At 38.0% G+C, this 72,089-nt stretch overlaps 1 protein-coding gene across 1 annotated transcript; it reads right to left on the reverse strand.

Moving 5' to 3' along the window:
• Positions 1-1,044: 1,044 nt before the first annotated feature.
• On the reverse strand, positions 1,045-42,490 carry LYPLA1 (lysophospholipase 1). Its single transcript, XM_066266129.1, has 9 exons — positions 42,313-42,490; positions 41,441-41,472; positions 18,317-18,382; positions 14,713-14,760; positions 12,961-13,031; positions 10,451-10,524; positions 7,847-7,948; positions 6,323-6,499; positions 1,045-2,804 (listed from the first exon to the last, which is right to left on the reverse strand). The coding sequence occupies exons 1-9, from the start codon at positions 42,379-42,381 to the stop codon at positions 2,751-2,753; spliced, it is 693 nt and encodes a 230-aa protein (XP_066122226.1). The 5' UTR covers positions 42,382-42,490; the 3' UTR covers positions 1,045-2,750.
• Positions 42,491-72,089: the final 29,599 nt, after the last annotated feature.

A 72,089-nucleotide genomic window follows, 5' to 3' on the forward strand; every position in this document is an offset into this window, starting at 1 on the left:
GGCACAGTGGATGGACAGAGCGTCAACCTGGAATGTTGAGGTTGTGGGTTTGGAACACCGGACTTGCTTCGTCAAGGCACATACAGCAACTATGAGCTGATGCTTCCCACTCCTCCATTCTGCCTCTCTCTCTCTCTCTTTTTTCAAAAATCAATAAATAAAATGAAAAGAAAAAAAAAAGAATGAAATCGTACCATTTGCAATAACATGGATGAACCTAGGGTCTGATGGTAAGTGAAATAAGTCAAACAGGTGATTTTATCTATATATGGAATCTAAAAAACAAAATAAAACAGAAACAAACTCATAGATACAGAGAACAAACATGAGTTGCCAGATGGGAAAGGGAGTAAGGGTTGTGTGAAAAAAAGATGAAGGGATAAAGAAATACACATTTGCAGTTGTAAAACAGTCACAGCAATGCAGAGTACAGTTTAGGGAATATAGTCACTAATATTGTAATAACTATGTATGATGTCAGGTGGGTGCAAGACCTATTGGGGGCATCATTTCATAAGTTATATAAATACCTAACCACTATGTTATGTTGTACACCTGAAACTAATATAATATTGTATATCAACTGTGTTTAAAATTTTTTTTAAAGGAGAAATTTTTTAAATGAGAAAAAACTATTTGTAGATCTGATTTATGACACTAATTTAAAAATGCTATGAATACTTTATAAAAGGAAGAGACAAAAGGAAACACCAAATAAAGTTTCTTAAATAGGTTAGAAGCACTAAAAAATGAATTAAAAAAATTATTTTCTAGAGCATGCCTGAGAAGGGGGTGAGGAGAGGCACCTGGGTAAGAGGGTGAGAGGGAGAGAGGAAAGAGAAAAAAAGAGCTCTAAGAATTTTTTTAGTTTATTAAAATTGCATAGCAAGATAAGCTTTTCTCATGCCTAGTTCCATTCCCTTTCTCTCTGACTGTATATTTTTGTGGTTACATTGTCATTTTCCTCCTTTTCATTATAGACAAGTCATTCCAAGGCAAACCCAAAATGTTGTTATACTATTCAAAAAAGCAGTCACAGAAAAGTCAGAATTAAATTTTATTTCACATTGATAGAAACTGTGGAAAACATTTTCCCCACATTACAGCATATTTTAATGAAATATCTCTTGCCATAAATCATATCTTGCTAATATATATAACTGAAACAAGTTTATATTCATTAAAGTAAATCAAAATGACTTATTAAATGATTGTTTAAAATTTTTAAATCCAGACAAACAACATATGGCTTCATTATTTACATTCTATATAGTCCATTACTAAATTATTTCCATTATCAATTAGCACCCCATTTATGAAGATGCATTTCTAACATTTAGTCAGTTGGCATACAGAAGAAAAATTAACAGTTCAAAATTATGAAGAATACCATATTTGTTTACTAAATGGTGTGGTAATTATAACATATGTATTGAGTTCTGGCTAACCTTTATAGAAAATAAATTTGTTTTCAAATAGTTTTTAGCCATAATCTAAAAAATTCATTATTTAAAATCAAATAATTGCTACTTTTATGTCTGCACAAAAACTAATTTTTAAAAAATCATCTGCTAAAGTGTAAATTTCAAATAATTTTATGACAGATAAAAGTAAAGCAAATTTTTCTAGTGGATTGTTCATTTCCTAGAGTAGTTTATTTCAAACATAATATAAAATACATAAACTAAAACTCTATTCTATAAGGAGAATCATCTTAGAGCAAATCATCTTCATCTTAAAAATTACAGTTTTTAAGATCAGTCTTAAATATTCCAGAACATAATAGAATATGACCTAATAATTCTTCGAGTTAATTACAGAAAAATACAACCACAGAATTATTCCCTACCTAAACTGAAGATTCTAACAACTATATAGGTCTAATGTTGGACTAAGGTACAGTTTAAAGAATAAGTAATACAGGAAGTTTGAAGTGATGTTTGGTTTCTTTATATAAGTATAAATACATTTTAAATACCGTTACGCCTGTGATTCAGAATGCCAAATTACAGCATGTATTGACAGCAGATATCTATGGCAAGGAGGCAATATTTGGTCTATTATGAAATATAAAAAGAAAGAATACATTTCCTTTCTAGAGAGGAAAACAGAATACTAAAAAATTTTAACAGGGAAAGAAAAGCCTGGTCCCCAAATTAAAGGGCCCTTAATTGAAGAGAATAATATTACTCTGTATTGATACTTAGAAGCAGTATCCCTACTATTAGGAATACTGTAATAACACCTCATCTTTATGTATTATAATCATTAATAATATCTGAATACATACAGTGTATATAAAAAATACAGATACTGGATGGTGACTAAGTAATTTTGGAATAAGTCCATAGACTAAGTCACAACATTCATAAATAGTTTATATCTTAACTGCTTATTTATACTTGAACAAGTTTTCATTGAGCATACTAATAATTTTCAAATGATGTACCAGAAAGTCTGATTATAGTATTTTATTATTTTGCTGAATTACATTTGGGAAAAAGAAGCTAGCTGCTTCACCTAGTTTAATGCTAGTATATTCTGGATCATATTATACAAATACATGTATTGACACTTAAGAGATCATAAATTGACCATGAGGAGATATTTAGTTGGTGTCACTGGTGTGTATTTGCAAAAGATTTTAACACTGCAAACATTGTAAGTTTTGAAATTGGGCACAGGAAAAGGTCTAAACTTGACTACAATGATGCTGGTGTGGACTTCTACACAAGGCCCCTTTAGTGATGTCAATCAACTGGAGGTAGGAGTTTATCGATGAACTGCTTGATATCCATCATTTCCTGTTTGGAATAAAGTGATTTAATAAGCAGTTACACAAATCAGAAATTAAATCTGCACTAAAATACCACTAACTAAATCCATGGTGTGTATACATAGGTGAAACAACATTTTTACTATTACAATAAAATAAAAAGTTGTAACAGAGAAATGCAATAATAGAAATTTTAGCATTTTCTATAATTATTATTATTGTACATTCACTGATGTCTCCTATCTAATATTTACTCCCATGAAAATGGTCTGTATTTTGCCATACTTGAACAAGTAAAACGTGGTGAGGAAGAATGAGGGGGTTTAGAAGTGACAATACCTATACTATACAGCAGGGGTCCCCAAACTTTTTACACAGGGGGCCAGTTCACTGTCCCTCAGACCATTGGAGGGCCAGACTATAAAAAAACTATGAACAAATCCTTATGCACACTGCACATATCTTATTTTAAAGTAAGAAAACAAAATGGGAACAAATACAATATTTAAAATAAAGAACAAGTAAATTTAAATCAACAAGCTGACCAGTATTTCAATGGGAACTATGCTCCTGTCACTGACCACCAATGAAAGAGGTGCCCCTTCCGGAAGTGCAGCAGGGGCCGGATAAATGGCCTCAGGGGGCCGTATGTGGCCCACGGGCCGTAGTTTGGGGACCCCTGTATACAGAGAAGTCTCAGGAAGTACATAATGACTGTCAACTACATATACATAAAAAAGCGCAGCTTTTAATAGTCTCATGAGAATGAAAGGCTAAATTCACAGCATAAAATATTTTGCTAAAGATTTAGATATAACCAACCAACCGAAAGAAAGCATGTACCTAAGATAGGCCTGCAAAGACATGAAAATTAATATAACCAACTATTACAGAAAAAACTTTCCTAGAAGACCCTTGCACCTGGCTCAGTTTTCTTGCCCAAACACATTTCATTTCCTCCTACCATCTCTAGTATTTCAAGGCTTGGCCTCACAACCTACAATTGGCAATGGAGAGAACCTTTAACTTTATAATTTAGTCACCCAGAAAAAAAAAAAAAAAGCCACGGCATGAAACTGGTCTATTTTACAGCACTCTATAAAGTCCTATTAAGTTTCCCGTGACACCACCTCCTACTTTTCCACCTCTTCTGACTTTCTGCTCCTAATTATTCAGTCCAGTGTCTTCCAATGCAATCACACAAAGAATCATACATATAATAAGAAGCTTTTATTTTAAAACGTCTCCATACAAACCAAGATACCCGAGTTCAACTCCAAGCCCCCAATGTACTGAATCAGAATAACTGAGATAACTGAGTTTGGAGTTTAGGGGTCTGTATGTTGAAGCTTCTTGAGATACAATGTCTACTTGGAAAACCACTGCCCTAGACCCTCAGTCCCTCCTGGATGGTCAGAGTGACACCTCCCTTTCTGGATTCAATAACACTTCACGACAGTCCTGGCCAGACAGCTCAGCTGGTTGGAGTGTCATCCTAATATGCAAAGGTTTGAGTGTGATCCCCAGTCAGAGCACATACAGGAACAGATCAATGTTTCTGCCTCCCTCTGTTGCCCTTCCTCTCTCTAAAATCAATAAATAAATGGAACAAAACACAATACTTCATGACAATTTCTTTGTTTTTAAAAATAAAATTTAAATTGTATTGCTTCTATAAAAACAAAAGGTTATTTTAAAAGAACTTCTAAAAAGTTGTGGGTACGCGTCTCTGTTTGATAACTCTGTAGACCAACAAGTACAAAAGGAAGGAACTATTATGACAGTCAGCTATGTTCTTAGTAACACCCGAGCATCCAGGCCCTTTGTCTTTCTGGATAAATCAATATTACAATCTGCTGTCTCTGTCCTAAAGCAAATGATTTAGACAAACTAAGCAGTTAGTTGCAAAACAATGTTAACATAAATTGCCTCCATGTTTAGCCAACAATTTTTTTTCTTGGCCTTTTTAAGCCTCCAAATCTATCCAGACCTCCTTTATCTTATTAAGGGACCACATCTCCCCTACTTTACTGAAAAGATTAAGAGGATCTACTGTGCACTCTCATACTCTCATCTATACCTCAACAATTCATTCATATTAATCCATCTCTTCTATCTTGATTCAAAGTGTTTTTCTCCTCTTTTAAGGCAACCATTTCAGGACTTAATTACATTATCTGGTCCCTCTAGCACTTCCTCCTACCAATTATTTTCTCTCTATTGCATCTTCTCCCTCTTTCCTCTCCACCTATATGGGTCTTTTTCTCTCATCCTAATAATAAGAATCTTCCTACTCTCTTAGCCCTTTACCAAAACCTTTTTTAGAAAGGATTATACATATTACCTCTACTTCCTCATTTCCCTATTTTATACAATCCATTGCAGTTTGGCTCACAGATGGAAGAAATGGATAATTTCTTCCAGGACTATTTCCCCTTAATCATTCTTTGAATCATGGGTTACTGTTCCCATCCACTCAGAAATTCTCTCCTCCCGTACTCCTGTTTAACCCTTAAGTCTTTGTAACTCTCCCCAAAGTTCTATCCCTTGATCTTTTTTCTCACAATACTCTCCAATGGTAATTCTTCACTGATCAATAATATTGGTAATTATTCTAAATCTCTATTACAGGCTTGAACTTCAGACAAATATTTCCAACATCCCATTCGGATATCATAGGGGCACATCAATTTTTATGTTTACTAAACTCAGTATATCTACTTCCTGTTACCCTAACACTGCTCCTTGTACCTACTTATGAACAGCATCCTCTTAGTCATCTGAACTAGAAATCTAAGGCCTCATTGATACTTCCTTCTTTCCTAGTCCATAGAATTAACACTAAATCCTAATGGATTCTGCTTCATTTGTTTCCAGAATGTACATTACATTTTGCTTTGATATAGAAAAAAAGTCAATGGCCTTCTGTTGCCTAGAGAACAAGTCCATTCTCAGCACAACATAAAAACTCACTATACTCAAGTCCCTCCTTTCTGTCTCTGTTCAATGACACCTAGATCTTCCTAAGACCACAGTCTACCTGGACAGCTTGCTTTTCCTGTTCCACATTATTTTCTCTGCATACTTGCTATCCAAGTCCTACCCAGTGTTCATAATGGAGCTCTTTCATTATGATCTCAGTACCTCCTAATAAAATTAATCTTACTTTCTTCAGTTTTTCAAAGAACTTTAAAAAACCCTTCTACTATATATCACATTCTGTTTCTATACCGTGACTTGGATATAGATCCTTCCCCGCTAGTAAAATTTTTATTTTAATCAATCTTTTCTAAATTTTAATAAAAGGAAATGGGTTTTTTTTGTCTTAGAATTATGTACAATGCATGCTTATAACAGGAAATCAGAGAATGTCTGTTGAATTATAATGAATAAACTTTGATCTAAGTCCTGCTAACCTATGACTCAGTGTGAATTTACTAACTAACTCCTTTCAAGACCCAAACATTCAAATGTTACTTATCTTAAAACATCACATGGAAAAAGAAGGAAATTTTGCCTCTATAATCACTGTTTCCAAACATTTACCTGTTGACATGAACTATGCATCATGCCTTCATAGGTTTTGAAGGTGACATTGGCTGGATTTACCAACGTTTTTAGCTTTTCGACAGTAAGAGAACCAAACATTAGAGGAACTAAAGGGTCACAGTCGCCATGGCACTGAAGAATAGAAATATCTCTATTAACACCACTGATAGGACCCTGCAGAAAACAAAATTAGTATTATTTATTCAAAAATATACAGCATTATACTAGGAATTTAAAACTGTAGCTAGATATGTACATTCAAAATTTATTACTTACAATATAGGCTATATTTTGGACACAAAAATAAAATACCTTCAATTCCTATACTCTCCACATCACTTTAACAGTTTGTTTTAGGACATATATTATATGTTTTCCCAATGAATTGGTTCCTTGAAACAGAGTCTATTCTTTATCTGCTCACACTGTCCTGACATGAATGGTATGTATTAGCTGAACCATGTTCTTCTCAGCTCTTATTTAACTGATTTAAATAAGACGATTAATAAACAGCACTCACTATGCAAAAGAAACCTAAGATTACTATAGTGACAAGATATAAGCCTAGCCTGACCAGGTGGTGGCGCAGTGGATAGAGCATCAAACTGGGATGTGGAGGACCCAGGTTCGAGACCCCCAAGGTTGCCAGCTTGAGCGTGGGCTCATCTAGTTTGAGCAAGGCTCACCAAGGTCACTGGCTTGAGCAAGGAGTCACTCGGTCTGCCATAGCCCCCTGGTCAAGGCACATATGAGAAAGCAATCAATGAACTAAGGTGCTGCAACAAAGAATTGATGCTTCTCATCTCTCTCCCTTCCTGTCTGCCTGTCCTTATCTGTCCCTCTCTCTGACTCTCTCTGTCTGTCACAAAAAACAAAAATATAAAAAAAATAAAAAGAAATAAGCCTAGATTTAAAGATAAATTTGAAAATAAAATAAAGTCTACATCTCTCATGTATACTATTTACTGTTCTACACTGTTGAGTATTTAAAAATTATATTTTATATAGCAAAATCTCCGATTCAGCAGTGAGCATAATGAGCATTCAAAAATATTATTTCTATGTGTTAAAAAAAACCCTAATTTTTACATATATCTTAAAGTGCATCAAACCCTTCATATATATGATTTATAACAATAGGACTTATTTCTTATTCTATTCCATGTAATCCACAACAAAGACAATATAGTGTACCCTTAAAGCCTCGTAATAAATCACAAAAGTCTAAGAATTCTTTTTAAAAAAGGATGACTGGTATAAACTATGGGTTTTGGGTGACGTGTCAACATAGGTTCATCGACTGTGACCAATGTGCTCTGTGCTGCAGCACGTCAGCATGGGCAGGCCGTGCCCACATGGACATGGTGCCTATACGGAACGCTCTGTACTTTCCACTCAACTTTGCTGTGAACCCAAAACTGCTCTAAAATACAGAGTTTCTTTACAAAAATGACCCTCTCCCCAAGACTATCTGCTATTTCTTAGCTCAGTAATCTAAGGTGCACCTGTCAGTCAGACTACCTGTGGGAATGAAGACCGCAGTGGGAGCCAGCAGCTGAGTGCGGTGACACCAGCCAGTTTCTGCTGAGTGGTAAGAGCAGTATATAAAGATAAAGCTCCTCCCTGGAAAGACAAGCAGCGAAAGTCAGTGGAACACATCCTTTACTAACAGCAACTTAAGAGATTTCTTTTTAATAGTAATGCCCATAAAAAAATCAAACTGGGTGGCTGATGTCTAATCAAATCAGGCAAACAAGCAGAAATACGCACACGATTGTCTACTCTGAAGACCACTGTGAGGACATAGCAACTATCCAGTCAGTCAAAACAGTTAATAGTAGAGTTAACTGCTGCACCTACAGCTGCCTTAGGAACATTCTGAATTTATTGTTACTATGATCTCCTATGAAATGTCTTAGTATAAAATCAAATCTCATCTTAAAGTGGTATTTATTTTCAAAAACAGCAATTCAAGATAATGAGGACTACGTAGCAGACACCTTTCGAGTATCTGCTGACCCAGATCACAACACCCTGCATTCTGGGAACAGCAGTCCCATCAGTCATCTAGATACCCTGCCACGCTGACCAGGCCCATGGCTCAGTGGACCACATGAAGATGCGAGATCCTTTTTCAACTGAGATTGTCATGTTCTTTCTCCCAGGGTTTTGAAATTGGTATTCAGTGACTATTAGTCTGTCTCTTTGTGTGACTGGAACTGTAACACGTAAACTCAAGAACTAGAAATGCTATAGGCTGCAAAAGCTAAGGCAGCCAACTGTAGATGGAAAGGCAAATGAAGCTAATAGGCAGAAAAACAGAGATAAAGATGAAGAGAGCAAGTCATGACAACTCTGCAAGTCCTTGCTATTTCCTGAGGCCTTGCATCATTCTCATCTCTGGTTTCCTTGAGGTGATTCCACACACTCATAACTTTTTCTTGCATAAGGTATTAGGAATTGGTATGATCAGCCAGTCTCAAATTTATAACAGACTCCTACGCTCACTTCCTATTTAAAAGAAGCACTCATTTTCTACCTATATTTATGTCACAATGTGTATTACAATATATATTATCTGTGAATTTCAACAAATACCAACTTAGTAGCTTACCTTTTTACTGTATTGTATCAACAACCTATCTTCCTATTGAATTCTAACTCTAAAAAATTCTCTAATTCTGACATTGTCCTAATTTAGGTCATCTGACACCAAGTTGTTGATTTAGAAAATTTACAGATTAGAAGCTAAAGCAATTTGGGGATGGGTGACATGGCGAACAGGTGATAAGCTGAAATAAAGATATAAGGTGAACATGAGGTAACTGTGCCTGTGGAAAAAGTATACAAGGTAGAAGTAGTAAAAGTACAGAAAAAGATAATGCCAAAAATAAACATCACATATTTATATCTAAAAGTTATTTTACATGACAAAAGAGAGGAGAATAAAGAGATATCACCACAATGGCAAGAATAGTGGTTCTTTTTTTTACAGAGACAGAGAGAGAGAGTCAGAGAGAGGGACAGACAGACAGGAACGGAGAGAGATAAGAAAGCATCAATCATCAGTTTTTCGTTGTGACACCTTAGTTGTTCACTGATTGCTTTCTCATATGTGCCTTGACCGTGGGCCTTCAGCAGACCGAGTAACCCCTTGCTCGAGCCAGTGACCTTAGGTCCAAGCTGGTGAGCTTTGCTCAAACCAGATGAGCCCGCGCTCAAGCTGGTGACCTCGGGGTCTCGAACCTGGGTCCTCCGCATCCCAGTCCGATGCTCTATCCACTGTGCCACCGCCTGGTCAGGCAAGAATAGTGGTTCTTAACTTTGCTATCCCTTGCAAGAGCAACTACTAATAACTATTTAAGAACAAGACACCACTGAGAGAATTTCTGGACATGAGAGTAGGGCTGAAGCACCCCCTGCACCACAGGGAACAAGAGAAACTGCATTAGAAGGGTAAGAGAAGCAGCTACATGTTAACCACTTTGCCTCTCCACAAGGCTAGCGCAGCATTGCATGGAGAGGTCTCTCTGAGCCTCCAATTCTTCTACTGCAAAAAGAGAGCTCAGGTGAGACAACCCAGTGCCCCGAGCACTATGGGTCACTTTGTAGTGAGAGTCCCTACTCTAATCTAGCCCCATAGGAATTGTAGGTGAATCTGTGGGCTCAAACAACGTGAATCTGTGGGCTCAAACAACGTATATCTGTGACAAAAAGAAGGAAGAAACTCGCTGGTCTTCTACCTTACTGCTCCTATCAGTAGTATTCTCTTAGAAAGGGGACTTATACCTGTATTTAAATTAGAGTTTTGTTTTAAGGGCTACACTGTGTTAACATTCCAGGTTCCTACCAATTTACATAACAAACTGATTTTTCAAGACATAATCAATTACGTAAATCTATTCCTGAAGAAAGAACACTAGAAAAGCAAGAGTATGAAGTACTCTCACAGTTAATAATTATTTCTAGTCCATTCGAATTCAATTCAACATTAAAGTAATACATCAGTTTCTATAACATTTTCTAAAAAAAAAGGACTCCTCCATAGAAAAGGATGAAAACAACAGACTTCTAGATGAATGTATTGGTGGTACTTACTAACATACCACCTAAACGTTATCTTACCTGAGAAAATCCTCCCAAGATAATTCTGTTTGAAGGAATGCCATTCTTCACCTCTTGCTCTATTAAAGCTTTTACTAAAAACAACATGAAAGTTAAATTACCAAAACTTTCAAAGTTAAGGCCATAGTTACAATTTAAATAGAAAAAAGTTTAATGACAGAAAAACACAAATTATATTAAAGGTCAAAACAAGTAAAAAACTTAGAAGCATTCCATTATAATATAAAATCAGAATGTATTGTCATTATAAAAACCAGATTTTGCAGGTGCTGCTTACACTGCTCAATTGTCCCCCCTCCCTTCTTTTCCAAGGGAGAGCAGGGGAGATAGACCGACAGACTCCCTCATGTGCCCCTACCAGGATCCACCCAGCAACCCTGTCTGGGGCCATGCTCGTAACTGAACTATTTTTAGCACCTGAGGCAGAGGCTACATGAAGCCATCCTTAGAGCCCCAGCAGATGTACTCAAACCAATCCAGCCATGGCTATGGGAGGGGAAGAGACAGAAGGGAAAGGGAAGGAAGAAGCAATCAAATGGTTGCTTCTCTGTGTGCCCTGACTGGGAATCAAACCCAGGACTTCCACATGCCCCATCAGTGCTCTACTGCTGAGCCAACCACCAGGGAAAATTTCTTTTTTTAAAATAATCAGTCCTGAGTTTGGGGAATAACTGCACCTTTAACAAATTTTTGACATATATGCAAGACTTTTTTTAAGTCTAAAATTTCCACCTTTATTATTCCTTTATATCAAAAAACAAAATATGCTTTTATTAGAACACTGCAAGAAAACCCAAATGGCCAAATTAAAAATTATCTTGCTTTTGTATACATTTTTGTTCTTTAAATTAGTATGAAAAGCTAGAGGTCCCTTGACCAGGGTACAGGAGAGTGGGTGAGAGAACAGTAAAGACGACTTGGGAAATAACTGTCGTGAAGAATGAGGGATTTATTTAAGGGAGACTGCACAGCCTCAGAAAGATGCAGAAGTGGCAGAAAGAGCCTGTCTGTGAGAGGGAAGGCTGCAGCTGGGGCTTGGTAAATGTTAGCTGCTAACCAGTCAGGTACTGTTGGGAGCCTTTTCCCTCAGTTTCACAAAGGTTTACACCCCATGGTTACACCAACTGCTGAGATAACATTAAACTACAATGGCAGCAGTCAGTTGTGGAGGAGTTGGTTCTAATCTCTGTTCCATTTGTGTAAGGGCAAGGGCACCACTGTGCTCCCTGGACCTAACTGAGCACTCTCCATTTAGTAGCACAGTCCCTCAGCCCTCAAATAGAGACTCCTTTTTTTCCCAGTTCTGAGTCTGAACCTAATGCTCTCTAATAATACATGACCTCGGAAAGGAAAGAAATGACAAGTCATAGGACATTCTATCATCAGGGCAGAACTTTTTCACTCCAGAACTCACCAGGCCCACCCGTCTTCTCCACAAAGCCCAGCTTCTATCTTCCACAGGGTCTCACGTCTCATTCCCATATCCAGCACATACTTTTATCATCTATTTCTTTAACAAAAACCTAGCTATAGAATTGTAGCTCTGACCTACTTTTTGATGATCCTAAAAGTCAGTGTTCTTAGTTTAAGATTCCTAAATATTTAATGTTTTGAATGTACCTTCTTTCCTGTTTTGTAGTTCTCAAAAGTTCTTCTATAATTTTTTTCTAAGATTTTTTAAAAGAATCCTATTGGTTTTGGATTTTTAAGCTATTTTGGAAAATTCAAACAAATATAAAAATAGAAAAAGTATGCAGAGTCTCCCTGAGTACACACTATCCCACTTCTGCAATTATCAATCCACAACCAGGCTTGTTTCATCAATGCCTGTCACCATCCAGATCATTCTGAAGTCAATCCCAGTCACTACACTGTCTATCTGTAACTTTTCAGTACATACATGTAAAAGAAAAGGATGTTTCTGTGCATTTTCTACACCCAGATTTCTCTCAATAAGTTCATGTTCTTTATGCTTTCACCCCAAAAATAAAATTACCATGTTCACAAAAGCATGGAATTCTAACCAGAGAACAGATTTTGGAGATTTCACAGGAGTGTTAAATAAGGTGATTTATAAGAATTACCCAGCTTGTTTAATATTACCATATTAAATTAACCACTAATATAATTTTTATATCATTACATTATTATATCATTATTTTCACCTTTATTTCAAGTCTCTTTAATGAATATAACTTAATGAATAGTCACATCTATTAAACATTGTATTTTCTCTATTTGATATATAAACCAAAGAAAAGTTATGTATCTGACAGTTCAAGTTTAATGAATTGCTGTTCCTCCCCAACCACCCACCTTCACTGAGCCCAGTTAAGTGAGTCCATGTGGCCATCACGGCAAACAAGTTAGAGAGTGATCAGAAAGGAAAAAAACAGCACCACCTCCTGAGTTTAGACAATTATTTAATATTTCACCAACATCAATAAAACTATTCAATCTACTAAAAATATTTAAGAATGCTTCTGTTTATAAAACTTTTCTGAACTTACCATTTTCTGCTGCCTGTTTAATTCCAGGTTCATCCTCCTGTGCATCTGGTGAAAGCCCAATAATATCAAACCTGGAAAATAAGGCAAAACCTTAAAAGAACCATTTGATTCTAAGAATATCTACTCTTGGTAAGTACGTATAACTAAATTCATGGTAGTTGGTCTTGAAGTTTGCTGTACGTTCCAGCTACTTATTTCCTCTTCTTCTACATCATCAATCAACCCAGTGGGATAGAGCTACTTTATGATGTCACTCTTGAATACGCGATCTCATACCTATTGAAACTAGGTATTTATACTGATCTCTGTTCATACTGTGCAAAACTTTTTCATCACATATTGTAGATTCCTGAAACCAGAGATCAAGAGGAGCTTTCTTTTGGTTCTATCTAGTTTCTATCAGGTTATATGCTTTCATTATGGTCTCTAAAGATATTAGGTGAAAATTTTGGTCTGGACAGGAATTTTGCCAGAGAAGGAAGATGAAAGAGCCAAGGTAGGCAGGAACTTAACAAGGAATCTAAAGTAGCTCTTTAAAAAAGTGCAGGGATGGGTTAGAGATGGGTGAGAACAAGTAGCGAGGAAAACAGTGGATTGGAATTCCTGATGAGGTTTAAGAACAAATAGTGTGGAAAGAGGGAAGCTGAAATGTTGAGTAATTATTCTTTGTGTGTGTGTGTGTGGGGGGAGACAGACAGGAAGGGAGATGAGAAGCATCAATTTATAGTTGTGTCACTTTAGCTATTCATTGATTCCATCTCATACGTGCCTTGAGGGGTGGGGTGCCTCAGGCCTAGCCAGTGGCCCCTTGCTCAAGCCAGCGACCATGGGGTCATGTCAATAATCCCTCGATAAAGCCAGCAACCCTGTGCTCCAGCTGGCAGGCCAGCGCACAAACCGGATAGGTCTGCGATCAAGCTGGCAACCTTGGGGTTTCGAACCTAGGACCTCAGCATCCCAGGTCAATGTTTATTCTTAATATGAGTTTTGATTTAAGCGACTTCAGAGATGACACAGTTCTAGATGACACGGCCCAAGGAATGACTGTGGGTGAACAAAGGTGAGAGAAGAAAATATCATCACAGAAGAGCCAAAAAAGTAACATGCCAGTTAAAGTTGTAAACAAGTCATTTACATTGGATCCTGTAGTCATCTAAAAGATAAAATGGTGGCATGAAATTGAGTGGAAAGGAAAATATTAATCAGGTGTCAAAGTCATCATTTTTTAAAAGACCGTGGCAGTAGTCTAAGAGAGCAAAAGGAAAAAAAATCAGTCTGGAAGCGGCTCAGAGGAATGAAGAACTGACTCTAGCATATGGGAAATGCAAAATTATCTTAAGATGACCCAAGGGGAAATGGTTTCCTTAAAAACTCACCCGCTTTCCAGAAAGGGAAGAAGTTGAGGGGTAAAGAGGCTATGGCTTAATCAGAGTGATTGTCACATAGGATCATTCAAATGTTTGGTTACTGAAATCAACAAAGGTTTAGCAAGCAGCAGGAGATATATTCTGCAGTATTTCCATTCACCCATTCTCTCTTGTTTTAAAGAAATCTGTAGGTGCAGCTCCTTAAGTTTATCCTTGAATTTTAAATATAAAAACTTAAATAATTAAAGGTTAAATTTAAAGTGAATTATATAACTTTGCAACTTGAAAATAGCTAATTAAAAATTGTTATACACAAAAGCACTTGTGATCAAGAAAACTAAGTATAAATAGAAAGTTTTTATTAAATAAGTAAATTCTTACTTACCAAGAAGGCATAGCCATGTTCATATTTAATGTTACAGGCATAACTGGCCTATACAGAAAGAAAAAAACCAGAAAAATAAGAATAATTTACCAAAGCATAAAACCTGATAAAATTCCATCAGTTAAAGATTATTGCTTGAGGCTTATGCACACTATGATATGATTTTAACATATGAAGTATTTCACTGCTTCCACATCTGTATAATTCAGTGTTTCATAACCTCCAAGTGTGTTCTGAACACAGAGCAGCAGCTGGAAAGAACTGAGTCTGACAAAAAAACATTTTCCTGGGGTCAGAGAAGGAAAAGAGAGTGGTAAAATTATATACACATAACACAGCGTTATAGCAGGCATGGCCAACATATGACCCGCAGGCCAACATATAACCCGCGGGCCAACATACGACCAGTGAGCCGCATCCGGCCCATGTATGAGTTTATGCGGCTCGCGATTAAACTTTTAATATTCTCTGCACGACGCACTGTGGAAATGAAATAAGTGGTACTTTTAAATCATTATACATAAACTATGATATCTAACCACTGTACAACAATGAAAGTTAAAATCTCAGCTACTCAGAAGCAGAAGCATCTTTGATTACTGGAAATCGAGATATTTAAATAGATAGTGATACATGGAAGAGAATTCCGCGTGTGGCTAATCTAGGGTTAACTTCCAATAATTGGTCGAATGAATTCGCGATACTTCTTTATTTTTTAAAAAGTTCCATTATAAAGATTTACAACTTTTGCAGTCATCTGTGCAATTTTTGTAAACAATTGAATAATGGAAAATATGGGAATTAAAAAAAACTTGCCAAGGAATATTTAGTAATCTTCAGTTCAACTTATATTTGTGAACAAACTTTCTCTTTAATGAATCTAAATAAAAGTACAACAAGATCAAGACTGAATGATTTACATTTGGAGGCTGTATTAAGAATAGCTACTACAAGTATAGAGCCAGATATTAAAAAAATAATAGGCAATGCAAAGTGCTTCAACACGTCACATTAGTTTTTTTGTTAATCTGTTATACTAAATTACTTACATTTATTTATAAACAAATTACATAATAAAATTTTGTTTACTTAAATGAATCATTTTTGTATTTAACATTTTTTAATTTTAATATTTTGTCCAGCCCGTGAAAAGTTTTCTTTCTAATCTGGCCCAGGGGCAAAAACTGTTGGCCACGCCTGGCATTATAGAGAACAGAAAAGCAAATCCTGGAAGGAAGGGGGGAGGGCGTTGGAGGGAGGGGGAACAAAAGGAAAAAAAGAAAAAAATTCTTTTTCCTTTCTCAACACCCTTACTTGACGTTTCCAAACCAGACATGAGAAAGAAAACCAGTAGCCAAGACAGTTGGAGATCTAAAGTCTGAGACTCTGGATAAGGGGCTAAGGATATGAGCAATTTATTACAGAGATAATGTATCTTCAATTCCTGTATACCCAAAGATAATGTATCATCAATTCCTGTATACCCAAAGATAATGAACCATCAATTCCTGTATACCCAAAGATAATGTACCATCAATTCCTGTATACCCAAAGATAATGAACCATCAATTCCTGTATACCCAAAGATAATGTATCATCAATTCCTGTATACCCAAAGATAATGTATCATCAATTCCTGTATACCCAAAAATAATGAACCATCAATTCTTGTATACCCAAAGATAAAGTATCATCAATTCCTGTACACCCAAAGATAATGTACCAACAATTCCTGTATACCCAAAGATAATGTAACATCAATTCCTGTATACCCAGATTTCAGTTTTGCTTATTTTCTAGTTCTTAGCTATGTATCTACTTGTTTTAAGAGACCATAAAATAAGAGAAATACAGGTTTTGCCTAAGCGTTCATTACATCCAATTCAAGTTTGTGATGAAAAATTTGCTGGACAGAATGAATGTAACTAGGTACAAAAGGAAAGTAAATAATACACTATAACTACTTCTCATTACTATTTTCCTAACTCATGAAACAAGTATACCTTAAAGGTTACAAAATCTAATCAATACTTCTTTGAGAAATAAAACTTTCCTAGGTTGGGAAATAGCCTTAAACCAAATTCAATTTTGGGGCCAGTAACAATATACGTACCATAAATTTCAATATAAACAAGATCTCTTGTTTCTTGCATGAGACAATAACAGATGACACAACAACCCCAACCATACCATTTAGTTGTAGCTTACTGAATTAAAGATGATAAACCTTATATTTCAGGATGAAACAGGAAGGACATGTTTTCTTACCTGATCTCAAGTATTTTTCATCTTTGCATTTCCACTTTTGTATTTACCACCTCTACTGCTGGTACCACCTCTGAGGATGAATTACTAACCTACTAGCATGTACCTAATCCCGCTTGTCTTCTCCATGGCTACTGCTCCTCAGCAGCCTTTGACCTAAAAACTTACCCAACTTATTGATTTTCTGAATTTGCCAAAAGTTTCTTTGACATCCACAAATGTTTTCAGAATTTTAAACTAAATCTATCAGATTCCAAAGTCTGTGTTCTTCCCACATTGTACATCACACATTGCCTCTAATCAATAAAATTTAGAAGTGTTTTTCACATAGTAAAGATTTCTAACAAACCTGGCAGGTAAATCCCCTTCAGAGAGATCTCATGGATAGCCTTAGAACTTAATAGACATTTGCATATCTAGAAGAATTTTTCTGGCTGTAAATTCAACAGACCTCTGAAAGAGCATTATTTTAAATTTCTCAACAGAAAAAAAAAACCCTTCAATAAAACTAAGATGCTGGCTGACCAGGCGGTGGTGCAGTGAATAGAGCGTTGGACTGAGATGCGGAGGACCCAGGTTTGAGACCCCGAGGTCACCAGCTTGAGCGCGGGCTCATCTGATTTGAGCAAAAGCTCACCAGCTTGGACCCAAGGTTGCTGGCTCGAGCAAGGGGTTACTCAATCTGCTGTAGCCCCATGGTCAGGCACATATGAGAAAGCAATCAAAGAACAACTAAGGTGTTGCAACGAAAAACTAATGATTGATGCTTCTCATCTCTCCGTTCCTGTCTGACTCTGACTCTCTCTCTGTCTCTGTAAAAAGAAAACCCCAAGATACTATTTCAGTTTTAAAATTTTACTAATCTTTATTTTTATTTGATAATATTTAGTTATTTATTTTTGAGAGAGAGAGCAGCATCAACTTGTTCCACATAGTTATACACCCATTGATTGCTTCTCTTATGTGCTTAAACCAGCACCCTCTGGGTCAAGCTTGAGCTGACTGGGGCTCAGACCAGTGACCTCAAAGTCAAGCCAGCGCCCTTAGGATCGAACCTGCCTGCTCAAACCAGTACTCCAGGCAGATGTTCTATCCATTGTACCACAGGCCAGGGCACTAATCTTTATTTTTTGACTTTTAAAAATGTTTATTTTTCAGTTACAGTTTATATTAAATATTATTTTGTATTACTTAAAGGTGTACTCTATTCTTTATTTTTAAACTGAATATTGAAAAGATAAAAATTATTATATTCAAATGTTTTTCTTCAAAAGTGAAGCTATTACAATTATTCCTCTCCAGATTCTGAATCACAAGCCTAAAGATTAAAAATACTTACGCATGCGGGCAAATATATTTGATGTGTGAACTTCTGATACCTGCGAAGGCTTCTGCCCATCCATGCCTGGTAAAGAAATTTGAACAATACCATTAGATACTGTTTTAATCCCCAATTAAGTAATAACAGAATAGTATTTTTTAAGTTTGTGAGAATGTTAATTCCTTAAAATATCTTAATAGTAGACCATCAATGCTATTAAAATACCAGTACCAACCTAGAAACAACCCAAAGACTACTACTGGTTAAGCTTTACCTATAAATAAAGATGATTTCTCATGATTTCTGAAAAGAAGTGTGCTTTCTTTCATATATTCATATATTTCCACAGGGTTTTATAATTTACAATATTTTTAAATCTCTTTATAACTTTACAACAATGTGCCTAACAAATTAGGCAAGACAGATAATATAATTCACATTTTATATAAAGAAAAAAGCCTGAGAGTAGTAAAGTAAATCAGTTGTCTGATATCTCTACATCAGGGGTTGGGAACCTTTTTGGCTGAGAGAGCCATGAACGCCACATATTTTAAAATGTAATTCTGTGAGAGCCACACAACGACCCGTGTACGTTACACATTATCCAATAAAAATTTAGTGTTGTCCCAGAGGACAGCTGTGATTGGCTCCAGCCACCCACAACCATGAACATGAGCGGTAGGAAATGGATTGTAATACACGAGAATGTGTTATATATATATATATATATATATATATATATATATATACATACATACATACATACATACATATACACACACACACATTTTTTTTTTTTTTCTGAAGATGGAAACGGGGAGAGACAGACAGACTCCCGCATGCGCCCTACCGGGATCCACCCGGCACGCCCACCAGGGGCAACCAGAGCCACTCTAGCGCCTGGGGCAGAGGCCAAGGAGCCATCCCCAGCGCCCGGGCCGTCTTTGCTCCAATGGAGCCTTGGCTGCGGGAGGGGAAGAGAGAGACAGAGAGGAAGGAGGGGGGGGGTGGAGAAGCAAATGGGCGCTTCTCCTATGTGCCCTGGCCGGGAATCGAACCCAGGTCCCCCGCACGCCTGGCCGACACTCTACCACTGAGCCAACTGGCCAGGGCCTGTTTTATATTTTTAACATTATTTTTTTTTATTAAAAATTTGTCTGCGAGCCAGATGCAGCCATCAAAAGAGTCATATCTGGCTTGCAAGCCATAGGTTCCTGACCCCTACTCTACATGGTTACTACACTATTAAAAATAAATTTAATTAGCACTCTTTACTTGTGTATATATTATGTTCAAAATAGAATCAGAAAAACTATAAATTATCATAATCCTTTCAGCCAGAAATTAAGTTAATCTTTCAATGTTACTTCCTTCTAACTTTTTCTATGCATATCAATTAAGAAATAAGATGCAAATTTTTACAAAATGGATCATACTATATATAGTTTCTTGCTTGTTTATAATTGGCATTATACCTGACACTCTTTACATATTACTTCTATTAAAGGATAAAGCAAAAGAAACAAACTTTTTTGTAAAATAGTACAAAAATAAGCATTAAATACTTTTCTGTGATTTCTCTATTTTTTTAATGCACCTTCTCCAAAAGTGTTGAGATATAGAAAAAAAAAACCAGTATTAATATTAGCAATTATATATCACTATGAGCCAGGGCATTATTGTAGGAGTGTATATGTATGCATACATGTATATGTGTTTTTAAGTGAGTCCGTGTGTATGTGTGTTTGTACATATGTGTAAGACTTTACTGTAAAAACTACAAAATGCGATGAAACAAATTAAAGATCTATATCAATGAACATGGTATGTTCATTGTCAGGAAGACTTAATATTCTTAAGATGGCAGTCCTCCTCAAATTGATAGACTGATTCTGCAACCTCTATCAGAATCTCAGTGGCCTTTGCACAAATCTCAGCTGGCTTGCAGAAGAGGCCACTCTAACATTCATTTGGACATTCAAGAGACCCAAAATAGCCCAAACAATATTGAAAAACAATAGGGTTGAAGGACTCTCAATTTCAAAAGTTACTTTAGAGCAACAGTAATGAAAAATGTGATACTGAAATAAGACATAAATCAATGGAATAAGTTTGAGAATACACAAATAAACACTGTCATTTATGGTCTACTTATTTCTGAAAAGATTATCCAACCAAATCAATGGGGAAAGAGGAGTCTTCTTTCTTTTAGTGAGAGGGGGGGTTGGGGGGACAGACAGGGACAGATAGGCTGGAAGGGACAGAGATGAGAAGCATCAATTCTTTGTTGTGGCACCTTAGTTGTTCATTGATTGCTTTCCCATATGTGCCCTAACTGGGGGAATCCAGTAGAGTGAGTGACCCCTTGTTCAAACCAGCGACCTTGGACTCAAGCCAGTAGCCATGAGATCATGTCCATGAACCCATGCTCAAGCTGGTGACCCCATGCTTAAGCTGGTGATCCTGCACTCAAGCCAGCAACCTTGGGGCTTCAAATCTGGGTCCTCAGTATCCCAGGCTAATGCTCCATCCACTGCACCACTGCCTGGTCAGGCAGAAGAGTCTTTCAACAAAAGTAGCTGGGATAGGTAGATATCCACATGCAACAGAATGAAGTTGGACTACCTCAAAACAAACATAAAAATTAACTCAAATGTCCAAAAGACCTAAATATGAGACAAAATTATAAAATTCCTAGAAGAAAATATATAAAAATTTTTGTGAAGTTATACTTCACTATGGTTTCTTAGATATGAGACCACATGCAACAAAGAAAAAGTATGGTATTTAATCATTAAAAACTGTTATGCTTCAAAGGACACTATGAAGAAAGTGAAAGACAACCTACGGAATGGGAGACATAATATTAATATTTGCAAATCCTATCTAATAAGGGTCTTATCCATAATATATAAAGAACCCTTACAATTCAAACAAAATGACCACCTAACTTATAAGTGGGTAAAGGACTTGAAGAGACAGTTCTCCAAAAATAGATACATTAAGTAAAAGGAGCCAGTTACATAAAACCATACAATGTATGATTCCACTTATATTTAATGTCCAGGACAGATAAAGCATGTGCTGTATTGACACAAGTATGTACTACAGACCTATGTCAAACACCACCTTAATCAGTTTTTCATTGCTTTTTCTGTTTTATGCTTCAATTTATTATGGGCTATTAACTTCACTATGATATTATTCAATATATTTATTTTTTGATGTTAATGATCTCTTAAGTTTCCTAATATTTTCAGTAGAATTAGAATATTCCAAAATATGTAGTTAGCTTTGCAACTTGTATCCTTTCATTTTAATGTGTATAAAAAGCAATATTATGCTGCAATGATAAACACCTGGCATATGGGCTGCCACTCCTAGATCCTAGGCTCTGGCCAGACATTTACCACTCTCTATGCTACAGTTAGAAACCTCATCAACACGGTACTGCAGGCAGCATTTAAAATATAAAACCTAACTGCTACACCTGCAAAAGATAACAATACAGCCATGTAATAAAATGTGCTAATCATGGTCACTGCTAACACTGATTTTATACATACGCTGTTTCAGTTTCTCTCCCTCTCTTTTTCCAATATCTTAAGAGTTTCATCACTGTATTTTCTATTTCAGGATTTGTACCACAAATAATAACCTGGGTGTAACTAAATAAGCCCCTAAACATCCTTTTATTATTTCAGCTAATTACAGCTTTGGGAATGTGTAACCACTAAAAATAACACTTATAAAACACAATTTTCCACCTATTAGAGGACAAATTGGAATAGTTTCATTATGTTCCTCAAAGCATTACTACATATAATAAAAATTTGACTTACCATGCTTGGATAATGTGGATGTCAGCCTAACATCCCTACATTTTATAAAATAAAGCCACTTTAATATTTTTTATTTATTGCTTTTAGAGAGAAAGGAAGGGGGAGAAATACTAATTTGTTGTTCCACTTATTCATACATTCAACGGTTGACATTTTATTTTATTTTAGTGAAAGAGATAGGAAAGGAGAGAGATGAGAAGCATTAACTCGTAGTTGTAGCACTTTAGTTGCTCATTGATTGCTTCTCATACATGCCTTAAATCGGGGGAGGGGGGCTCCAGCTGAGCCAGTGACCCTTTGTTCAAGTAAGCAACCTCAGCTTCAAGCCAGAGATCTCTGGGCTCAAGCCAGTAATCATGGGGTCATATCTATGATCCCATGCCCAAGTTGGTGGCCATGGGGTTTCAAACCTGAGCCCTCAGCGTCCCAGGTCAACACTCAATCCTTTGTGCCACCACCTGGTCAGGCTATTGGTTGACTCTTGTATGTGCCCTGACTGGAGATTGAACCCACAACCATGATATATTGGGACAACACTCTAACCGAGTTACCTAGCCAGAGCAAGTAAAGACACTTTAAAAATGTATTAGAGCCTGACCAGGCAGTGGTGCAGGAGACAGAGCATCAAACTGGGATGCAGAGGATCCAAGTTTGAAACCCCGAGGTCACCAGCCTGAGTGCAGGCTCATCTGGTTTGAGCAGGGCTCACAAGCTTAAGCCCAAGGTTGCCAGCTTAAGCAAGGGGTTACTCGCTCTAGTGTAGCCCCCCTCCCCTATCAAGGCACATATGAGAAAGCAATCAATGAACTAAGGTGTTGCAACAAAGAATTGATGTTTTCATCTCTCTCTCCTTTCCTGTCTCTGTCTCTATTATCTCTCTCTCCAACTCTGTCAAAAAAAAAAAAAAAAAAAAGAAAGACAAGCTAATGATGACTAAAGAAACAATAAAATTTAATATTTTGAATGTTAACCCTTTAGTAGTACGAATGTTCATGTATGTCCTCGTGCCTCCTGGCCATTTAAAAAATGTGTAAGGCAACATTAATAAAAGGCAAATGTATGTTGTTCTTGTTTCTATAAATGATTCTTCTTGTTTCTAAAAACAAACATGATTTTAAGTTAATAAAACTGTAACTGTAACTAATTTAGTTTTCTGGAAAAAAACTCACTCCCGGGGGTCAACGAGCATGAAAAAAAATCACTATTCAAAGGGTTAATTGTTCTTAAAACAGTAATATTTCAGCTATTTTCTCCACATGAAAGAAGTCTGTCTTATAGCCGAATTTTTGAATACTTATGCCCTTCTGTAGCTCTCACATATACATATGCACACACTTAGCTAAGGATAAAAAAAAGTGTGATAAATATAAGATATAGACTCTATAATTCAAAGATCTTCTGGTTTACTATTTCTTGGCCTTGTATGAGGTGAGGTTGTTCAATTTTGCAACCCAAATACAGACAGTGAAGCATTATGTCACAATAAACTTTAACTATTTGTAATTGTACCCACTACTGATGTCCAAAATTGAAATCTCACAATTATTAATATGAATTACTTATCTCTACTTTGTGCTTTTTCCTAAGTATGTTGTCATTCTAGCTACTTTAGTTTATATGTTAACAACATAAACCAAACCACTGCCCAATATACACAGTCTTTGGCTAACACCTTAGCCCAATGGAACAGCCCAGGAAAATATTTTCTTATAACAAAATACATGTTTAAGGAAAAAAAAACAAACCAGGAATGAAATTTAAACAAATCATAACTATTCTACATACACGAAAGATAAAAAGATTAAGATATGCACTATGTCCTCTATGAACCTACAATCTAGTAGGAGAAACAAAATATAAACACATCACACAAATGCAAATTTAAGCACTACAAAAAAGTTATGAGAAATTTCACAATATGGAAGAGGATATGGATACTATCAGCTGTGAAGATCAAGAAAGGACCTATTACATGTAAGATGTAGGCCGTATTTTCCCCATCACATATACTTACACACTGCAGTTGGTTTTATTTGTTATAATTAGGGGGAAAGTAAAACAAAAGAAAATGAAAAACATGTTTAATGGCACAATCAAGAAAAATAAAACTACTTCAGTGACTATGCTTCTATTTTTATGGGACTGCCTCTACAGTTTCAGAATTCACTATTTTACATGTAAGTGATAGAAATTCTTCTTTTGCTGGACATTTTAGTTGGCAAAATAGATAAAAAAAATACACTGCTCACAAAAATTAGAGGATATTTCGAAATGAATATGAATCTATAAAATATCCCCTAATTTTTGTGAGCTGTATATATGCTGTGATCAAAAGAGTTACTTGAGACCCAAAGACACAACCAATTTAAAAGTGGATAGATAGAAAAAGATATTCCAGCCTGCAGGCAGTGGTGCAGTGGATAGAATGTTGGTCTGGGATGCTGAGGACCCACGTTCGAAACCTCAAGGTTACTGGCTTGAGCGTGGGCTCATCTGGCTTGAGCAAGAACTCGCCAGCTTGGGCGTGGAACCATAGACATGACCCCATGGTCACTGGCTTGAAGCTCAAGGTCACTGGCTAGAGCAAGGGGTTACTGGCTTCACTGGAGGCCCCTGGTCAAGGCACATGTGAGAAAGTAATCAATGAACAATTAGAGTGCCATAACAATGAGCTGATGCTTCTCATCTCTCTCCCTTCCTGTCTCTCTTTCTGTCTCTTACTAAAAAATACTATAAAAAAAGAAAAGAAAAAGAAAAGATATTCCATGCAAATAGTAATCAAAAGAAAGCAAAGGTTCTTTCACAGGTTATACTAACATCAACAAAATAAACTTCATTATTTTAAAATTTTTATTTATTGACTTTTAGAGAGGGAAGGAGAAATGACTTGTTCCACCCATTCATGCCATCCTTGGTTGATTCTTGTGTATGCCCTGCATGGGAATCAAACCCACAACCTTGGCATGTTGGGAGGATGCTCTAACCAATTCAGCCACCCAGCCAGGGCCAGACAAAATAGATTCTAAATTTTAAAAAATCAGCTGTCAGAGAGAATAGAGATTGGGGGGCTAGGTGAAAAGGTGTTATGACTAAGCAAAGAAAATAAACTTATAGACACAGACAACAGAGTGGCAACTGCTGGAGGGAAAGCGGGTGAAGGGAGGTTAAGGAGTTCAGAGGTGGGGATAGATGGTGATGGAAGGAGACTTGACCTGGGGTGAAGAACAAACAGTGATATATACAGATGATGCACTGTGGAATTGTGCACCTGAACCTGTATAATTTTATTAACCAATGTCACCTCAATAAATTCAATAAGAAAGGTTAAGAGATAAAGGAGGACATTATACATTAAAAAGGAGGATATTATATATTAATAAGAAATTTAATACAATGAGATATGTCAATTATAAACTTTAAGTTCCTAACAATAGACCATCAAAATATATGAAGCAAGAACCTGAAACAATTAAAAGGAGAAACTGTCAGCTCTTCAATAATAACTAAAGACTTCAATACTTACCTCAATGAATGGATAAAACCAGCAGATAGAAAACAGTAAGGAAACAGGAGACTTAACAAAATAAAACACTTATGTCTAACAAACATATACAGAGCACTCCACCTAATAACAACATATATATTTTTCTCAAGTACAACTGGTACGTTTTCCAGGACTATATGTTAGGCCACCAGTTAAGTCTCAATAAATTTTAAAAGAGATATACAAAGTATCTTCTTGGACCATATAGGATAAAGTTAGATACCAATACAGAAAACTGAAAATTTCACAAAATTGTGGAAACTAAGAACTTTATTTTTCTATATAAGTTCAATTAGAATGTAATTAACATACCATTCAGTTCACCTATTAAAAGTGTACAACCTTTATTTTTAAAATATTATCACCACAATCAATTTTAGAGCATTTCATCACATCCAAAAGAACACTGGTGCCCCTTAGCAGTCACTCCTCTTTTGCTCCCAATCCCCCTGACCTAGTTGTAGGTTGGAGCAATAGCCTACCAATCTACTTTCTGTTTCTATACATTTCATAGACAGAATCATACCTTGTGATTCGCTTTTTCTCTTAGCATATTATTTTCAAAATTCATCCACACTGTAAAAGTACTTCATTACTTTTTATGGCCTAATAATATTCTATTGTATGGATATACCACTGTTTAACAGTTAATCAGTTGATAGACATTTGAATTGTTTACATGTTTGTTTTTTTAATTCTTTTTTTAAAGTGAGAGACAGACAGGAAGGGAGACAGAGGAGAAAAATCAAACTGTAGTTGCATTGCTTTACTTATTGTGTCTCATGCATGCCTTGATTGGGGGTTCAAGCTGAGTCAATGACACCTTGCTCAAGCCAGCGACCTTGGGCTTCAAGCCAGCAACCTTTGGGCACAAGCCAGTGACCATGGTATCATATCTACGATTCCACGCTCAAGCTGGTAAGCCTGCGTCAAGCTAGCAACCTGGGGGCTTAAACCTGGGACCTCAGTATCCCAGGCTGACACTTTATTCACTGCGCCACCACCAGTCAGGCTGTTCACATGATTTTGCTATTATGACTACTGCTGAGGTAGATATTTATGCTATTTTTGTGTGGACATATGCTTTCAATTCTCTTGGGTGTGTGTGTGTGTGTGTGTACACACACACACACACACACACACACACACACGAGTGGAATTTCTGTGTTGTGTGGTAACTTTATATTCCACAAATTAGGAAACTGTCAGAATGTTTTCTAAAGCATTTTATATTCCTGTAAGCCATGTATAAAGATACCAATTTCTCCATATCCTTGTCAATATTTGTTACTGTCAGTCTTTTTTATTACAAACATCCTAGTAGTTGCAAAGAGGGGTTCTTACTTTTTTATTATTGATATAACTGACATATAACATTGTGTTAGTCTTAGGTGTACAACATAAATTATTTGATACATGCATATACTGCAAAGTGATTACCTCAATAAATTTCATTATTATTTATCACTCAATGTTACCAATTTTCCTTATAAGGTTTCCACTTTACTCTTTTAGCAACTTTCTTTTTGTGTGTGTGTGTTAAAATATTTAATAAAATATACTACAATACAATAATATTTCAACAATGTAAACTCAACAGCAGTATTAACAACCATTAGCACTGTTATTTTTTGTGTGTGTGTACTTTTCTTAAGTTGGAAATGGGGAGGCAGACAGACTCCTGCATGCGCCCGACCGGGATCCACCCAGCATGCCCACCAGGGGGCGATGCTCTGCCCATCTGGGGCATCGCTCTGTTGCAACCAGAGCCATTCTAGTGCCTGAGGCAGAGGTCATGGAGCCATCCTCAGCGCCCGGGCCAACTTTGCTCCAATGGAGCCTTGGCTGTGGGAGGGGAAGAGAGAGACAGAGAGGAAGAAGAGGGGGAGGGGTGGAGAAGCAGATGGGCGCTTCTCCTGTGTGCCCTGGCCGGGAATCGAACCCGGGACTTCTGCACACCAGGCCGACGCTCTACCACTGAGCCAACCGGACAGGGCCACAACTTTCAAATATACAATACAATATTGTTAACTGTAGTCAGCATGCAGTAATTACATCTCCAGAAGTTACTTATAACTAGAATGCTTTCTACCTTTTGACTACCACCTGCCATTTCACCACCCACTCCCCCACCAGCTTCCTCTGGCAACTACCATTCTGTTCTCTGTACATATATATTTGTTGTTTTTTCTTTCATTTTTCTTAGATTCCACATATAAGTGAGATCATACAGTATTTGTCTTTTCTGACTTATTTCACTTAGCACAATGACCTCAAGGCCCACCCACGTTGTTCCAAATTGCAGCATGTCCCTTTTTTATGGCTGAATAATATTCCACGTATAGGTGTGTGTGTGTGTCACATTTTCTTTATCCATTCATCCATTGATGGACAAGTAGGTATTTTCCATGTCCTGGAAATCATAAATAAATAATAAATAATGCTGCCATGAACCTGGGGGTGCACATTTCTTTTTGTGACAGTGATTTAATTTCCTTCAGATACATACACAGAAGTGAAACGGCTAGATCATATAGTTCTATTTTTAATATTTTGAGGAACTGTTTACCACAGTGGCTTTACCAATTTACGTTCCTAGCAACAGTGTGCATGGGTTCCCTTTCTCCACATCCTCATCAATACTTATTTCTTGTCTTTTTGATAACAGCTATTCAAACAGGTGTGAGGTGATATTTCATGATAATTTTGATTTGCATATCCCACATGATTAATCATATTGAGCACATTTTCATATACCAGTTGTCTACTTTATGTCTTTGGAAAAATGTCTATTCAGTTCCTTTGCCCATTTTTGTTGAATTGTTTTTTGCTACTGAGTTTTGGGATTCTTTATACATTTTAGATATTGACCCCTAAACAACATACTTTAAAATTTTTTTATTTTTCATTTACACTTTACAGTCAATAATATTTTGTATTAGTTTCAGGTGTACAGCATAGTGGTCAGAAAATCATATACTTCACAAAGTGCTCCCCCAATATTTCCAGTACCCACCTGGAACCATACAGTTATTACAATATTGACTATGTTTCTTATGCTGTACTTTACAAACCCATGACTATTCTGTAACCATCAAGGTACTTCTTAATCCCTTCAACTTTTTCACACAGTCACTTCTGGCACCTATTAGTCTGTTCTGTGTATCTATGGGTCTGTTTTAGTTGTTTCTTCATTTATTTTTTTAAAAATTTACTTTTTCAGAGAGGAAGGGAGAGAGACAGAAACATTGGTTTGTTCCTATAGGTGTCTTGAGTGGGAATTAAACCCACCATATTTATGAGGATAACTTTATTTTGTTCTCTAGATGCCACATATAAGTGAAATTATATGGTATTTCTCTTTGACTACTTTATTTCACTTAGCATAATACTTTCTAGGTTCATCCATGCTGTTGCAAATGTTAAGATTTCATTCTTTTTATAGCCAAGTAATATTCCATTGTATACATGTACCAAAGCTGTTTTTTATCCACTTGTCTATTGATGGGATCTGGGTTGCTTCTGTATCATAAATAATGCTACAATGAACAGAGAGGTACTCATATTCTTTAGAATTAGTGTTTTGGATTTCTTTATATATATACCCAGAACTGAAATTGCTGGATCAAATGGCAGTTCCAGTTTTAATTTTTGAGGTAACTCCAGGCTGTCTTCCACAGTGGCTGCACCAATCAGCATTCCCACCAACAATGCATGAGTGTTCTTTTTTCTCTGTATCACCAATAATTGTTTGTGAATTTGATGATAGCCATTCTGATGGGTGTGAGGTGATATCTCATTGTGGTTTTAATTTGTATTTCTCTGGTGATTAGTGACATTGACCATCTTTTCATATATCTATTGGCCATATATATGTATGTTCTTTTTGGAGAAGTATCTAGTCCAGTTCTCTGTCCAATTGTTATTTAGATTTATTTTGGGTGTGTGTTCAGTTGTATGAGTCTTCATAAATTTTGGATACTAAAGCACTGTCAGATATATCATTGACAAATACCTTCCTCCTTTCAATAGGTTGTCTTTTTGTTTTATTGATGGTTTGCTGCACAAAACCTTTTTCATTTGATGCAGTCTCATTTGTTTTTCTTTTGTATCCCTTGCCTGAGGAGATATATCAGAAATAATAATGCTATGAGAAATGTCTGAAATTTTACTGCCTATGTTTCCTTCTAGTTTTATGGTATTGAGTCCTTAATCCATTTTGAGTTTATTCTTGTATATTATGGTAAAAGGGTGGTCTGATTAGTTTTCTTTCTTCCTCCTTCCCTCCTTTCTCCCCATTTTCTCTCGCTCTTTCTTTTTGCAGATATTTATCTAATTTTTCCCAACATCATTTATTGGATAGACTGTCTTTACCCCACTGTATGGTCTTGACTCCACTGTCAAGTATTAATTGTATACATAGGAATGGGTAAATTTCTGGGCTCTCTATTCTGATCCATTGACCTGTGTTTTTATGCCAGTACCATGCTGTTTTAAAAACTATGGCCTTGCAGTATAGTTTGATATCAGGTAGTGTAATATTGCCAACTTTGTTTCTGTTCAAGATTGCAGTGGCTATCAAGGTCTTCTGTGATTCCGTATAAATTTTTGGGTTATTTGTTCTAGTTCTGTGAAATACACCATTGTTAATTTGATAAAAATTGCATTAAATCTACAGATTGCTTAGACAGAGAGAGTCGGAGAGAGGGACAGACAGGAAGGGAGAAAGATAAGAAACATCAATTCTTCATTGCAACACCTTAGTTGTTCATTGATTGCTTTTTCATGTGCCTTAACTGGGGGGCTACAGCAGACCGAGTGACCCCTTGCTCAAGCCAGCGACCTTGGGCTAAAGCTGGTGAGCCTTGCTCAAACCAGTTGAGCCCACGCTCAAGCTGGCAATCTTGGGGTCTTGAAACTGGGTCCTCCACATCCCAGTCCGACGCTCCTACTGCCTGGTGAGGCTAGAATTTTTTTTTGATGCAAATGTAAATGGGATTGTTTTTGTTTCCCTTTCTGATAGTTCACTATTGTATAAAAATTCAACTAACTTCTGAATATTTATTTTGGGTCTTGCTACTTCAATAAATACACTTACCATCCCTGGCAAGTTGGCTCAGGGGTAGAGCATCAACCCATCATGTGGAAGTCCCAGATTTGATTCCCAGTTAGGGCACTCAGTAGAAGTGACCTTCTGTTTCTCTGCCCCTCCCCCACCCTTCTCTTTCTTTCTCTTTCCCTCCCACAGCCATGGCTCAATTGGTTCAAGCAAAATTGGCCCTAGACACTGAGGATGGCTCCATGGCCCCACCTCAGCTGTCAAGCAACAAAGCAATGGCCCCAGATGGGCAGAGCAGGGGGCTTGCTGGTTGGATCCCAGTCAGGTTACATGCAAAAGTCTCTCTCTGCCTCCTTGCCTCTCACTTAATAAAATTCATTCATTCATTCATTCATTCATTCATTCATTCATTCATTCATCAGTTCTAGTAGTTTTCCAGCAGAATCTAGTAGTTTCCTAGTAGAATCATGTCATCTGCAATTAATGACGGCTTTACTTCTATTCTAATTTGCTTCTATTTCTTCTTGTTTGATTGTTGTGACTAGGACTTCGAGTATGTTGTAAAAGTGAAAGTAGACATACCGATCTTGTTCCTAATTTTATAGGAAATACTTTTAGTTTTTCCCTTTTGAGTATGATGTTAGCTATGAGATCATATATGGCCTGTAGTATGTTGAAGTTTGTTCCCTGTATTCCCACTATGCTGACAGTTTTTATCCTAAAAACTGGGTGCTGGACTTGGTCAAATGCTTTTTCTGCACCTACTGATATGATCATATCATTTTTATCCTTCATTTTGTTTATGGGGCATAGCTCATTAATTGATTTGCAGATATAGTACCAATTTTACATCCCTGGAATAAATCCCACTTGATCATAGTATATGACCTTTTAATGTATTGATGAATAGCTATCTTGTTGAGGATTTTAGCATCTATGTTTATCAGCAACATTGGCCTATAATTATTTCCTTGTAGTTTTTACCTCGTTTTGTAATTAAGATAATGCTGGTCTTATAAAATGAGCTTGGGAGTCTTCCCTTCTCTTGAATTTTTTGGACTAGTTTGAGAATAAGTGTTACTTCATCTTTCAATGTTCGGTAAAATTTACCTGTGAAGCCATCCGGTGCAGGACTTTTATTTGTTGGGAGGTTTTTGATTGCTGCTTTGATTTCATTAATCAATGTGTACAGATTTTGTTTCTCTCTAATTCAGTTTTAGAAGATTGTATGTTTCTAGGAATTTACCAATTTTATTCAGACTGTCTAATTTGTTGGTATATAGTTGTTTGTAATATTTTATTATAATCCTCCATATTTCTGTGGTGTAAGATGTTACTTTGCTTTCATTTCTGTTTTATATTTATATTTGGGTTCTCTATCTTGATGAGTTTGGTTATAGTTTTATCAATCTTGTTTATCTTTTCAAAGAATCAGCTCTTGGTTTCATTCATCTTTTGGTTTTTGGGTTTTTTTCTGGATTCTTGTTTCATTTTTTTCCACTCTGATCTTTACTATTTCCTTACTTTTACTCCTTTTGGGCTTTGTTTTTGTTTTTTCTAGTTCCTTTAGGTATAAAGTTAGATTGTTTGATATTGATGTTGTTTCTTGAGATTGGCCTATAATGTTATGAATTTAACAGCACAGTTTTAAACAACCAGTGGAGCAAAGATACCACAATTAACAACCAGAAAATATTTAGAGGCCTGACCAGGCGATGGTGCAGTGGCTACAGCATCAGACTGGGATGCGCAGGACCCAGGTTCGAGACCCCAAGATTGCCAGCTTGAGCGCAGGCTCAACTGGTTTGAGCAAAGCTCACCGGTTTAGGTCCAAGGTCACTGGCTTGAGCAAGGGGTCACTCGGTCTGCTGTAGCCCCACGGTCAAGGCACATATGAGAGACAATCAATGAACAACTAAGGTGTCACAACAAAAAACTGATGATTGATGCTTCTCATCTCTCTCCGTTCCTGTCTGTCTGTCCCTATCTGTTCCTCCCTCTGGCTCTTGCTCAGTCTCTGTAAAAAAAACAAGCAAACAAAAAAAACTGAAAATATTTAGATAAACGAAAATGAAAACACAACAAACCAAAACATACATAATGCAGTAAAAGTGATGCTAAGGGGAAATTTATAGTTATAAATGCTTGTTTAAAAAACAAGAAAGATCTTGCCCTGGCTGTATAGCTCAGTTGGTTTGAGCATTGTCCTGAAGTGCAGAGGTTGCTGGTTCAATCCCCAGTAGGGGCACATACAGGAACAGATCAATGAATGTTCCTGTCTCTCTCTCTCCCTAAAATCAATAAAAATAATAAAAATCTCAAATAACCACTTAAAATTACAACTTAATAAAATAGTAAGAAAAGAAAAAAGTAAACCCAAAGCTAGCAGAAGGAAGGAAATACTAAAGATCAGGTCAGAGACAGACAAAATAGAGAACAGAAAAACAACAGAGAAAATGAATGAAACCAAAGGTTGGTTCTTCAGCCTCACCTGTGGTAATACAGTAGATAGAGCGCTGACCTGGAACACTGAGGTCCCTGGTTCAAAGCCCTGGGCTTGCCTGGTCAGGCACATACAACAAGCACTCAGTCAATAAACAACTAAAGTGAAGCAACTATGAGTTGATACTTCTCACTTCCTGTCCCTCTCTCTCTGTAAAAATCAATAAAATCTAAAAAAAAAGGTTGGTTACTCAAAAGAATCAACAAATTGACAAACTTTTAACTAAATAGATTAAAAAGAGAGAGAAAGGTCAAATTTTTACTGGTTCTATAAAAATAAAAATTATAGGAGAGTACTATAAACAACTGCGCACCAACAAACTGGATAACCTAGACAAAATGTACGATCTACTACGTATAAGCAAAACCTACTGAGTCTAACTCATGAAGAAATAGAAAACCTGACGACCTGTAACTAGTAAGAAGGTTATGTCAGTAATCAAAAATCTCCCCAATAAGAAAAGGGACCTGATGGCTTCAACTGGTGAATTCTACCAAACATCTAAAGAACTACTACCAATCCTCTGAAACTTTTCCAAACAAAGAAACAAACAAAAAACACATAAAACCTGAGAGAAAGGAACGTTCTCTATCTCACTCTATGAGGCCAGCATTACTCTGATACCAAAGCCAAAGATATTACAATTAAAGAAAACTTCAGACACACTTAAAAAAGTGTCAGCAAAGAAAATTGTGCAAATACATAAAGAAGCCAAAGTGAGAAACCACAAGATCACAAAAGATGGTGAGACTACCTTAGTTAGGTTGGTTGAACAATAACCCCCCAAATTCATCTTCACCTGGAACCTCAGAATGTGACCATATTTAGAAACAGGCTCTTTACACACATATTGTAATTTGATTAAGATGAGATCATAGAGATTTAGGGTAGAATCTAAATCTAGTAACCAGTGTCCCTATAAAGAAGAGAGAATACATACAAAGAGCAGAAAAAAAGTCATTTAAAGGAGGAGGCAGAGGCTCTGGCTGGTTGGCTCAGTGGTAGAACATCCACCCAGGTGTGAATGTCCTGGGTTTGATTCTCAGTCAGGGCACACAGGAGCAGCGATGATCTGCTTCTCCACTCCTCCCCCTCTCCTTCCCTCCTCTCCCTTCCTTCCTTTCTCTTTCTCTCTCTTTCTTTTCTTTTGCTCTCCCCCCCCCCCACATGCAGCCATGGGTGGGTTGGAGCAAGTTGGCCCTGTGTGCTAAGGATGGCTCCATTGCCTTGTCTCAGACAATTGAGAGCAATGGAGCAATGGCCCCACGGGGCTTGTCAAATGGATCCTGGTTGGGGTGCATGTGAGAGTCTGTCTCTCTGCCTCCCTGCTTCTCACCTAAGGAAAAAAAAAGAGGAGGCAGATATTAGAAATACATTGCTACAAGCCAAGGAATGCCAGGAACCATCACAAACTATGAGGCAAAGGATTTTTCCTAGAGCTCTTGGACAAAGTGTTGTAGCCCTTCTGACATCTTGATTTTAGACTTCCAACATTTTGAAAACTAGAGAAAAAATTTCTGCTATTTTAAACCACCTAGTTTGTAGTTCTGTGTGCAGCAGCCCTAAGAAATATGCTTGGTGATTGATGCTCACTATATGTCTTGCCCTTTGATTCCTCACTTATTCATTCAACAAATACTTAGTGCTAATACATATCCAGTACTGTTCAAGCCTTAGCTATATAGTACAAAGTTAAACAGAAAAAAAAAAACACCCCATGTTCTTAGGTGATTTTTACATATGTAAATTACATATTTTCTTTTTCTCTTTTAAATTTTTCTTAAATAAGAAGTGGAGAGGCAGAGGGACAGGCTCCCACATGATCCCAGACTGGGATCCACTTGGCAAGACCCCTACCGGGCGCTGCTCTGCCCGTCTGGGGCCGTTGCTCCATTTCTCAGCAACTGAGCTATTTTAGCACCTGAGGCAGAGGCCATGGAGCCATCCTCAGTGCCTGAGGTCAACTTGCTTCAACTGAGCCATGGCTGTGAGAGGGTAAAAGAGAGATAAGAGAGAGAAGGGAGACTGAGAGGGGTGGAGAAGCAGATAGTTATTTCTCCTGTGTGCCCTAACTGGGAATCAAACCTGGGACATCCACACACCTGGCTGATGCTCTACCAAATGAGCCAACTGGCCAGGGCCTATATATTTTCAATAAAATTTAAAAATCTTTGCCTTTGTGTGCTAGTACGCTATTCTTGTACAAATTCTACATTTCGCTTAAACTCATTGGTTTTCTATTTCTTCTAACTAAATGATCCTTAAATACTACTTTATAATTCTATTAGTTCTTAATTATAGAAAGACTTGCAAATGGAAGGTCATGAAATATATCAGTGTTGCCAATTCATTATTTTCAATTCTCTCTGTTTGACCTCTTGGTAAGATCTGATTCACTAAAATACATCTGTCTTTGAAACTTTCTTTTCTAAGCTTTTACAATCTCCTCAGTCTAGAAAACTCTCACATAGACCAGTAATACAGATCAATAACTTCTTGTGTATATGGAGTGAAGGGATTTACACATAGAGGGCTAAGACTTCCACGGGGCCTCTTTTCCTGCCCCATCTTCCTCAGTTAGAACTGACTTTTCAGGTGTCACCCTCAGCAGTAGGGGGCTGGGAGGATGTGTTCCCACCTATAAAGGGTAGCTGTGGGCTGGGGCACCTGGATGGGGCACATCCCAAGCTGCACAACTGGCCAGAACTGCCAGGATAGAAGCTTAAGTTTCTCATAAAATTACAAATATGAAAAGTGAGAAGGTTAGAGTTAACCCTGTGGTGTTGGGCTAGAACTGAAGAAATCATTGTAAACCTTTTTTTTTTAAGCGAGAGAAGAGATAGAGAACAGACTCCCGCATGTGTGCATGCGCCCCATCCGGGATCAAACCCCAACCCCTGTCTAGGGCTGATGCTGAATCAACTGAGCTATCCTTAGTGCCTGAGCCCAATGCTTGGACCAATCTAGCTATCTTCTGCACTCAGGGCCAATGCTCAAACCAATCGAGCCACTGGCTGTGAGATGGGAAGAGAGAGAGAAGGGGGAGAGGGAGGGGAAGAGAAGCAGATGGTCGCTTTTCATATGTGCCCTGACTGGGGACCAAACCTGGATTGTTGGCACACTGTTGATGCTCTATCCACTGAGCAAACTAGCCAACTAAAATTTTAAAATATATAAATATCAAAACTGATAAAGATGTATGTAGATATATTTCTAGCTCCGTTCATTGATAGGGTCCAGAAGTAACTACTATAGCAATAAGCATAGATTAGCACTCAGGTCTTGGTTTCTAAATAATATTTTCCACGAAAAGGAACCAGGGCTCTTGAAAAGTGGCTGAGTTGAGGACTGTTGCAGAAAAAATAGATGATGATCCTGGAAATGATCCCATTGTACCAGAAAGATGTGACATGTCCCAAAGACATAAGAGCCAACTCAAAGGGGTGCTCACTGGCCAAATATAGGACAATTTAAGCATCAAAATAAATAATTATAGATTTAACCACAGATTGTAACCTTTAGGCTAAACAAAAATCCAAGAATCTGTACTGATTTTAAATTTCTAAACATATGAATACCTGCATAAATCAGAAATAAGAATAAATAAAAGAGAAAGCTCTACCCCAAGTAGACTGCCAGCAAATAAAGTTAGACTAAAGAAATTTTTAAAAGATCATCATCATTTGGCAACTATCACAATAAGAGATTCTGACAAGAATGACTCATGGATGCTAAATTCATGGGTGAAAATTTGGTGAGACACACATATTCTCATATCAAAGTATGTCCTACAAATTTTTTTCTTTTTTTTAAATTTAGAATAAGGCAGGGAGAGAGAGATAGACAGGAACATCGAGCCATTCCTGTATGTGCCCTGAATGGTGATCAAACCGGCAACCTCTGTGCTTCTGGATGACGCTCCAACCAACTGAGCTATTCAGCCACGACTTTACAAACTATTGAATATTTTTTAAGTACCATATACTTATTAATTTTACTGTGGTGAAACCTGGCAGGCACACTCTTAACCAGGTGAAAAAATGCAATATCATCATACCATCAGTAAAGGAGCAAATATCAAAAGTGTGTGTCTGATACAATACACTGAGACAAGTAGAGCAAACCTTCCATGGTGCTCCTGCCAAAAAGGCTTAAGCCAGAGGAGATATCACATAAACCCAAACTGACAGACATTCTACAAAGTGACTGACCTGTATTCTGGAAGTGTCAAAGTCATGAAAGACTGTTCCAGATTGAAAGAGACTAAGGAGACATAACGACATGCTGTAAGATCCTCGACTCGGTCCTGGACCCATTACTGAGTTAAACCAAGGAAATGTGATTGAGGTTGGTGAATTTGATAGTAGTATTAGATCAGTGTTAACTTCTTGATTGATGGTGATACCATGGTTATGTGGGAGTGTCCTTGTATTGTAATACAAGATAAATACTGTAGTAGTATAGAGTAATGAGGCAGTTTCAGAAATTTCGATAATTGGGTAATCTAAGTAAAGGGCATAAAAGGAACTCTAAATACTATTTCTGTAACTTTTGTGTAAAGTTTGAAGTTAAGTTAAAGATTTTAAAACATAATAATAATGGAATATAAACCACTATATAAATCTGTCTATACTAAATAAACTGGGGAGGGACAAACTAATAAATTTATAAAAGTGACAAAATCATATCATAATAACAATTAATTCAAACCAAGAATCATCAATTGATGCAAAAAAATATTTATATTAGGTGAAAGTCTGATGTACAAATTGCATAATCTCAATACATCTCCCTACAATTTGCTTTTTACCTACCAAGGGAAAACAACAGCCGTAGAGAAACCTGGAAGATACCACTTTAGTCAACTGATCCAAGTTATTATCTATGATGGGACAAAGAGAATCACTTGTCTCCTGATGTGATGCATGAACAGGACATATCATCTATTGGTATGCATACCAAAAAATACACAAACTGAAGCTAATCATGAGGAAATGTCAAACCTAAACTGAGGGACTGGCCTGATCTCTACAAAAATGTTAGAATCACGAAAGACAAAGAAGAGCTGAGGCATGGCTCCAGATTAAGGGATTAAAGAGCTAAATGTAATGTGACTAGGAACTGGATTGCAGGAGGGGGGTGTGCAGGACTATAAAAAGGATATTACTGGGACAACTGGCAAAGTTTGAACTCATAGTAAAATAGATAATAATATTAAATATTAAGTAAGTGCTAAATTTCTTGAATCTGATAACTTCTATGGTTATATTGAGATTCTGCTTTTCTCAGAATATACATACTAAAGTGTTTGGAAATACAGAATCATTATATCTGCAATTTACTCTCAAGGGTTCAGCAAACAATAACATTCAGTAGAGATAAGTGAATCTAGGAAAAGTTATTGAGGAATTTGTATTATTCTTGCAACTCTTCTATAAACTTGAAAACATTTCAAATATAGCGTTTTTTAAGAATGCTATCAAAAATAAATACGTACCTCCGCGTGGTAGGATTTCAAGTGATTTTCTCTCCTCAAGCATATCTGAATTTTGAATTTAATTTTACAATACAAATGTAACATTTTCATATCCATAACAAACACTACTTTTGTTTTGTAAACAAAACTGTGATCTCATGCCATATAGTATGGTCTAAAACATATTTCTTTGAATACTAGTTTTACAGTTTATCACTTATATTATGAAATAGGAACACTTGGTGTTTCTTTACTGAAGATCTTTTCAGAGCTTTAAACATGCTAGTACATTAGCTGTAAATCTCCAAGAGGAGACTACGTATACCATATCATATTTCCTAGAACTCAGAGCTTAGAAGAGGTACCACTAAAAAGTTTTTCATGGAAAAAAAAAATCACCACCACAATCAACACACATGTAGTACGATGGGTACCAATCTCAGAAACATAAAAATGCTGGGGAAATGACACATTAGAATTGAGAAAATAAAAGAGAAACAAAATATAGGGTGACTAAGGATGATTTGACTTTTGACTCTGAGTGATGGGTATACAACATAATCAACTGTCCAAATGATGTGGAGATGTTTTCTCTAAATCTATGTACTCTGGTTGACCAATGTCACTCTGTTAAATTTAATTGTCTAAATAAATTTTTAAAACAAGAATTAAGAAAATATGCAATTACAGAGTTTTTCAGTTTTATCTGGCCACCTCTTTTTTCACGAGGAATCTAAAAGACAGAGACAGCAAGACCCGAGTTTCCAGACTATATCTTGGCTGGTTCTGCAAAAAAAGAACTTCAACAACAAAGAACAAAAGTGGCCCATTTTTATAGCAACAAACTTGTATAGAAGCAGACATAAATAAAACTCAACTTCTTTGCTATGTCCTGGATTTAAGTTTCATGCTGTGACCTTTGATCACCTTCCGTCCCTAGCAAACATATCAAAGCTTTTTAGTTCACGATTATCTTGGAAGCTATTTTTGTTAGCAGTAACAGCCAGAATGGCATCATAACAACTGAGATAAATATCAAACTGGTGATATACAGAGTATACCACAAGACCAGTAAGAAGTATGGCTCCGTCACTACTACACTTTGTCCTCTCATCTTGTGAGTCACTAGTGCTCCAGTTATACTATTTAAAAAGTACTGTAACACTTGAATCTATGTAAACATAAATTAAAATCATAAAAAAAAAAAGAAGTACTGTAACAGGTGTCTGTTAGCAGAGCATAATCTGGGCAGACTGCTGGGTCATCTTTTTTGCTCAGTCTTCCAGTAAGTAAATTACCCTATAATAAATTCTATTATAATCTATGGAGTTGCCTGCTTCCTTTGTGGGTCTTAAAATACCTTCTCATTTCGTCGGCCCCATTGTGGGACAAAACTAAATTGCTTAATCCCAACATCCTCCAAGTTAACCTGCCATATCTCCTTTAGTTCTCCAAATTGGTTCATTCTGAATTTCACTATGTATTTATGAGACCAAACTAGAATCAGCTTAGTGTTAACTCACAAAGTACTTTCAGAACTGAAGACCTTTAACTTTTAATATAAATTTAATTCTTAGTGAACATGTCATGGATACTTTTGGTTATTTTAAATATTTTATTCATTTGGTTTATCATGTTCACGCTTAACTTCAGTCTATGTAATCTGGCTAAATTGGGGTCCACAGAGAACCTTCTCACACTGAAGTTTTTTTTTCTCTTGGACTGATTGTTCAGGTCTAGAAGTTCTCTTTATGGGAAAGTTACAGGGTGCCAAGTTCCTACCTAGCCCTCAGCATCAAGAAGGGTTTGATTATAAAATAGAACTACACTACACCTGTTTCTGAAAATAAATAGTAAAATAAGCCTGTTACTGTCATAGAACCACCTGATTGTCAGAAAACAGTCCTGCAACCTCTTCTGTAACTCCACACAAAGTATAAATATGTGTCAAGTTACTGCTACTAAGTAAGCATGAAAGATTAGAAATCATTTTTAAAAATTAATCAAAAAATTTAATTTAAAAATATTATTCTAACCCAATACCTCCCTGTAAACAAGATTTAACAGTTTTGTGGCTACTTTATTAAAATTTATCTATCTCAGTTTTCTGCCAATTCTACAATTTTGTAACAACTTTTCCTGTTTCAAACAGATAATCACTGATTTAAATTAAAAACAAAACCTCACAATATAGAAAAAGCCTAAGTGAAAAATAAATCATTTATCTAAAGTTAGCACAACAAAAATTGTTTGATAAGCCTCCAAGTAAATCTCTGAGTTGCTACCACTGCCCTTCAACTGATTTTTTTCTTTTTAAGGGAACATCTAATCTCTCATTCAGAATGCTGTATACTGCACATTGCTATTGCTGCTCTTATCAAAATCAACCAGTTCTTCTAAACCTGCCCTGAAATTTTAACTCCTCTGGAAAGCTCCAACATTCCACCCATTTGGCTATCCAATACCCACAGCAACTGAAGGAGGAGTTTGCAATTTTAATATGTTCCAACCACAGGAGGTGAAACATTGACATATTCAAGATGATGAAGGGAAAATTCTGGGGGTTTTCAAAAATGAAAAGTTTGTATCTCATTACTGGACCATAATAAATACTATTAGCAATCATTTTTACACAATCTTAGCGTAGGAAACCTTTGATCACTTAGGAAGAGTTGTATGACCCCATTTTATTACTGTTGCTATAATAACGGTACCTACCCTGTATCTCCCAATCCATGAAGGAAAATCACCTAAAAGAAAAGGGGAAAAAAACAATAAGCAATGCCTAAATAAACCCATACGGAACTGTTACACACTATAGCTTTGGTTAAGGTGGATGCCAGAATTACAGAACACTACCTTCCTAAAGTTAATTAACCACTACAGACATCTCTTAAATGGCAAAAATACTTCTCTCCTTGTAGCACAGAAAGAGGTCCCACTTAGACATTCTTAAGTGCAAATGATCACATTCTAAGAAAAAAGTCTCTTTCAAGTCAAACCATGAAAAGTCTCATTTATACTGTAGAATTTTTCCATCACGAAAAGAAACTTACGGAAATAAAAATAAGTTTGAGATCCTTAAATACAGTTTCCTAAAAAACAACACCTGTGACCTTATAAGACACTAACCAAACTTCTTTAGGACAAGAGTGAATGCAAGGTAAGACAAGAAAGTCTTTTTCCCCCCTATTTTTTTGCGGACTTAATACTTCTCACATCCACAAACACAACAGAAATATGCCGTAAACCCAACTCGAGTTAGGACGCCTCTGCAGTAACGCCGGTCACTCCAACCTGGGGCCGGGCAGCCGGGGGTCTCTGCAGTCGCTCTGCAATGCAGAGGGCTCGGGCTCGGGGCTGGGGAGGGAGTGCTGGGGCTGAACCTGCGGCCCAGGCCTCGAACCCAGAGCCCTCCCCACACAGGGGGGCCCGGGACGTGCCGATTACCGCACCCCCCACCCCGTCAGGGCGGAGCGTCCCTGTCCACCCGTCACCAAGCCGCCTGCGAAGTTGACCCCGCGTGAGGAGCAGTCGCCTGCGGTGGGCCGAGCGAGCCCCTCCGAGCTCCGGCCGCCGCCACCACTCACCGCAGCGGTGGCCTTCCGGGCAGCGGGCACAATGGCGGGAAGTGGGGCAGACATGTTATTGCCGCACATACACCGGCTCCACAGACAACGCGCGTCGGAAGCGGAAAGGAGAGCCCGCGCCCGGCCACGGCCCAAGGGCGTGAGAGCGGCGAGTCCCGGCCCGCCCCACAGGGCGCGCGCTGAGGCGCGTGCGCGCACACGCGGCGCCGCGCCGCCCTCCGCCCGCTCGGCGCGCTCGCGTCTGAGGGGACCTGTCGTTTTGCCCCTCCCCCGCCGCCCTTACCCTACTCTGCGCGTCATAGTATCCTGCTTCTCTGCCGGGTTGGCTGTGACGGACTGCAGCCGGAGCTGACCTTCCCTTTCTCCCCTTTCCACTCCCCGCGTCCACTTGCTCCGTGCGGGCGGCCCCGCTGCGCTTCTTCCAGCCGCTTGCATAGGCCACCCCGGAGAAGACGCACTCAGCCCCAGGACGCGAGCGTGGTCCCTGGAGCCTTGCTTTGTCTTTCTCTCTTGGGCACTGTAGTGAAAGAATGAACCCCAAAGCCACTCCTCCCAGCCCCAGATACTCTTTTGTTTCCTACAGACAGGGTGCACTCATATGTAAAAGTAAAGAAGGACTGGACTGGGAGAGCCTCGTCGAACTTTTGCTATATTCCCATTTGGGGCTGCTCCTATGTGTAGTTTTGGAGTTGACCGGCTTCCTCTTTTAAAAAACTCTGGCTGGAAAGTAAAACTTTCCGTTGTCAATGAGAATCCATAACTTAATGATTGATGGATACTGAATTAGTGCTGATTTAAGTGTGAAACTAGATATCTAAGCTTGAGTACCTTAATGCATATCAAAAAAAAAAAAGGTAGGATCTGAGAAACACCTAGAGCCAAATTCTCTGACCTTCAGAAGTTTACAGTTCCCTGGAGAAACTTAATATGTACAATCTTTAAGGAGTACAATGTAAGATAGAAAAGGAAACTGGTGGACATAAATGCTTAAAAAAACCACTCCACTTTAACTCAGATGATAACCATATGCTGATGGATTGGGGGGGGGGGTCTCAATCATGTTTTCTCATTCTTGTCTTGGATTTGAATGCTGAGAATTTTGTGGACTCAGAATTGATACTGATTTATTGAAAATGATGTGATTCACATTTCAAATCTGAGTGTACATTTATGTCAGACTTTTAAGTATTTGGTTGTGTTGACCCAGAGAATGAATGTACCTATTGAAAAAGGATCCTAGTGGCTAATTGGGCTCAAATTTACAAACAGAACAGAGCAGCCATTACAAAACAGGTCTCTCACCCAAGTCATGCTTCTCTTGCACTAAGCTGCTGTCCTACAGGGAACTGTGTGCCTGCATTGCTCCTGCAGCCTAAGCCAGCCCTTATATAGTAGTTCCTGGAATGTATTGCAACCAACAGGACTGAGACGTTCCCCATCTATATCCTTATTTGCATCTTTACAAACCAATCAGTGGCTCCATTGTGACCAATGAGGACAGTGCTTATTGGACCAATCTAACTGTGAGGATTTGCAGTCTTCCTTTGCGTAACCAATCCAGAATTGGGGACAGGAACTTTTCTTTATATAAGCTGGCTGTACCTCTGTCTTAAGGAGTGCACTTTCAGAAAGATTGCTTTTCTCCAGCTGGAGCTGACATATTGACTGCACCATGTTATTAGAACAGGGGTCCCCAAACTGTGGCCCCCTGAGGCCATTTATTGCCCCCCCCCCCGCACACTTCTGGAAGGGGCACCTCTTTCATTGGTGGTCAGTAAGAGGAGCACATTGACCATCTCATTAGCCAAAAGCAGGCCCATAGTTCCCATTGAAATACTGGTCAGTTTGTTGATTTAAATTTACTTGTTCTTTATTTTAAATATTGTATTTGTTCCTGTTTTGTTCTTTACTTTAAAATAAGATATGTGCAGTGCGCATAGGGATTTGTTCAGTTTTTTTTATAGTCCGGCCCTCCAATGGTCTGAGGGACAGTGAACTGGCCCCCTGTGTAAAAAGTTTGGGGACCCCTGCCTTAGAACTTTAATACCAGAGCTGTAATTCTGGAGCTGTAACACCAGGGCTGCCTGAATAGCTGCATTGTATGATAATTGAGCTGTAACACATTGAGCTATCTTTCAGCCAAGATGTTTCATATCCAATGTTCTCCAGCTGTGCTGTTCCACAGTTGAGCTGTTTGCACTGAATAAAGTCTCTGTCTCCTCACCATACCCAAAATTGAGGACTTCTGTTGGCTTTTAAATGGCGATGATGGTCTTTAGTTTACAGTTGTGATGTTACCAGAGAAAATACTATCTTTAGCTTTTACTATAAACATAGCATGTTCCACATCACTAGTATGTGAATTTTTCTTTGATGTAATATCAGGAGCCAACAATCAGTTCTATCAACTTCCATTAGTGGAGAATAGGACAGCTCAATGGGACAGTCATCCTCTCATCTTTCCCGGTTCAAACTCTACTGTTCCTTCAAGGTTCATCTAAGTTCTACATTCTCTAAGCAACCTCAGTGTTCTAAGAATTACAGTTGACCATTGAACAAAATAGATTTGAACTGGATGGGTTCCCTGATATGCAGCTATTTTTTCAATAAATATAGTATTGGCTCTCTATATTTCCAGGGTTAGCATCTGAGGATTCAACCATCCAGGGATGAAAAATGTTGTTCAGAAATCTACAGATGAGGAGGGCTGACCCTATGCATTGTTCTACACCATTTTATATAAGGAATTTGAGGATCCCAGGATTTGTTATCCACAGGGGTCCTGGAACCAATCCTCATTAAATACTGAGGGAGGAGGGACTTTTGTTAAGTTTTGGGGGAGTCAATAGTTATATGTGGATTCTCTCTTGCAGGAGGGTGATGGGCCCCCAACCTCTGTGTTATTCAAGGATCAACTATAATTTCTCTATTCCTTAGGTAAGATAATAAAATAAATATAATAATTGAAGACATACAAAATTATTATTTTCAAGTGCTTATATAAAGGAAAAATTTAATAGAAGCAAGCTAAAAATTTTCTAACAAGAAAATTCAGAAATATAGCCAATTACTAAATCAATATATAAAAATGTATTGTTTTTCTAGCTACATACAATGGCTGGTTAAAATATCTAATGGGAGAAAGAAAATATTTACAATAGAAATTTTAAAAACCTAAGAATATACCAGACATATATCAGGAAAAGTATGAAGCTATCAACATACAGGAAAGTCAAATAAGTGGATGGAAAGATGCAATATTATAAGGTTATCAATTACCTTAGAATTAATTGACCAATACAATGTATTCCCAATTAAAATCCCAATAACGTATACTTTAATAAAAATACTTTTGAATATCCTAATAAGATTTTTTAATTCTGTAAAATAATTCGAACTTCATAAACACGACAGAATTAGAAGCTCAAAACCCTTTTCTTTTTATCATTCTCTACAAATGTGTATCCCTTTGTTAAGATGGTACATAAGCCTCCAACTCTTGACTGGCTCTTCATGGTTTTTCATCTTATTTCTTAGAGGTCTGCCCATATGCTATGAAATAAATTTTTTTCTCTTGTTAATCTGTCTTTTGTCAGTTTAATTTGTAGGGCCCTAGTAACTGAACCTAAGAGAACAGAGGAAAAAGGTTTTTTTCCCTCCCATCAACATCATCTAGAACTACAAGAGTTAAAAGAATAAATTACCACTGTAGGAAAGGACAGACCACCGTTGACTGAATACTTTAGATTTATAAACAGAACTAAAACTCCAAGAAAACAAAAAACATGGGACAAATAGGTACATGATAAGGACAATATTTTAAATCAGTAGAAATGGTAATTCTTCAGCAACTGATATAAGAATAACTGGCTACATTTGGGAGAAAATTCAGATAGTTAATCCATTATTTCTTCTGCCAAATTTTAGGTAATATTCATTAGGGGAAATTCAAATGACTAACACTTAAAAAAACTACTCTAATAAATAAAAATGCTCTAATGATAAAAAATGCTCAAAATAATTTACTACTTTAGATTCATGATATTGGAAAGAACAAAACAGGGTTAAATTGCATATACTGCCAAAAGGCATGTAAAGTTGAACGACCCTGTAAGAACAAGTTGGGAAAAATCTAGTAAAGTTGTAGATTTGCATAGCTATAACCCAGCAACTTTACTCTGGGGGTATACTTTGGAAATCCTCACATATATGTGCACAGGAAAACATAAAAGAAGATTGACAGCAGCACTCTTTGTAAAGTGAAACACAACCTAAACACTCATCAACAGAAAAACTGGTAAATACACTGTGTTACAGTCGTATGATGAGATATTATACAAAGGTGAGTATGTATAAATGATATGTAAACACATCAACGTGAGCAAATTTCAAAAACAATGTTGAATTTTTAAACAACATTACAAAAACACTTTTTTTGCAAGACGCTTTAAAACATTAAAATACAATATTTTCTCTTTCAGCAGTTTTATTAAGATTTGTGACATACAATAAACTACACAGATTTAAAGTGTACAATTTGATGACTTTTATAATCCTAAACCTATCACCACAATCAAAATAATGAACATATCCATTACACCAAAAGTTTTCTTGGGATCCTTTGTCATCGATCCCTGCTTCTTTCCTCTGCAGGGAAGAGACACATCCTCAGGAAACCTCTGATTACTTTGTCATAATAGACTCATTTGTGTTTTCTAGCACTTCTTTCACTCAGCATCACTGTTTGGAGATCCATCCATATTTTTGTATTAGTTGTTCATTTATTATTGTTAAGCAGCATTCCATTATATAGGTAATCGATGATGTCCACCTGTTCAACCTGTCCATGGGCTTTTTAGTTATTTCCAATTTGGGGGTATTATGAAGAAAGTTACTATAGAGGAAGCTAGTATATCTGATCAAATCACTTACGTTTTAACTAGGTTATTATTATTGAGTTATAAAAATTTTATATTCTAGATATGAGTGCTTTGTCAGATAAGTTTTTAAAAATACTTTCTCCCCATCTTCTCATTATCTTGTGTCTTATAAAGAGCAAAAACTTTTAATTTTCATTAAGTCAAATTTTTTGGGTTTTCTTTTATAGTTTATATCTTCTATTTTGTGCTTTATTTAAGAAATTTTTGCTTATCCCAACATAACTAAGATTTTCTTCTAGGTTTTCTTTTAAAAGATTTATAATTTTAACTGTGTGAAAATGAATAAAGGAAAATCTGGCTCAAAATGGGAGTCAGATAGTCATGATGTGAGAGCCCTTGTGAACAGGCCATTCTGTGGCGGCTTATTTAACACACCCAGCAGGAAGAAATTATTTTACATACCCCAGCAGATGGAAGGACAGTTTTTCTCCTTGCCAAATAACTCAGCCAACAAGGAGCTGCCACAATTCTGAATTCTTGCTCTCTGATAATTTATTTTCTAAAACTCCCCCTTTCAACTTCCTCCCTTCTTGTATAAAATCACCTTCATTTCCTTTGTTCTCTGGACCTGCCTATGGTTTGCCATAGTTTGCATGTCCTCTGTTATACTCAAATATACTCGATTTTCCTAGCTAAACCATTTTTACCTTTTTGTTTTAAAGTTTGGCAGCTTTCATATTTAGGATTCATTTTGAACTAATATTTCCATATGGTATGAAATAATAATTGAGATGGACATCCAATTTTTTTTTGCATATGGCTATTCAATTTTCTGTCACCATTTATTGAAAGATTGTCATTTCCTCTTGAATTCCCTTGGCATCTTTGTCAAAAATCAGTTGTCCATTGGATATCCACACACAAAAGAATGGAGCTGGACAGCTTTCCCACACCACATACAAAATTTACTCAAATGGATCAAAGACCTAAATGTAAGAGCTAAAACTATAAACTCTTTAAAGAATAGTACGCAGGTTTAAATCTTTGTGACTTTGGAATAGGCAATGATTTCTTAGATTTGTATAGACATTTCTCCAAAGAATATATACAAATGGCCAATAAACACATGTAAAAAATTCTCACTATATTAAACTAGGGAAATGCAAATTAAAACCAAATGAGATACCACTTCATTTTTACGAAGATGGCTATAATAAGCAAGATAAATAACAAACGTGAGCCAGGATGTAGAAAAAGTGGGACACTCATACACTAGTGGGGGGAATGTAAATGGTTCAGCTGCTTTGGAAAACTGTCTCTCAGTTCCTCAAAAGTTTAAACATAAAGTTACCTTTTGATCCAGTAATTCCACTCCCAGTTATATACCCAAGATAACTGAAAACAAATGTACTCACAAAAATCTGTACACAAATGCTCATAACAGAATAATTTATAAAAGTCCCAAAGTGGAAACAAATGTTCAGCAGCTAGTGAAAGAATAAACAAGGTGGGGTATATCCATACAGTGGACTATTACTTAGAAATGAAATGATACATGCTAGATGTTGCATGCTTTAAACCAGTCACAAAAACCACACATTGGGCCCTGGCCGGTTGGCTCAGCGGTAGAGCGTCGGCCTGGCATGCGGGGGACCCGGGTTCGATTCCCGGCCAGGGCACATAGGAGAAGCGCCCATTTGCTTCCCCACCCCCCCCCTCCTTCCTCTCTGTCTCTCTCTTCCCCTCCCGCAGCCAAGGCTCCATTGGAGCAAAGATGGCCCGGGTGCTGGGGATGGCTCCTTGGCCTCTGCCCCAGGTGCTAGAGTGGCTCTGGTCGCGGCATCGCCTCCTGGTGGGCAGAGCTTTGCCCCTGGTGGGCGTGCCGGGTGGATCCCGGTCGGGCGCATGCGGGAGTCTGTCTGACTGTCTCTCCCCATTTCCAGCTTCAGAAAACAAAACAAAACAAAAAAAACAAAAAAAACCCCCACACATTGCATGACCAGTGGTGGGATTCAGCCAGTTCACACCCGTTTGGCAAAATAGATACCTAATCTTTGTTGAGTTTGGCAAACCGATTGTTAAAATGGCACCTGTAATCAGGCTTCTCTCTCTAGGATGGGTGACTGAGCAGCTGCCCAATGTGGAAATCATAAATTTACATTCCTTATTCTTAATTAATTATTATTTTTTTTAATTCAGTAAAAGGAGGGGAGGCAGAGACAGATGCTCACATGTGCCCCAACCAGGATCCACCTGGCAAGCCCACGAGGGGATGAGGGGACGATGCTCTGCCCATCTGGGCCGTCGGTCATCAACTGAGCTACTTTAGCGCCTGAGGTGGAAACCATGGAGTCATTTCCAGTGCCTGGGACCAAGTCCCTCCAATTGAGCCATGGCTGCAGAAGAGGGAGAGAGAGAGAGAGAGAGGAAGAGAGAGAGGGAGAGAGAGATATGAGAGTGGGAGGGGGAGGGGAGGAGAAGGGAGAGGGGTGGAGAAGCAGATGGGCACCTCTCCTGCCTCTCCTGTGTGCCCTGACTGCGAATTGAACCCGGGACATCTGCACACCAGGACGACGCTCTAACGCTGGCTGAGCCAACCGCCTAGGGCCCTCCTTATTCCTTTTTTGTTGTTGTTGTTCCTTATTCCTTTTTAACGTTCATCTGCGCAATAGCGTAATCTAAACACCTGTAGTAATGTTCATTTTGTCCATAGATGAAAAAATTTTTACGGAACTATGCTTGTAATATTTATTTTTTCATTTCATAAAACTCATTATGCCTTTGATGAAATACATTTTTTTTTACAGTGACAGAGAGAAAGAGAGAGAGGGATAGATAGGGACAGATAGACAGGAACAGAGAGAGATGAGAAGCATCAATCATTAGTTTTTCATTGTGACACCTTAGTTGTTCATTGATTGCTTTCTCATATGTGCCTTGACCGCGGGCCTTCAGCAGACTGAGTAATCCCTTGCTCGAGCCAGCAACCTTGGGTCCAAGCTGGTGAGCTTTTGCTCAAACCAGATGAGCCCATGCTCAAGCTGGCAACCTCGGGGTCTTGAACCTGTGTCCTCCGCATCCCAGTCCGACGCTCTATCCACTGCACCACTGCCACGTCAGGCGAAATACTACATTTTAATTCCTTGCGCTCGTTACTTCAGTAAACAAACATAACGTAAAGAGGAAAAGTGACAAGCAACCAGGGGGTGAAAACTTATATTATTTTTTGTCAGATATTACTTAATATTTTTCATTAATATTTTAAAACTCTTACAACATAATCAGTTTTGTGTATCTCTTTTATTGTTCTTATTTAAGTATTAAATGTATGAAATAATAAACTACCCTTCGGTATATTGTTTTTTATACTTAAAACAGTCATTAGGGCAGAGAACCGGTTGTTAAATTATTTGAATTCCACCATGCATGATACCATTTATGTGAAATGTACAGAATAGGCAAGTCCATAGAGACAAAAATAGATTGACAGTTGCTTAGGACCTAGGGCTCAGGGGATTTAGAAAGAAATGGGGAGTGACTACTAGAGGAGTCAGGGGAGTTTTGTAGGTAGCCTGAATTTTAAAAAATTCAGTGATGATGGTTTTACAAGTCTCTGAATATACTACAAAACAATTAATTTACATTTAAAATGTGTTAACTGTATGGTATGTGAACTATATCTTCATTAAGCTGCTATTTTAAAAATCAATTGTCCATAAATTTGTGAGTCTACTTCTGAATTTTCTGTGATGTTCTGGTGATCTATGCCCATTCCAGTAACACAATATTGTTACTGTAGCTTTACAAAACCTTGAAATCAAGTGGTGTTAATCCTCCTACCTTGCTCTTCTATTTCAAAGTTGTTTTAGCTATTCTATGCTTTATATTTCACTATTCATTTTAGAATTAACTTGTCTATTTGTCAAAAAAGCCTATTGGGATTTTCATTGAGATTCACTTTAATCCACAAACGAACTTGAGGAAAACTGACAATGGAATCTTCTGATCTGTGACCCAAATATATCTCTCCACTTACTCAGGTAATCTTGGACTTTCTGTCAACATTGTTTAATATTTTCAGTGTATAGACCTGCATATCTTCAAATTTATTCTTAAAAATTTGTATTTTATGCTATTGTTAATGGTTTATTAAATTTCAATTTGACTATTTATTGCTAGATATGTAAATACATAAAACTAATTTTTGCATATTGACCTTGCATCTATAATCTTGCTATACTGACTTCAATGTCCCAGCAATTTTTTCTGTAGATTTCTTAAGATTTTCCTAGACTGCCTGACCAGGTGATGGTGCAGTGGATAGAGCGTCAGTCTCGGATGCAGAGGTCCCAGGTTCAAAACCCGGAGGGCTCCAGACTCATCTGGCTTGAGCACGGGCTCACCAGCTTGAGGGTGGGGTCGGTGACTTGAGCATGAGATCATACATATGACCCTATGGTCGCTGGCTTGAGCCCATAGTCATTGGCTTTGAGCAAGGATTCACTGGCTTGGCTGCAGCTCCCCGGTCAAGCAAGGCACATATGAAAAAGCAATTAATGAACTAAGGTGCTGCAATGAATAATTGATGTTTCTTATCTCTCTCCCTTCCTCTCTGTCCCTATTTGTCCCTCTCTCTGCCTCTCTCTCTCTAAAATAAAAAAAAATAATTCTTAGACAATTATATACTTGAAAATAGAGTTTTACTTCTTTTCCCATCTGAATGCTTGATTTTTCCATTTGCCTTTATTGTACTGTCTAGAACAGGGGTCCCCAAACTACGGCCCGCGGGCCACATGCGGCCCCCTGAGGCCATTTATCCGGCCCCCGCCGCACTTCTGGAAGAAGCACCTCTTTCATTGGTGGTCATTGAGAGGAGCACATTGACCATCTCATTAGCCAAAAGCAAACCCATAGTTCCCATTGAAATACTGGTCAATTTGTTGATTTAAATTTACTTGTTCTTTATTTTAAATATTGTATTTGTTCCCGTTTTGTTTTTTTACTTTAAAATAAGATATGTGCAGTGTGCATAGGGATTTGTTCATAGTTTTTTTTATAGTCCGGCCCTCCAATGGTCTGAGGGACAGTGAACTGGCCCCCTGTGTAAAAAGTTTGGGGACCCCTGGTCTAGAACCTTTAGCAGAAGTTGTGAGAGGTTGAAACTGGGATGGCCAGTCCACTGGGGAGGGATAAAGCCTATTGTCAGTCTCCCTTGGCAACTGGCAAGTCAGTATAAATCCCCAACTAGGTCAGACCTGCAGGGACTCTGGCTGGATTGCCTTATCCCATACAGGAGAGCTGACAGGCTAAGCTTACCCTTGTACGCAAATGGAAGGTGGCCCTGGGGAAGGAGGAAAGCCTCCTTTCAGCTTATCTTAGCAACTGGCAGGTGGGTATAAACCCCCGACAAGATCAGACCTGGAAAGAACTCCAGCTGGACTGCCTTATCCTGTATAAGATAGCTGACAGGCTAAAAATCCCTTCCCGGGTCTATGGGTGGGCACTGGGGAGAGTGGAACTGAAAAGGCAAGGCTGGTATGTTCCAAAAAGAAAATTTATTTAAAATGCCTGGGTACAAGCAACCAAGATAGATGAAGCCGTTGTCGGCCCCAGGGAGGAACAGAGCAGGGTTTATATAGGTTAGTCAGGGGGTCTTGGAAAAAGCGACTGATGTCGCCTGACCAGGCCGTGGCACAGTGGATAGAGCGTAGGACTGGAATGCTGAGAACCCAGGTTTGAGACCCCAAGGTCGCCAGCTTGAGCATGGGCTCATCTGCTTTGAGCAAAAGTTCACCAGCTTGGACCCAAGGTCGCTGGCTCCAGCAAGGGGTTACTCGATCTGCTGAAGGCCCGTGGTCAAGGCACATATGAGAAAGCAATCAATGAAAAACTAAGGTGTCGCAATGTGCAACGAAAAACTAATGATTGATGCTTCTCATCTCTCTGTTCCTGTCTGTCCCTGTCCATCCCTCTCTCTGTTAAAAAAAAAAAAAAGAGGCTGATGTCACTGCCTCTATAGGTACAAGGTAATATTTTTACGTATGTGAATTGGGGTGGCACCACAGATCCTCCAAATTGTGGCTCAACTGTCTAAAAGAAATCCTGGGCTGGTTCAAAGGTTTCAACAAGGGCTTCAAGCAAGTCAGTCCCCGCCTCCTCTCACAGTTTGCACTGCCCCGGGGATGGGACTGATCTATCAGAAGACAGCATCTCTGGGCCTGTGGCTAGGCTTTTACAAACAACTATTGTGATATAAACTCCCCTAATTGTCAGGTCGCTTCCCAATGTAAGCTTTCCCTGTCATTTCTGCAAAGATAAACTTTTTGCTACATTTCAAAGTGAAGACCTGGAAGCCATTGAGAGAGAGAATAGCAAGCAAATAACTACAAAATTCCCCTCACAGTGGGGAATGAATGTTCTGTTTTGAGCCCGGCTGAGAAATTGGATGAGGGAAATTTGAATTTTAAAGGGGCTCTGGATTTAAGGAGCCCCGAACCTAAACCTAACAGTAAGTAAACATTGTAGTTTCATTTCAGATCTTAGGGTAAAAACATTCAGTATTTTGTCCTGAAGTTTAATGTTAGTTGTAGGGTATTTGTAAATAGTCTTTTTTTTTTTTAAGTGAGAGGAGTAGAGATAGAGAGATAGACTCCCACATGTACCCTGACCAGAATCCACCTGGCAACCCCTTCCTGGGACCCACACTTGGACCAAAAGAGCTATCCTCAGTGGCTGAGGCCAACACTTGAACAAACTGAGCCACTGGCTACAAGAAGGGCAGGGGGGCAGGGGAAGAGAAGCAGATGGTCACTTCTCTCTTGTGCCCTGACCAGAAATTGAAGCTGGGAATCGAACCTGAACCCTCATGCCCATACGTCAAGCGGGTGCTCTATTCACTGAGCCAGCCAACCCGGGTTGTAAATAGTTTTTATCAGGTTGAAACAGTTCCCTTTTTTTTTAAACAGTTCCCTTTTATTTCAATTGCTAAGAATTGAACTGAATGAATCTTTGATTATGTAAAAAAAAAATTTATACTTATTAAAATGTTTTCTGTAGTCTGTTAATATAGTGTTATATTGATTGATTTTAATATTAAGTCAAACTTGGATTTCTGAAATAAACCCCATTGAATCATGATGTGTTATCCTTTATATAATTTAGTTGGATTCAGTTTTTTAAAAGTTAGTAATATTTTTCATCTATTTTCATGGGGGATATTGGCTTATAGTTTTGTTTTGTTTTTTAAATTTTCCTTTTAGTATCTTTATCTGGTTTTGATATCAGGATAATGCTGGTTTCATAGAATGGGTTGGAAAGTGTTTCATCTTGTTCAAATTTGTAAAAAAGTTTTTATATAACTGGAACTATTTTCTCCTTAGATATTTGGAAAGGGTAGGGAAAATGGGGTGATGTTGATCAAAGGGTACAAACTCAGTTTTAAGATGAATAAGCTCTGGGGGTCTGATGTATATAGCATGATGGCTATCCTAATATTGTACTGTATACCTGACATTTGCTAAGAGAGTAGATTTTAAGTGTTCTCAGCACACACATGGTACTATGTGAAGTGATGGATGTATTAATTAACTTAATTGTGGTAATTATTTCACAATGTATACATATATCAAATCATCATGTTGTACACCTTAAGCATTTTTGACAAATATACCTCCATAAAGTTGGAGGAAAAATGTTGAGTAAAATTCACCAGTGTAGCTACCCAGTCCTGATGTGGAAATCAATTTTTTAAAAGATTTTATTTCTTGTTTTTACAGAGGGGAGGGAGCAGGGAATAAGAAGTAGTTGCTTCACTCTAGCTGTATATTGGTTGCTTCTTGCATGTGCCTTGACTGGGCAAACCCCGAGGCTTCAAACCAGTGGTCTGAGCATTTCAGTTTGGTGCTCTATCCACTGTACCACCACAGGTCAGGCAGAAACAATTTTTTAAATAGGCACAAAGCTAGTTACATTATTTTTAAAAGAATTTTTAAAAAAGCTTTATTGAGATATAATTCATATGCTATATATTTTATCCATTTAGAGTGTGAATTGAAAGGTTATGCACCACTATCTAATCTTATAATATTCCTCCTTTTCTCCCCCATAAAAACTTGTATCCATTAGCAGTCACTTCCCATTTTCCCCAACTCTAACCCTAGGAAAGAATTAATCTACTATTTTCTGTCTATAGATTTGTCTGAACTATATATTTATTATAAATGGAATCATACAATATCTTCTTTCATTTAGCACATTGTTCTCAAGGTTCATTCACATAGTAGCATATAGCAATACTTCATTTCTTCTTATTGTCAAATAATATTCCACTTCATGGACATAGCCTTTTGTTTATCAATTCATGAACTGATAAATATTTGAATTGTTTCTGCATTTTTTCTTGATCATTGTAGCAAAAAAATTGTCAATATTTTTATCTTTTCAAATAGTAACTTTTGGATTCTTTGATTTTCTCTTGTTTTTTCTAGTCTCTATTTTATTTTATTTTTTCACAATGGTATTTTATCTTTTCTTCTCTCTTTTAATTTGCTCTTCTTTAATTTCCCAAGTTAGAAATTAATTTTAATGATTTGAGACCATTTTTCTTTTTAACACGGGCTGTTATATCTATAAATAATGTAGGCAATTACAGCTATGAACTTCCCTCTTATCACTGCTTTATCTGCAATGTTCGGGCCAAGTTGCTCTACTGATAAAGATTTAGTATATTCTTTTCATTTTTATTCATCTCAAAGTATTTTCTAAATTTCTTTGTAATTTTTTCTTTGATACAATGTTTTTTTAAAGAATTGTATTATTTCATTTCCATGGTTTGTGAGTTTCCCAAGTTTTTTTTTCTCACAAATTTCATTGTGGCCTATAAACGTACTTTGAATAATTTTAATAATTTAAATCTATTAAACCTTGTTTTATGTACTAGCATGATTTATTTTGGAGAATGCTCTATGTATACTTAAGAAGAATATGCATTTTGCTGTTGTTGACTATAGTGTTTGATAGATGTCTCTAAGGTCCAGCTAGTTTATCAAAACATTTTCTAGCATTGCAAATCTTCTAAAGCATTGTCAACTTTCTGCCTGTTTATTCTAGCAATTCTTGAATGTGGGAAATTGAAGTCGCCAACTAATATTGAATTGTCTATTTGTTCTTTCAATGCTGTCATTTTGCTTCATGTACTTTGGTACTTTGTTGTAAGGTACATATATGTTGATAATTGTTCTGTTTTCCTAATGAATTGACCCCTTTTTCATGATAAAAATGTCTATTGTTAGTAACAATTTTTCTCTTAAAATCTATTTTGTCTGATATTAGCATAGCTACTTCAGCTTTCTTATTGCTGCTGTTTGTGAATCTTTTTTTCCATCCATTAACTTTGCATCTATCATTTTCTTTCAATAGCTTTATTGAGATTTAACTTACATATCATACAATTCACTCATTAAAAGTGTGCAATTGAATGGTATATTACATTATTGATTTTTAAAAAATTGTGGTAAAATGTATTTAACATAAAATTTGCCGTTTGAACTATTTTTAAGTGTGCAATCCCATAGCATTACTTGCATTTAAAAGGGTGTGCAACCTTTACTGCCATATTTCTAAATCTTTTTCACCACCTCAAACAGAAACTCTGTAACTAGTAAGCAATAACAAAATTGTCACTTTGGCACCTTTAGGAATTTGTTACAGCAGCATCCTACTTCCTGGTACCAAAATCTATATTAGTTTTCTAGGTATCATAATGAACTACCATAGACTGGGTGGCTTAAACAACAGAAATTAATTTTTTCACAATTCTGACGGTGAGAAGTCTGAGAACAGAGTAGGCAGAGTTGGTTTCTTCTGAGGCCTCTCATCTTGCTTGTAGATTACCATCTTCTTCCTGTGTTTTCACAATTTCTTCCTTCTAGACGGTTTTTCTTCAAATTTTATTTTCGTATAAGGACATCGGTCATTATTTATTCTGCCCTCTCCCTAACCTCTGCTAATGTCTAATCTACTTTTTGTCTGTATGTACTTGCTTATTCTAGATACTTCATATAAGTGGATTCATACATTATTTGTCATTTTGTATCTGACTTAATCTATTTAGCATGTTTTCAAGATCCACCCATGTTGTAGTATGTACCAGACTATCATTCCCTTTTATGATTGAAAATATATCTTTGAATTATATGCTACATTTTGCTTATACATTTATCTGTTTTTTGGACACTTGGGTTGTTTCAACCTTTTGGTTTTTGTGAATTATGTGGCAATGAATATTAGCATACAACTATTGAGTCCCTGCTTTTAATTCCTTTTGATATATACCTTCAGCTTTTAATACTTGACTATGATGTGTCTGGGTGTAGACCTCCTTTCACTTATCCTACTTTGTTAAACTTCTAGGATATGTAATGGTTTCATCATATTTCAGAAATTTTCACCCAGTACATAGTCCATATTTTTCAGCTCCTTTCTCTCTCCTCTCCTTGTTACTTCCATTACACATATGTTGCTGTGCCTAATAGTATCCCCAACTCTCTAAGGCTCTGTTCATATTTTTTCATTCTTTTTAGTCCCTGTTCCTCATTGTTGGGCAGATAAAATATATTATGCTCACTTTGTTAAAGATGGCGCTGCCCACGTGGAAGCCCGTCATGATTGTATTAATGTATGTTGGGGGAGGGCTTTCGCGTCAAAAGGTTTTAAAAGGAAGAGAGATCACGTTGTTCTGGGAGAAGAGTGATTGCGTTCTAGGAGGAGGGCAGAGAGCAAGGAGGAGAGCAGAGAAAGGCCACGTGGAGGAGAGAAGCAACCAAGATGGCAGAATGCTGAGGGAACAGATGAATAAATCTGGTGAGCTAGAAACCTTTGATTCTAGGAAACTCAGATAAGTCAGTAGCTTTGTGAGCACTGAATGAGTGGGTTTTGGAGCCCAGTGTGTGTTTTACTTGCCTACCAGGTGCAAGCTAAGATTAAAGATGATGGCCCACCAGTTCTTGGCTCCATTGTTTCATTACCGTCTATCCGAATCTAATGCGAACCTGCATGGGCCAGGCGGCTGTGATGGTGGCCGTGGCTACTGGCTTTACATCCATATTTCATAATCTCTATCAATCTATCTTTATGTTTTCTCATTATTTCATCTTTCAGTTCAAACTTACTGTTGGGTTCCTCTCATGAATGGTTATCCAGCCACACCCTTGATGTTCTTTCCAGAACATGCTTTCTCATTCTTTCACAATATGGATATGCTGATAATTTAATGTATCTTCAGTTTTTACTTCTTTTTCTAACCCATTACCCAGATCTAAAGCCATTTACGCAATTCTAGGAATTTGTTACAGCAACACCCTATCTCCTTGTACCAAAATCTGTATTAGTTTTCTAGGGCTACCATAACAAGGAACCATAGGCTGGGTGGCTTAAACAACAGAAATTTTTTTTTTCACATTTCTGATGGTGAGAAGTCTGAGAACAGAGAGTTGGCAGAGTTGGTTTCTTCTGTTGTCCTCTCATCTTGTTTGTGGATTACTGTCTTATTCCTGTATTTTCACAATGTCTTCCTTCTTTACAGCTTTTTGTTCAAATTTTATTTTATTATAAGGACACCAGTCATTGTGGATTATGGCCCACCCTAATGACCCCATTTTAACTTAATTACCTAATGAAAGACACTTTCTCCAAGTACAATCACATTATGAGGTAGTGAGAGCTAGGATTTCAACATAGGAATTTTGCAGGCACACAATTCAGCCCATAATATCTTTTTGTTATGGAACCTGCAGCCTCTGAGCAAGCTGGGGTGTGGGCTGTCAGGACCCAACGTTTTCAACCTGCCATCAAAACTATGGTATAGTTTCCACCTTACTGGTAGGTGCTAGTTGTAGTAAAAGGGCTTCAGTATTTTTGGTTGCACTTGCCTGCAATAGAGCTTCTGAAACATGAAGCTAAGAGTATTAGAGATGCCAGAAGCCTATTCTTCAAGGGAGAAACTGTCAGCCTAGTCTGGGAGCAAAGAGGAGAGAGAAAATCCCATCTTCTTGTCCATAGCTGCCTAAAGAAAAGATCTACCTCTCCAAGTTGGGGAAAGGGACAGCGGTGCTAGAAGTGGAACATAGCTCAAATGGCACAGACTCTTGCTGTTCTTACCGAGATTTCTTAGATTTTCTTCAATAAATGTTTCTTCATTTGCTCCATGTCATTAGAACAATTTACAAAGAATATAAATATTAAAAAAATAATTTTCAACACTTAAATGATTGTTTCATTGGCAAAATGTTCTGCCAAGTTCTTATACCACCATTCTAGAAGTCCTGTTTTTATTGCTTCTTGAATCACCTTGGATAGTTTGTGGCTTTCAAGGAATTAGCCTATTTTGTCTAATTTGCTGAGTTTATTGGCATAAATGTGTCCACTATATTCCTATATCTCTTTCAATGTTTGAAGGATCTGTAGTTGATGCCTTCTCTTTTTCCTGATATTAGCAATTTTTGTCTTTTCTTTTTTTTTATTTATTTTTAATTTTTAATTTTTTGTCTTTTCTCTTTTTATCTTTATTGGCCTTGCTTGAGATTTATCGGCTTCATTGATCTTAAACAAACCATTTCTGGTTTAATTGGCTCTCTCTTTTTTGTCATTTTCTTTTTTTGTTATTTTCATGGATTTGTGGGGATTTTTTTCCTTTTTCTGTTTACTTGGTCTTATTTTGCTCTCCATTTTCTAGCTTCTCAAGCTGTAACCATTGATCTGAGGCATTTCATTGTTTTCAAAATAAGTGTTTAATGCCATAAATTTATCTCTAAGACTACTTAGCTACACCTTACAAATTTGATGTCATGCTTTCATTTTTAATTTTGTTCAAAATATTTTAAATTAAAAAGAATAACAAAAATATTTTAAAATTTCTTCTCTGATTTCATCTAGATCCATGGGTTATTTAGAAATATGTTTAGGAATAGAGTGTTGGCCTGGGATGTTGAGGACTCAGGTTCAAAACCCCGAGGTCACAAGCTTGAGCATGGGCTCACCAGCTTCAATGCAGGGTTGCTGGCTTGCATGTGGGATCATTGACATGACCCCACGGTGGCTGGCTTGAGCCCAAACGTCACTGGATTAAAGCCCAAGGTCTCTGGCTTGAGGCCAAGGTCACTGGATTGAGCAAGGGATCACTGGCTTGGCTAGAAAGCCCCCTGGTCAAGGCACATATGAGAAAGCAATCAATGGGAAGTTAGAAGATGGCGGTGGAGTAGGTGGACATTCCAACTGCCACCTCCCAGGACCAGGTTGCGTTACAACTTAATTTAAGAACAATCATCTTGAAAAATAAACTTTGGACTAAAGGAAGAGGACTCTATAACCAAGGATCACTGAAGAAGCCACAGTGAGACTGGTAGAAGGGCGGAGACAGGGAAAGGGTGGCCCTGCTCTCAGGAGTCAGTGGTGGCTGCGGGTCTGGAGGGACTCTCACTGTGGGAGGGTCACCCTGAGAGGTGTGGGTGCTCAGTCCCAGACCTGGAGCCTCAGCCTAGAGCCCCAGAGCCTAGGAGAGGTGCCCAGACAGCATTTGGCTGTGAAAAGAGCAGGGTTTCAGTCTGCGAGAAAAAGACCAAGCTTTCTGAGACACAGATTCTATCTTAAAGGGCCCACACAGAAAATCTTGTTCACAGCCACTTACACAGGGCTCTGGTGGAAGATAGCTGAGAGAACTGGAGTTGTGTGAGGAGAATGTAAAGTTGGAGGCACAGGAAAAGACACTGTGGGGGACGGCCACCAGATCCCTGTGCCGAGTCATTCTCCACAACTGCAGTTGCCATCTTTCTTGGGCGGAGTGTCCCATTTCTGCGACATCAGCCTGGAGAAAAGCAGCTGGTCCGCCCTCGGGAGTTTCTCCTACCCCAGTCATGGCTGTGTGTCATTCTGAGAGGCCAGAAAGCAGAAGGTGTGTCAGTGGCTCAGTTTTCTGGTGCTCAGACTAGAGTGTTCCCCCCACACACTCTCAACTCTAGGACTGGTGTTTCTACCTCATGGGAGACTCAGTAGAAACTGCCCAGAGGGGGGTAGACCACCCTCCTGGGTTTCAGAGGCCATAACCACTGAACTCCTGGGGCCACACCCTACTGAGGTCTGTGAAAAAACTCTGGACAGACTGACAACTAAGGGTAAGGGGGCAGAGCCAAAACCACCACCCTTCCTAATCCCTGAATTGCTGCAGGCGCTAGACTTCAGCAGAGGTTTATTAGTGGCTGAACCGAACAAGCAGCCAGCAGACAGAGGCTGCAGGAGGTGGGACTCAGGGACTCTTGGCCTTTTAAACGGACCAGTGTGGGTAAAAGCCAGCCTAGATATGCAGCTTGGTGTTTTCATGTGCACCTGGACCCAACAGAGGCAGCCACAAACTCTGGATTGCTTATAGCTCCAAAAAGGTTGCTGAGGGCTAGTCACAGGCAGTGTCTTCCACTGGTCTGTGCTGGGTTCTTGCCAGGGAGGCCCAGGGCTGGACATCCAGGGGCCAACTGTGGAAAGCATCAGTTCAGGACCTAACAACCCATGCCAGAGTGGTATTCTAAGGAAAGGCTCCTCACACCTGACCCAGCTGACGTGAGTTCCATCTCTGTGATCAGCACCAGCACAACAGCTCACGTTCATTGGATAGGTTCACAGTCAGCCAGCCTGGGTGCTGCATATCCTGCCCTGTGGGACTAGATTCCACAGGGGGAAGGGAGAAAGGCTTGTAGCAGGGACATTTAACATGTGGGTCCCTGTGAGTCTATTGTTGGATCTGGTCGAGGGGCTTAGCCACCTTTGGAGGGGCACAGTCAGCCTCAGAAAACGACTCTCTCAGTCTTCCTCCCTGAGACTGGGGTCTCACCAGCTGAAAGAACGTCTGCACAGGGCACTGTCAGCCATACTCGATCTGAACCTGCTGCTCATCTTTTTGGGAAGAAATAAAATTTGAGTAACTAGCAGTGGCTGAGGGATTAAGCTTTGGAGCAGGGGCCACATTCTCTGTACTAAGCTCCTGACCAAGAGACTCCTGAAGTACGGGGTGCCACAAACGTATTCACAACCTCAGCTGCCCTAACCCACCAAATGTGCAACCTGTAGAGGGTTTCGTTGGGTGAAGCCAGTCTGAGCCCACATTACAGTCTAACTACAGAAGGCTCTGTGGGAAGACCAGGCAGCTGTAAGAAGAGAAGGAGCAGCTGAAAAGTGGAGACAAATGTTACAGAGCTTGGGACTTTTTTGGAGCTCTTGTCATTTCTAAGCAGGAGGAAGCTGATCCTTATACATAGGTGGCACTCTCCAACAACTACCCAGGCACAGAAAATGCAGACACAAACAGCAAAAAGAGCAGTAGCTGCAGATAGCCCACAGCCGGTTACAAACAACAGCTGACAACAACCCAAGAAGAGCAGGCGTCCCCAAACTACGGCCCGCGGGCCACATGCGGCTCCCTTGAGGCCATTTATCTGGCCCTCGCCGCACTTCTGGAAGGGGCACCTCTTTCATTGGTGGTCAGTGAGAGGAGCACTGTATGTGGCAGCCCTCCAACGGTCTGAGGGACAGTGAACTGGCCCCCTGTGTAAAAAGTTTGGGGACCCCTGATTCTAGAGGCAACACAACCAGTAGTGGGTGGCAGACATCACCAACCCTAGACTCAGCTACCTACACAAGCAGCATGCCCAAAGGAGGAGTCTAGCAGGCACTTGACACTGTAGTGAATAAATACACCCAATAAGACAGACACTGCACAGTGTGTAACACACATTATCAAGGTTGACCCACAGAGCCATCCAGCCTGAAGGGATAACCATACCCACAAAAGGACCAACTGCATTTAATACTCACATACAGTAAGGGGGAAAATAGTACCCTCAAGAAGCATTCCCAGAACAAGAAAAACAGGTGGCCTGGAGGTCAATACCACCAAGCCTACCTTCTTCATAAAGACACCACAAAAATTTCAGTCAGACAGCACTATCTAATGCACAGAAAAAATGGGCAGACAGAGAAATGCGACCCAAATGAATCAACAACAAAAATCCCCAGAAAAATAACTGAATGAGATAGAAATAACCAAACTACCAAATGCAGAGTTTAAAATAATGATTTTTAGGATGCTCAAGGATCTCAGAGCAACAATAGATGGACAAAATGAGCACCTAAATAGATAGCAAGCATCAAAATGGAAATTGAAATCATAAAAAAAAAAACCAAGTCAGAAATGACAAATGCAGTATCAGAAATAAATACTGCACTAGAAGGAACCAAGAGCAGGCTGATGAACCAGAGGATCGAATCAGCGATTTAAAGGACTAGAAAAAATTATAGATTTAAAGAATAAAATGGCAATAAATAAGTACATGTCAATAATAAGCTTATATGTAAATGGACTAAGTGCTCTAATCAAAAGACATAGGGTAGCCAGACCAGGCGGTGGTGCAGTGGATAGAGCATTGGACTAGGATGCGGAGGACCCAGGTTCGAGACCCTGAGGTCACCAGCTTGAGCACGGGCTCATCTGGTTTGAGCAAAGCTCACCAGCTTGGACCCAAGGTCGCTGGCTTGAGCAAGGGGTTACTCAGTCTGCTGAAGGCCCGCGGTCAAGGCACATATGAGAAAGCAATCAATGAACAACTAAGGTGTTGCAATGAATAACTGATAATTAATGCTTCTCATCTCTCTCTGTTCCTGTCTGTCTGTCCCTCTCTCTGACTCTGTCTCTGAAAAAGAAAATTAAAAAAAAAAAAAGACATAGAGTAGCTTCATGGACAAGAAAACAGGACCCATACATATGTTGTCTACAAGAGACCAGCCTCAAAAGAAAAGTTACACACAGACTGAAAGCGAAGGGATGGAAAAAAGTATTTCATGCAAACAGAAATGAAAAAAAAAAAAAGCTAGGGTAGCAATATTTATATCTGATAAAATTGTGGACAAGTCCTGCCGGGGGTGAGGACGATGGAGATGCAAAGACCTGACTCCGGAGACCAGGTTCAGTGATGCAGATCCACTTTATTCAGGAAGTAAACTAGCTTATATACATGGGTTCAGCCAATAGGATGTTACAGCATGTCCTTCATAGCCAGTGGCTGAAATGATCAGGGAGCTGTATGGTTGGCGCTGAGTCACAGTGGGCGACCTCCCTACCTGGGTATGCCCAGGAGGGTTCTGGGAGCTGGAGTATTCTCACAGCATTGCATTAGCCACAGCTGCTACAAATGCGCTCTGCGCTCCATCCACACAAAATAGACTTTAAAATAAAGGCTATAGTAAGGGATAAAGAAGGTCACTACATAATGATAAAGGGATATAACCATTGTAAATATTTCTGCTCCTAATATAGGAGCACATAAATATATAAAGAAGATTTTGATGGACATAAAGGGTGAGATCAACTGCAATACTATAATAATAGGGGATTTTAATACCCCACTAACATCAATAGATAGAACCCCCAGACAGAAAATTAAAGAAACAGTAGCCTTAAATGACACACTAGAGCAACTGGATTTAATAGATATTTTCAGAACTCTCACCTCAAAGCAGCAGAATATATCTTTTCAAGTGCTCCTGGTACATTCTCTAGGATAGGCCACATATTAGGACACAAAACAAGTCTCAATAAATTTAAGAAGACTGAAATCATATCAAGCATCTTCTCTGATCACAATGGCATGGAACTAGAAATCAACAAAAATAGAACAACTGAAAAACACTCAAACACTTGGATGGTAAATAGCATGGTTTTAAATAATGAATGAGTTAACAACGAGATCAAGGAAGAAATAAAAAATTTCCTTGAAACAAATGAAAATGAATATAGAACAACTCAAAATCTATGAGGCACAGCAAAAACAGTCCTGAGAGGGAAGTTTGTAACATTACAGGTATATCTTAAGAAGCAAGAAAAGCTCAAATAAACAACCCTGCATCTAAAAGAACTAAAAAACCAAACCAAAACAAAACAAAAAAACAAGAAATAAAGGCCAGAGGAAGTAGGAGGAAGGAAATAATAAAGATCAGAGCAGAAATAAATGACATAGAGGCTAAAAATAAATACAAAAGATCAATGAAACCAACTGCAGGTTCTTTGAAAAAGTAAACAAGATTGATGAACCTTTAACAAGAGTCATCAAGAAAGAAAAAGTACTCAAATAAATAAAACTAGAAATGAAAAAGGGGAAGTAACAAAGGACACTGCAGAAATACAAAGGATTGTAAGAAAATACTATGAAGATCTATATGCCAAAAAATTGGACAACCTAGATGAAATGGATAAATTCATAGAAACATAAAATCTTCTATAATTCATTCTGGAAGAATCAGAAAATCTAAACAGACTGATTACAACAAATAAAATTGAAACAGTTATCAAAAAACTCCCAAGAAACAAAAGTCCTGGATCAGATGGTTTCACAGGTGAATTCTACCAAATATTCAAAGAAGAGCTAACACCTATCCTTTTCAAGCTATTTCAAAAAATTCAAGAAGAGGGAAAACTTCCAAGCTCCTTTTATGAGGCAAGCATTATCCTCATTCCAAAACCAGGTAAAGATACTACAAAGAAAGAAAACTATAAACCAATATCTCTGATGAACATAGATGCTAAAATTCTAAACAAAATATTAGCAAACCAGATCCAGCAATACATTAAAAATACATCATGATCAAGTGGGATTTATTCTGGCAAGAGAAGGCTGGTACAATATTTGCAAATCAATCAATGTGATTCATCACATAAACAAAAGGAAGAAAAAAAATCACATGATAATATCAATAGATGCAGAACAAGCATTTGATAAAATCCAGCACCCACTTAAGATAAAAACTCTCAGCAAAGTGAGAATACAGGGAACCTACCTCAACATAATAAAGGCCATCTATGACAAACCCAAAGCCAACATCATACTCAATAGGCAAAAATTAAAAGCAATCCCCTTAAGATCAGGAACACGGCAGGGGTGCCTCCTTTCACCACTCTTATTCAACATAGTCCTGGAAGTACTAGCCACAGCAATCTGACAAGAAGAAGAAATAAAAGGCATCCAAATTAGGAAAGAAGAAGTAAAACTATCATTATTTGCTGATGACATGATACTGTACATAGAAAACCCTCAAGTCTCAGTCAAAAAACTACTAGACCTGATAAATGAATTTGGCAAGGTGACAGGATATAAAATTAATATTCAGAAATCAGTGGCACTTTTTATACACCAACAATAAACTGTCTGAAAAAGATATTAAGAAAAAAAATCCCCTTCACCATTGTAACAACAACAAAAAGTACCTAGGAGTAAATTTAACTAAGGAGGTAAAAGACTTTACTCAGAAAATTATAAGACATCGAAAAAAGAAATTAAGGAAGATACAAATAAGTGGAAGCATATATCATGTTCATGGATAGGAAGAATAAACATCATTAAAATGTTTATATTACCCAAAACAATCTATAGATTCAATGTAATTCCTATTCAAATACTAATGGCATACTTCAAAGATATAGAACAAACATCCCAAAAATTTATATGGAACCAAAAAAGAACACGAATAGATTCAGCAATCTTGAAAATGAAGAATAAAGTGGATAGTATCACACTTCCTGATATCAAGTTATACTACAAGGCCATAGTAATCAAAATAGCTTGGTACTGGCATAAGAACAGGCATTCAGATCAATGGAACAGAACAGAGAACCCAGAAATAATCCTGCGCATTTATGGTCAATTGATATTTGACAAAGGAGGTAAGAGCATACATTGGAGTAATGACAGTCTCTTTAATAAATGGTGTTGGGAAAATTGGCCTTTATGGTCAATTGATATTTGACAAAGGAGGTAAGAGCATACAGCGGAGTAATGACAGTCTCTTTAATAAATGGTGTTGGGAAAATTGGACAGGTATATGCAAAAAAAATGAAACACTAGACTACTAACTTACACTATTCACAAAAATAAACTCAAAATGGATAAAGGACTTAAATGTAAGTCATGAAACTATAAACATCTTGGAAGAAAACATAGGAAGTAAACTCTGTGATATCTCTCGTAGCAATATTTTTGCCAATTTCTTTCCATGGGCAAGTGAAATAAAGGACAGGATGAACAAATGGGACTATATCAAACCAAAAAGCTTTTGCACAGCAAAAGACACTATGAACAAAATTAAAAGACAACCCACATAATGGGAGAACATATTCGCCAATATATCTGTTGAGGTTAATAATCAAAGTTTATAAAAAACTGCTAAAACTCAACACCAGGAAGGTAAACAATCCAATTTAAAAATAGGCAAAAGAACTGAATAGACACCCCTCCAAAGAGGACATACAGTTAGTAGGCATATGAATAAATTTTCAACGTCACTAATCATCAGAAAAATGCAAATCGAAACCACAATGAGATACCACCTCATACCTGTCAGAATGGCGTTCATAAAAAATCAACACACAATAAGTTCTGGAGAGGGTGTGGAGAAAAGGGAATTTGCCTGCTCTGCTGGTGGGAATGCAGACTTGTGCAGCCACTGTAGAAAACAGTATGGAGTTCCCTCAAAAAATTAAAAATGGAACTGCCTTTTGACCCAGCTATCCCACTTTTAGGAATATATCTTAAGAATACCAAATAACTGATTCAAAAGAAAATATGCAACCCCATGTTTATTGCAGTATTGTTTACAATAGCCAAGATCTGGAAGCAGCATAAGTGTCCATCAGTGGATGAGTGGATTAAAAAGCGGTGGTACATATACAAGATGGAATACCATGAGGCCGTGAAAAAGAAGGAAATCTTACCTATTGCAATGGCATGGATGAACTTGGAGATTTTTACTCTAATTTAAGCCGGGCAGAGAAAGACAAATATCATATGATCTCACTTATATGTGGAATCTAATGAACAAAGTGAAATGAAGAATGAAATAGAGGCAGAGGAGGGGTCACAGGGAACAGAGGAACAGCTGTCAGAGGTAAGGGGGGTGAGGGGATGGGATCAGAGAAGGTGAAGAGATTAGTGAAATTATATATACATAACACAAAGATACAGGTAACAGGAGAGCAGAATCCAAAGGGAAGGGAAACGGTGGAAGGATTATTGGGGACAAAGGGGTGGGTGTGAGGGAGTTATATTGAGTGGGACACTTGAATTCATGTTTAACACAATAAATTGCAATTTAAAAAAATCCTATTTTGTACCCCAGCATTTTTTCATTTCCATGGTATATTTTTTTCCATCCCTTTACTTTCATTGTATAATTTAGTTATTTCAGTCTTAAATTTAGTTATAACTTCTGTTTCCTCTTGGAAGGAGGCGAGTGGAATGTCCATCCACCTGCTTCATCGCCACCTTGGAACTCCATCCCTGCACCTCCACCAAGGTGTTTTTTGATTTTAACATAAAATTTACCATTTTAACCATTTATAAGCATACAGTTCAGTGGTGTTAAATATATTCACATTGTTGTTAAATTGACTTTCTTTTTTACATCTTCTTATATCTCCTGAAAATACTCATCCTTCTTTTTGTTGAACTACATTATACAATTTAAACATTCTTTCCAACTTTTACATTGTCTCTCTCTGTTGTTTTTGAGTCTTTGGTCTTGATTAATTTTCTCTTTAATTTTGTTCCTGCTTCTTTGCATAGCTTATAATTTTTTTTTTATCAAGTACCAACTATTGTGAAGTTCATTTTGTTAGTTGGTAAAGTTTCTGGGTTTTTTTTCAAAAATATTTTTGGTCTTTTTTGTGACCACTTGGTCCTTTTGAGGCCTGTTTTTTGATTTGTTAGGTGGATCCAATAGCCTTTAGTACAGAAATAACTTGGTCCCAACACTGATGCAATACCCTTTTAAGAGTATCCTAGTATTATATATTTTTAAAGATTTGGCTGGGAATACTTTATGTATTCCCACACAGAATACTCTGTGTGAGCTCTGGGCCTATACACACACACACACACACACACACACACACACACACACATACACACACACACACACGCACAAACACATAATATTTTATTTCATAAGCTGGATAGGGGGCACGCAGGTATTCAGTTATTATAGTTACATTTACTATGAAGTCTGAAATATTTCAAAATAAAAGAATCTCAAACAGAACAATGAATTGGTTTGTTTTGTTGTGTTTTTTTTTCAGGAACAGAGAGAGAGAGTCAGAGAGAGGGATAGATAGGGACCGACAGGAACGGAGAGAGATGAGAAGCATCAATCATCAGTTTTTCGTTGTGACACTTTTAGTTGTTCATTGATTGCTTTCTCATATGTGCCTTGACTGTGGGCCTTCAGCAGACTGAGTAACCCCTTGCTCGAGCCAGCGACCTTGGGTCCAAGCTGGCGAGCTTTTTTTCTTTCTCAAGCCAGATGAGCTTATGCTCAAACTGGCAACCTCGGGGTCTTGAACCTGGGTCCTCTGCATCCCAGTCCCATGCTCTATCCACTGCGCCACCACCTGGTCAGGCAATGAATTGTTATTTTAAAAGACAAAAGAACAACATAAAAAGCATAAAACTAATATACCATTATAACCTTGATTGAACCTTGTACTTCCTATTGCAAATATGTGTAATATATAAGAAATAAGTCTTGAAATGAAATCATTAACAATTCATAAAGATCTTTGAGCCAGTCTTTTTTTTTTTAGTTCAGCCCCAAGAAGTTGATATGGAGAATGTACATTTTTCTGTTCTTCATTTTTTTAAAAAAATTTTATTATTTATTCATGTTTGAGAAGAGAGAGATAGAGAGGGAGAGAGAAGGGGGTAGGAACAGAAAGCATCAACTCCCATATGTGCCTTGACTGGGCAAGCCCAGGGTTTTGAACCGGCGACCTCAGTGTTCCAGGTCGACACTTTATCCACTGCGCCACCAGAAGTCAGGCTGTTCTTGACTTTTATAAAAGCTATGGCAGCTTGACTGAACCAGAGCAAACTAAAATTCTGACTAAGAGAGAATAAGGTAACATTCTATAAGCTCATTCTTCTAGCTCTATAAAACAGTAGAAAAACATTTCCTTAAAGAGATGAGATAGCAGCAAGACTTAGCAAGGCTCACCAAGTCATTTTTTTTTCTATTGTATGCCTACCAAAAGAACCAGACTTAAGAATACTGATGGCTTTACACAGTTGTAGAACTCTTTTCACTACCAAGTATGTATCTATAGCTTTCCTCTCTTTTTATTTTCCTTTTGAATATGAAGAACTATGGTAGTCCTTGATACTTTCTAAGTATTTCTGATTCTCTGCCTCCCGGGCCATGGTGGGATTGCAATTTCTAGATTTTTGGTTTGGGTGGGGTCATATGAGTAGTGATGGTCAATGACTTGTAGGTGGAAGACAGAAGTGTCATTTCCAGACGAGCACTTTTCATTGCTGGTAGAGACTCTCCAGAATCCCCTTTCCATTGTCACAGCAACCTGCAAGTTTCAAGATGGTGGTTGCTCTCTTAGCCTGCACTCTAGAAGATAAAAAGCAGAGTTCCCAGCAGATCCTTAGTTGGATTGTGATGTAATCAAGATGTATACTCTGGCCCTGGCTGGTTGGCTCAGTGGTAGAGCGTCGGCCTGGTGTGCAGAAGTCCCGGGTTCGATTCCCGGCCAGGGCACACAGGAGAAGCGCCCATCTGCTTCTCCACCCCTCCTCCTCTCCTTCCTCTCTGTCTCTCTCTTCCCCTCCCGCAGCTGAGGCTCCATTGGAGCAAAGATGGCCCGGGCGCTGGGGATGGCTCCTTGGCCTCTGCCCCAGGCGCTAAAGTGGCTCTGGTGGCTGCAGAGCGACGCCCTGGAGGGGCAGAGCATCGCCCCCTGGTGGGTGTGCCGGGTGGATCCCGGTCGGGCGCATGCGGGAGTCTGTCTGACTGTCTCTCCCCGTTTCTAGCTTCAGAAAAATACAAAAAAAAAAAAAAAAAAAAAAAGATGTGAACTTTGCTCAGAAAGTGCTAAAAATCTTTTTGTAAGATTCAGTTCAAATGACCTTTCATAGAGGCAATCCTTGACCACTCAGTCTAAAAACCACTGCAAATAAGTTACTCTCTAACATATTCCCTATTTGTCTTCATGGTACACCTCAGTTTCAGAAATTATTTTATTTTTAAATTTGTACTTGTTTATTGTATAAAACCTCCCTGACCCCAAATTCCTCAGAAAATTCCATTAAAACAGAAGACCTACCATTCACTGCTGTCCCTCACACTTTTGAGGATAGGAAGCTAGGCAGAAATCAGGTCAACCCAATTCTCATAGGCCGTGGTAAGAAGTTTGTATTTTATTCTAAGGGCAGTGTGAAGTCACTGAAGGGTAGTGACTGACTACTTTTGGAAAATGGACTGGAAAGGGGCAAAAGTCACAGTGAAAATAGAGAAATCAGTCAGTAGACTGCAGCATTTTTCTAGGCAAGATGATGGTGAGTTGAACCAGCATGGTATTTATGGATCAAAGAGATAGTAGGTCTTGTTGAGGTGGGTGAAAGAGAAAAAGAAGCATCAAGAATGATTCTGTGCCTGACCAGGCAGTGGCGTAGTGGATAGAGCGTTGGACTGGGATGCAGAGGACCTGGGTTTGAGACCCTGAGGTTGCCAGCTTGAGTGTGGACTCATCTGGTTTGAGGAAAAGCCCACCAGCTTGAACCTAGGGTTGCCGGCTCCAGCAAGAGGTTACTCGGTCTGCTGAAGGCCCGCGGTCAAGGCACATATGAGAAAACAATCAATGAACAACTAAGATGTTGCAACGCGCAATGGAAAACTAATGATTGATACTTCTCATTCTCTCCGTTCCTGTCTGTCCCTGTCTATCCCTCTCTCTGACTCACTCTCTGTCTCTGTAAAAAAAAAAAAAAAAAAAAAAAAGAATGATTCTGTTTCCTGCCTATAAATGTCATA

The sequence above is a fragment of the Saccopteryx bilineata genome, chromosome 3 (genome assembly GCF_036850765.1).
Source record: "Saccopteryx bilineata isolate mSacBil1 chromosome 3, mSacBil1_pri_phased_curated, whole genome shotgun sequence".
Classification (NCBI taxonomy): Eukaryota; Metazoa; Chordata; class Mammalia; order Chiroptera; family Emballonuridae; genus Saccopteryx; species Saccopteryx bilineata.

Coding starts and splice junctions, on each gene's coding strand:
- LYPLA1 (XM_066266129.1), bottom strand. CDS start 42,381: ATGTGCGGCAATAACATGTCTGCCCCACTTCCCGCCATTGTGCCCGCT. Junction 41,473..42,312: donor CCCGGAAGGCCACCGCTGCG/GTGAGTGGTGGC, acceptor CTTTTCTTTTAG/GTGATTTTCCTTCATGGATT. Junction 6,500..7,846: donor TGCGGTCTTCATTCCCACAG/GTAGTCTGACTG, acceptor TGTTTTCTGCAG/GGTCCTATCAGTGGTGTTAA.